Consider the following 72,089-nt stretch of genomic DNA (forward strand, 5'->3'; position numbering starts at 1 on the left):
TGGAAGCCACAGGGCTGATCGACCTCCTTCTGTCCCAGGACTGAGGACCTTGGTGAACTGGTGTCAGTGGCCTGTGATTATGCAGAAAGTTTGAAGTTAATAACTCATCTCCTTCTACCATAGGCCACGAACTTATCAATCACCCCTCGTACATGTGACAAATATAAAGATAATCTTCAAAGAAGTTGGATACATCACTAGCTGGCTACATCCAGGTTATTGAATGAATGAATGAGTGATCTTTATTGTCATTATACATAGATACAATGTCCGACCTAGGGGGAGCGTTTGCTACTGCTGTTCAGGAGGCTTTAGACTAATGTGGCAGGGGGATGGGAACAAGTGCAGAGAGACAGAGGGGTGTAAAATGAGGGTAGAAGCAAAAAGTAGTAAGGTGAAAAGTAATAGTGGCAGGCAGGCAAATCCAGGGCAAAAAACAAAAAGGGCCACTTTTCAACATAATTGTGTAAGGGCTAAGAGTGTTGTAAAAACAAGCCTGAAGGCTTTGTGTGTCAATGCGAGGAGCATTCGTAACAAAGTGGATGAATTGAATGTGCAGATAGTTATTAATGAATATGATATAGTTGGGATCACAGAGACATGGCTCCAGGGTAACCAAGGATGGGAGTTCAACATCCAGGGATATTCAATATTCAGCAGGGATAGACAGGAAAGAAAAGGAGGTGGGGTAGCATTGCTGGTTACAGAGGAGATTAATGCAATAGAAAGGAAGGACATTAGCCTGGAGGATGTGGAATCGATATGGGTAGAGCTGCATAACACTAAGGGGCAGAAAACGCTGGTGGGAGTTGTGTACAGGCCACCTAACAGTAGTAGTGTGGTTGGGGATGGCATTAAACAGGAAATTAGAAATGCGTGCAATAAAGGAACAGTAGTTATAATGGGTGACTTCAATCTACATATAGATTGGGTGAACCAAATTAGTAAGGGTGCTAAGGAAGAGGATTTCTTGGAACGTATGCGGGATGGTTTTCTGAACCAACATGTCAAGGAACCAACTAGAGAGCAGGCCATTCTAGATTGGGTATTGAGCAATGAGGAAGGGTTAGTTAGCAATCTTGTCGTGTGAGGGCCCTTGGGTAAGAGTGACCATAATATGGTTGAATTCTTCATTAAGATGGAGAGTGACATAGTTAATTCAGAAACAAAGGTTCTGAACTTAAAGAAGGGTAACTTTGAAGGTATGAGACGTGAATTAGCTAAGATAGACTGGCAAATGAAACTTTAAGGGTTGACAGTGGATATGCAATGGCAAGCATTTAAAGATCACATGGATGAACTACAACAATTGTCCATCCCAGTTTGGCAAAAGAATAAACCAGGGAAGATAGTGCACCCGTGGCTGACAAGGGAAATTAGGGATAGTATCAAGTCCAAAGAAGAAACATATAAATTAGCAAAAAAAGTGGCACACCTGAGGACTGGGAGAAATTCAGAGACCAGCAGAAGAGGACAAAGGGCATAATTAGGAAAGGGAAAAAAGATTATGAGAGAAAGCTGGCAGGGAACATAAAAACTGACTGTAAAAGCTTTTATAGATATGTGAAAAGAAAAAGATTGGTCAAGCCAAATGTAGGTCCTTTACAGTCAGAAACAGGTGAATTGATCATAGGGAACAAAGACATGGCAGACCAATTGAATAACTACTTTGGTTCTGTCTTCTGTAACTAGTGGAGTACAGAAGATGTAACTAGTAGAGTGGATAGGGGAGAGCCAGTGGATGTGGTATATTTAGATTTTCAAAAGGGTTTTGACAAGGTCCCACACAGGAGATTAGTGTGCAAACTTAAAGCACTCGGTATTGGGGGTATGGTATTGATGTGGATAGAGAATTGGTTGGCAGACAGGAAGCAAAGAGTGGGAGTAAATGGGACCTTTTCAGAATGGCAGGCAGTGATTAGTGGGGTACTACAAGGCTCAGTGCTGGGACCCCAGTTGTTTACAATATATATTAATGATTTAGACGAGGGAATTAAATGCAGCATCTCCATTTTTGCGGATGACACGAAGCTGGGCGGCGGTGTTAGCTGTGAGGAGGATGCTAAGAGGATGCAGGGTGACTTGGATAGGTTTGGTGAGTGGGAAAATTCATGGCAGATGCAATTTAAAGTGGATAAATGTGAGGTTATCCACTTTGGTTGCAAGAACAGGAAAACAGATTATTATCTGAACGGTGGCCGATTAGGAAAAGGGTAGATGCAACGAGACCTGGGTGTCATTGTACACCAGTCGTTGAAGGTGGGCATGCAGGTACAGCAGACGGTGAAAAAGGCAAATGGTATGTTGGCATTCATAGCAAAAGGATTTGAGTACAGGAGCAGGGAGGTGCTACTGCAGTTGTACAAGGCCTTAGTGAGACCGCACCTAGAATATCGTGTGCAGTTTTGGTCCCCTAATCTGAGGAAAGACATTCTTGCCATAGAGGGAGTACAGAGAAGGTTCACCAGATTGATTTCTGGGATGGCAGGACTTTCATATGAAGAAAGACTGGATTGACTAGGCTTATACTGACTGAAATTTAGAAGACTGAGGGGGGATCTTTTTGAAACGTATAAAATTCTAAAGGGATTGGACAGGCTAGATGCAGGAAGATTGTTTCCGATGTTGGGGAAGTCCAGAATGAGGAGTCACAGTTTAAGGATAAAGGGGAAGCCTTTTAGGACTGAGATGAGGAAAAACTTCTTCACACAGAGAGTGGTGGATCTATGGAATTCTCTGCCCCAGGAAACAGTTGAGGCTGGTTCATTGGCTATATTTAAGAGGGAGTTAGATATGGCCCTTGTGGCTAAAGGGATCAGAGGGTATGGAGAGAAAGCAGGTACAGGGTTCTGAGTTGGATGATCAGCCGATCATACTGAATGGCGGTGCAGGCTCGAAGGGCTGAATGGCCTACTCCTGCACCTATTTTCTGTGTTTCTATGAAACTTTGTTTGGCTTCCTCTCAGGCAATCAAACAAAGCGGTAGATAAAACAAGACAGTAATAGAAAAACAGTATTAAATAGATAAGTAGCAGAAAATAAGTTGCAGCAGCACCAGAATATCACAGTGATGCACAAAGTGCCATTAGTGCAAGTATTTGAGTCCTTGTGTGTGCTCACAGTTTCAGTCATTGTCCTGTGGGAGTGGTGTGATGGAGGCCACAGCTCTGGGCTAGAAGCTGTTCCTCATTTTATTTGTTCAATTTGGCTTTTAGGATCCTTGGAGCTTTTGCTGGACGGCAGCGGGTCAGACAGGGAATGGCTGGGGTGTGTGACATCTCTGGTTATGCTGATTGCTTTCCTCCTGAGTCTGCTGGAATAGACGGTGTCCGGTCCTGGGAGCTCCATCCTGACAATTCGCTGGGCCGCCTTCACCACGCCATGCAGGTCTTGTCACTCAGCTGCTGTGCAGCTGGCACACCACACGGTGGCGCTGTTGGTCAGGATGGTTTCAATCGCGCTTCTGTAGAAGTTGAGCAATGGCTTTTGTGGGAGTTTGGCCTGTTTCAGCTTTCTGAGGAAGAAGAGTCTTTGTTTTTACAAGCAACGAGGTTTTGGTGGTCCATGTCAGCTGTTTTGACAACATAACTCCAAGGAACTTTAGGTTTTCCACACTTTCCACCACCTCTCCATGTATATGGAGAGGGGTGTGTACTTTGTCCTTTGACCTCTGAAGTCAGTGGTCATCTCTTTTGTTTTAGAAGTGTTAAGGACCAGGTATTGTCCTTACACCATTCCGTCAGATGATCCACTTAGAGCCTGCAGGATCTCGTCTGAGATCAGGCCAACCACTGTGGTATCATCCGCAAATTTAATTATGGAGTTGGAGGTGTAGATGGGGGTGCAGTCATGTGTGAAGAGTGTGTAGAGCATAGGGCTCAGCACACAGCCCTGCGGGGTGCCTGTTTTTCAGATGAGGGTGGTGGAGGTGTGTTTACCAACTCTGACTTGCTGTGGTCGGTCTGTGACTCCTGTTGGGATCATGGACCTGAAAACCTTGTCAACCAAGCTCCTGGGCACTCAGCCCAATACATCACAGGCACAACCCTCTCCACTGTCGGGAGTGTCTACTGCCTCAAGAAGGCAGCATCCATCATCAATGATACCCAGCACCCAGGCCATGCCATCTTCTGACAGCTCCCATCGGGCAGGAGGTACAAAAGCCTGAGGTCCCACAATAACAGCATCAAGAACAGCTACTTCTCTTCAATTCACACAAAATCCTGGAGGAACTCAGCAGGTCAGGCAACAGCTCTGGAAATGAATAAACAGTTGATGCTTTGAACTGAACCCCTTCTTCTTAACTGGAAAGGAAGATGGCAGAATAACAAGGTAGTGGGGTGGTGGGAAGTAGGACAAGCTAGAAGCTGATAGGTGAAGCTAGGTGGGTATGGGAAAGGGAATGAAGTGAGAAGCTGGGAGGTGCTGGGTGGAAAAGACAAAGGGCTGAAGAAGGGATCTAATAGGGGAGGAGAGTGGAGCAAGGGAGAAAGGGAAGGAGGAGGACTACCAAGGAGAGGTAATAGGCAAGTGAGGAGAAGAGGTAAGATAGATACTTCATTGATCCCAAAGCAAATTACAGTGACACAGTAGCATTACAAGTGCACAGATATACAAATATTAAAAGAGAAGAAAGGATAAAAAATTAAGTTACCTTCAAAATAAGACATACTACAAGATTTTCCAGTCAAAGATGACAAGATTTCCAAGTTCACACTGAAAAGATGATAGCATGAGTTACCGTGTTCAGTTCTGATCACCTCATTATAGAAAGGATGTGGAATATTTCGAGAGGATGCAGGAGGCTGCCTGGATTAGAGAGGGTGCAGAGGAGATTCACCAGGAAGCTGTCCGAATTAGAGAGGGTGCAGATGAGATTCACCAGGATGCTGCCTGGATTAGAGAGGGTGCAGATGAGATTCACCAGGATGCTGCCTGGATCAGAGAGGGTGCAGAGGAGATTCACCAGGATGCTGCCTGGATCAGAGAGGGTGCAGAGGAGATTCACCAGGACGCTGCCTGGATTAGAGAGGGTGCAGAGGAGATTCACCATGATGCTGCCTGGATTAGAAAGGGTGCAGAGGAGATTCACCAGGACGCTGCCTGGATTAGAGAGGGTGCAGAGGAGATTCACCAGGAAGCTGCCTGGATTAGAGAGGGTGCAGACGAGATTCACCAGGAAGCTGTCTGAATTAGAGAGGGTGCAGAGGAGATTCACCAGGATGCTGCCTGGATTAGAGAGGGTGCAGAGGAGATTCACCAGGATGCTGCCTGGATTAGAGAGGGTGCAGAGGAGATTCACCAGGACACTGTCTGGATTAGAGAGGGTGCAGAGGAGATTCAAAGGGACACTGTCTGGATTAGAGAGGGTGCAGAGGAGATTCACCGGGACGCTGCCTGGATTAGAGAGGGTGCAGAGGAGATTCACCAGGATGCTGCCTGGATTAGAGAGGGTGCAGAGGAAATTCACTAGGATGCTGCCGGGATTAGAGAGGGTGCAGAGGAGATTCACCAGGATGCTGCGTGGATTAGAGAGGGTGCAGAGGAGATTCACCAGGACGCTGCCTGAATTAGAGAGGGTGCAGAGGAGATTCACCAGGATGCTGCCTGGATTAGAGAGGGTGCAGTGGAGATTCACCAGGATGCTGCCTGGATTAGAGAGGGTGCAGAGGAGATTCACCGGGATGCTGCCTGGATTAGAGAGGGTGCAGAGGAGATTCACCGGGATGCTGCCTGGATTAGAGAGGGTGCAGAGGAGATTCATCAGGATGCTGCCTGGATTAGAGAGGGTGCAGAGGAGATTCACCTGGAGGCTGCCTGAATTAGAGAGGGTGCAGAGGAGATTCACCTGGAGGCTGCTTGGATTAGAGAGGGTGCAGAGGAGATTCACCAGGATGCTGCCTGGATTAGAGAGGGTGCAGAGGAGATTCACCAGGATGCTGCCTGGATTAGAGAGGGTGCAGAGGAGATTCACCAGGATGCTGCCTGGATTAGAAAGGGTGCAGAGGAGATTCACCAGGACGCTGCCTGGATTAGAGAGGGTGCAGAGGAGATTCACCAGGACACTGCCTGGATTAGAGAGGGTGCAGAGGAGATTCACCAGGACGTTGCCTGGATTAGAGAGGGTGCAGAGGAGATTCACCAGGACGCTGCCTGGATTAGAGAGGGTGCAGAGGAGATTCACCAGGCCACTGCCTGGATTAGAGAGGGTGCAGAGGAGATTCACCAGGACGCTGCCTGGATCAGAGAGGGTGCAGAGGAGATTCACCAGGATGTCGTCTGGATTAGAGATGGTGCAGAGGAGATTCACCAGGACACTGCCTGGATTAGAGAGGGTGCAGAGGAGATTCACCAGGACACTGCCTGGATTAGAGAGGGTGCAGAGGAGATTCACCAGGACGCTGCCTGGATTAGAGAGGGTGCAGAGGAGATTCACCAGGACGCTGCCTGGATTAGAGAGGGTGCAGAGGAGATTCACCAGGACGCTGCCTGGATTAGAGAGGGTGCAGAGGAGATTCACCAGGACGCTGCCTGGATTAGAGAGGGTGCAGAGGAGATTCACCTGGACACTGCCTGGATTAGAGAGGGTGCAGAGGAGATTCACCTGGAGGCTGCCTGGATCAGAGAGGGTGCAGAGGAGATTCACCTGGAGGCTGCCTGGATTAGCGAGGGTGCAGAGAAGATTCACCTGGAGGCTGCCTGAATTAGAGAGGGTGCAGAGGAGATTCACCAGGATGCTGCCTGGATTAGAGAGGGTGCAGAGGAGATTCACCTGGAGACTGACCGGATTAGAGACGGTGCAGAGGAGATTCACCTGGAGGCTGCCTGAATTAGAGAGGGTGCAGAGGAGATTCACCAGGATGCTGCCTGGATTAGAGAGGGTGCAGAGGAGATTCACCAGGACACTGCCTGAATTAGAGAGGGTGCAGAGGAGATTCACCAGGATGCTGCCTGGATTAGAGAGGGTGCAGAGGAGATTCACCAGGATGCTGCCTGGATTAGAGAGGGTGCAGAGGAGATTCACCAGGACGCTGCCTGGATTAGAGAGGGTGCAGAGGAGATTCACCGGGATGCTGCCTGGATTAGAGAGGGTGCAGAGGAGATTCACCAGGACACTGCCTGAATTAGAGAGGGTGTAGAGGAGTTTCACCAGGACGCTGCCTGGATTAGAGAGGATGCAGAGGAGATTCACCAGGACACTGCCTGGATTAGAAAGGGTGCAGAGGAGATTCACCTGGAGTCTGCCTGGATTAGAGAGGGTGCAGAGGAGATTCACCAGGACACTGTCAGGATTAGAGAGGGTGCAGAGGAGATTCAAAGGGACACTGTCTGGATTAGAGAGGGTGCAGAGGAGATTCACCGGGACGCTGCCTGGATTAGAGAGGGTGCAGAGGAGATTCACCAGGATGCTGCCTGGATTAGAGAGGGTGCAGAGGAAATTCACTAGGATGCTGCCGGGATTAGAGAGGGTGCAGAGGAGATTCACCAGGATGCTGCCTGGATCAGAGAGGGTGCAGAGGAGATTCACCAGGACGCTGCCTGGATTAGAGAGGGTGCAGAGGAGATTCACCATGATGCTGCCTGGATTAGAAAGGGTGCAGAGGAGATTCACCAGGACGCTGCCTGGATTAGAGAGGGTGCAGAGGAGATTCACCAGGAAGCTGCCTGGATTAGAGAGGGTGCAGACGAGATTCACCAGGAAGCTGTCTGAATTAGAGAGGGTGCAGAGGAGATTCACCAGGATGCTGCCTGGATTAGAGAGGGTGCAGAGGAGATTCACCAGGATGCTGCCTGGATTAGAGAGGGTGCAGAGGAGATTCACCAGGACACTGCCTGAATTAGAGAGGGTGTAGAGGAGTTTCACCAGGACGCTGCCTGGATTAGAGAGGGTGCAGAGGAGATTCACCAGGACACTGCCTGGATTAGAAAGGGTGCAGAGGAGATTCACCTGGAGTCTGCCTGGATTAGAGAGGGTGCAGAGGAGATTCACCAGGACACTGTCTGGATTAGAGAGGGTGCAGAGGAGATTCAAAGGGACACTGTCTGGATTAGAGAGGGTGCAGAGGAGATTCACCGGGACGCTGCCTGGATTAGAGAGGGTGCAGAGGAGATTCACCAGGATGCTGCCTGGATTAGAGAGGGTGCAGAGGAAATTCACTAGGATGCTGCCGGGATTAGAGAGGGTGCAGAGGAGATTCACCAGGATGCTGCCTGGATCAGAGAGGGTGCAGAGGAGATTCACCAGGACGCTGCCTGGATTAGAGAGGGTGCAGAGGAGATTCACCAGGATGCTGCCTGGATTAGAGAGGGTGCAGAGGAGATTCACCTGGAGACTGACCGGATTAGAGACGGTGCAGAGGAGATTCACCTGGAGGCTGCCTGAATTAGAGAGGGTGCAGAGGAGATTCACCAGGATGCTGCCTGGATTAGAGAGGGTGCAGAGGAGATTCACCAGGACACTGCCTGAATTAGAGAGGGTGCAGAGGAGATTCACCAGGATGCTGCCTGGATTAGAGAGGGTGCAGAGGAGATTCACCAGGATGCTGCCTGGATTAGAGAGGGTGCAGAGGAGATTCACCAGGACGCTGCCTGGATTAGAGAGGGTGCAGAGGAGATTCACCGGGATGCTGCCTGGATTAGAGAGGGTGCAGAGGAGATTCACCAGGACACTGCCTGAATTAGAGAGGGTGTAGAGGAGTTTCACCAGGACGCTGCCTGGATTAGAGAGGATGCAGAGGAGATTCACCAGGACACTGCCTGGATTAGAAAGGGTGCAGAGGAGATTCACCTGGAGTCTGCCTGGATTAGAGAGGGTGCAGAGGAGATTCACCAGGACACTGTCAGGATTAGAGAGGGTGCAGAGGAGATTCAAAGGGACACTGTCTGGATTAGAGAGGGTGCAGAGGAGATTCACCGGGACGCTGCCTGGATTAGAGAGGGTGCAGAGGAGATTCACCAGGATGCTGCCTGGATTAGAGAGGGTGCAGAGGAAATTCACTAGGATGCTGCCGGGATTAGAGAGGGTGCAGAGGAGATTCACCAGGATGCTGCCTGGATCAGAGAGGGTGCAGAGGAGATTCACCAGGACGCTGCCTGGATTAGAGAGGGTGCAGAGGAGATTCACCATGATGCTGCCTGGATTAGAAAGGGTGCAGAGGAGATTCACCAGGACGCTGCCTGGATTAGAGAGGGTGCAGAGGAGATTCACCAGGAAGCTGCCTGGATTAGAGAGGGTGCAGACGAGATTCACCAGGAAGCTGTCTGAATTAGAGAGGGTGCAGAGGAGATTCACCAGGATGCTGCCTGGATTAGAGAGGGTGCAGAGGAGATTCACCAGGATGCTGCCTGGATTAGAGAGGGTGCAGAGGAGATTCACCAGGACACTGCCTGAATTAGAGAGGGTGTAGAGGAGTTTCACCAGGACGCTGCCTGGATTAGAGAGGGTGCAGAGGAGATTCACCAGGACACTGCCTGGATTAGAAAGGGTGCAGAGGAGATTCACCTGGAGTCTGCCTGGATTAGAGAGGGTGCAGAGGAGATTCACCAGGACACTGTCTGGATTAGAGAGGGTGCAGAGGAGATTCAAAGGGACACTGTCTGGATTAGAGAGGGTGCAGAGGAGATTCACCGGGACGCTGCCTGGATTAGAGAGGGTGCAGAGGAGATTCACCAGGATGCTGCCTGGATTAGAGAGGGTGCAGAGGAAATTCACTAGGATGCTGCCGGGATTAGAGAGGGTGCAGAGGAGATTCACCAGGATGCTGCCTGGATCAGAGAGGGTGCAGAGGAGATTCACCAGGACGCTGCCTGGATTAGAGAGGGTGCAGAGGAGATTCACCATGATGCTGCCTGGATTAGAAAGGGTGCAGAGGAGATTCACCAGGACGCTGCCTGGATTAGAGAGGGTGCAGAGGAGATTCACCAGGAAGCTGCCTGGATTAGAGAGGGTGCAGACGAGATTCACCAGGAAGCTGTCTGAATTAGAGAGGGTGCAGAGGAGATTCACCAGGATGCTGCCTGGATTAGAGAGGGTGCAGAGGAGATTCACCAGGATGCTGCCTGGATTAGAGAGGGTGCAGAGGAGATTCACCAGGACACTGTCTGGATTAGAGAGGGTGCAGAGGAGATTCAAAGGGACACTGTCTGGATTAGAGAGGGTGCAGAGGAGATTCACCGGGACGCTGCCTGGATTAGAGAGGGTGCAGAGGAGATTCACCAGGATGCTGCCTGGATTAGAGAGGGTGCAGAGGAAATTCACTAGGATGCTGCCGGGATTAGAGAGGGTGCAGAGGAGATTCACCAGGATGCTGCGTGGATTAGAGAGGGTGCAGAGGAGATTCACCAGGACTCTGCCTGAATTAGAGAGGGTGCAGAGGAGATTCACCAGGATGCTGCCTGGATTAGAGAGGGTGCAGTGTAGATTCACCAGGATGCTGCCTGGATTAGAGAGGGTGCAGAGGAGATTCACCGGGATGCTGCCTGGATTAGAGAGGGTGCAGAGGAGATTCACCGGGATGCTGCCTGGATTAGAGAGGGTGCAGAGGAGATTCATCAGGATGCTGCCTGGATTAGAGAGGGTGCAGAGGAGATTCACCTGGAGGCTGCCTGAATTAGAGAGGGTGCAGAGGAGATTCACCTGGAGGCTGCCTGGATTAGAGAGGGTGCAGAGGAGATTCACCAGGATGCTGCCTGGATTAGAGAGGGTGCAGAGGAGATTCACCAGGATGCTGCCTGGATTAGAGAGGGTGCAGAGGAGATTCACCAGGATGCTGCCTGGATTAGAAAGGGTGCAGAGGAGATTCACCAGGACGCTGCCTGGTTTAGAGAGGGTGCAGAGGAGATTCACCAGGACACTGCCTGGATTAGAGAGGGTGCAGAGGAGATTCACCAGGATGTTGCCTGGATTAGAGAGGGTGCAGAGGAGATTCACCAGGACGCTGCCTGGATTAGAGAGGGTGCAGAGGAGATTCACCAGGCCACTGCCTGGATTAGAGAGGGTGCAGAGGAGATTCACCAGGACGCTGCCTGGATCAGAGAGGGTGCAGAGGAGATTCACCAGGATGTCGTCTGGATTAGAGATGGTGCAGAGGAGATTCACCAGGACACTGCCTGGATTAGAGAGGGTGCAGAGGAGATTCACCAGGACACTGCCTGGATTAGAGAGGGTGCAGAGGAGATTCACCAGGACGCTGCCTGGATTAGAGAGGGTGCAGAGGAGATTCACCAGGACGCTGCCTGGATTAGAGAGGGTGCAGAGGAGATTCACCAGGACGCTGCCTGGATTAGAGAGGGTGCAGAGGAGATTCACCAGGACGCTGCCTGGATTAGAGAGGGTGCAGAGGAGATTCACCTGGACACTGCCTGGATTAGAGAGGGTGCAGAGGAGATTCACCTGGAGGCTGCCTGGATCAGAGAGGGTGCAGAGGAGATTCACCTGGAGGCTGCCTGGATTAGCGAGGGTGCAGAGAAGATTCACCTGGAGGCTGCCTGAATTAGAGAGGGTGCAGAGGAGATTCACCAGGATGCTGCCTGGATTAGAGAGGGTGCAGAGGAGATTCACCTGGAGACTGACCGGATTAGAGAGGGTGCAGAGGAGATTCACCTGGAGGCTGCCTGAATTAGAGAGGGTGCAGAGGAGATTCACCAGGATGCTGCCTGGATTAGAGAGGGTGCAGAGGAGATTCACCAGGACACTGCCTGAATTAGAGAGGGTGCAGAGGAGATTCACCAGGATGCTGCCTGGATTAGAGAGGGTGCAGAGGAGATTCACCAGGATGCTGCCTGGATTAGAGAGGGTGCAGAGGAGATTCACCAGGACGCTGCCTGGATTAGAGAGGGTGCAGAGGAGATTCACCGGGATGCTGCCTGGATTAGAGAGGGTGCAGAGGAGATTCACCAGGACACTGCCTGAATTAGAGAGGGTGTAGAGGAGTTTCACCAGGACGCTGCCTGGATTAGAGAGGGTGCAGAGGAGATTCACCAGGACACTGCCTGGATTAGAAAGGGTGCAGAGGAGATTCACCTGGAGTCTGCCTGGATTAGAGAGGGTGCAGAGGAGATTCACCAGGACACTGTCTGGATTAGAGAGGGTGCAGAGGAGATTCAAAGGGACACTGTCTGGATTAGAGAGGGTGCAGAGGAGATTCACCGGGACGCTGCCTGGATTAGAGAGGGTGCAGAGGAGATTCACCAGGATGCTGCCTGGATTAGAGAGGGTGCAGAGGAAATTCACTAGGATGCTGCCGGGATTAGAGAGGGTGCAGAGGAGATTCACCAGGATGCTGCGTGGATTAGAGAGGGTGCAGAGGAGATTCACCAGGACGCTGCCTGAATTAGAGAGGGTGCAGAGGAGATTCACCAGGATGCTGCCTGGATTAGAGAGGGTGCAGAGGAGATTCACCAGGATGCTGCCTGGATTAGAGATGGTGCAGAGGAGATTCACCGGGATGCTGCCTGGATTAGAGAGGGTGCAGAGGAGATTCACCGGGATGCTGCCTGGATTAGAGAGGGTGCAGAGGAGATTCATCATGATGCTGCCTGGATTAGAGAGGGTGCAGAGGAGATTCACCTGGAGGCTGCCTGAATTAGAGAGGGTGCAGAGGAGATTCACCTGGAGGCTGCCTGGATTAGAGAGGGTGCAGAGGAGATTCACCAGGATGCTGCCTGGATTAGAGAGGGTGCAGAGGAGATTCACCAGGATGCTGCCTGGATTAGAGAGGGTGCAGAGGAGATTCACCAGGATGCTGCCTGGATTAGAAAGGGTGCAGAGGAGATTCACCAGGACGCTGCCTGGATTAGAGAGGGTGCAGAGGAGATTCACCAGGACACTGCCTGGATTAGAGAGGGTGCAGAGGAGATTCACCAGGATGTTGCCTGGATTAGAGAGGGTGCAGAGGAGATTCACCAGGACGCTGCCTGGATTAGAGAGGGTGCAGAGGAGATTCACCAGGCCACTGCCTGGATTAGAGAGGGTGCAGAGGAGATTCACCAGGATGCTGCCTGGATCAGAGAGGGTGCAGAGGAGATTCACCAGGATGTCGTCTGGATTAGAGATGGTGCAGAGGAGATTCACCAGGACACTACCTGGATTAGAGAGGGTGCAGAGGAGATTCACCACGACACTGCCTGGATTAGAGAGGGTGCAGAGGAGATTCACCAGGACGCTGCCTGGATTAGAGAGGGTGCAGAGGAGATTCACCAGGACGCTGCCTGGATTAGAGAGGGTGCAGAGGAGATTCACCAGGACGCTGCCTGGATTAGAGAGGGTGCAGAGGAGATTCACCAGGACGCTGCCTGGATTAGAGAGGGTGCAGAGGAGATTCACCAGGACGCTGCCTGGATTAGAGAGGGTGCAGAGGAGATTCACCTGGACTCTGCCTGGATTAGAGAGGGTGCAGAGGAGATTCACCTGGAGGCTGCCTGGATCAGAGAGGGTGCAGAGGAGATTCACCTGGTGGCTGCCTGGATTAGAGAGGGTGCAGAGAAGATTCACCTGGAGGCTGCCTGAATTAGAGAGGGTGCAGAGGAGATTCACCAGGATGCTGCCTGGATTAGAGAGGGTGCAGAGGAGATTCACCTGGAGACTGCCCGGATTAGAGAGGGTGCAGAGGAGATTCACCTGGAGGCTGCCTGAATTAGAGAGGGTGCAGAGGAGATTCACCAGGATGCTGCCTGGATTAGAGAGGGTGCAGAGGAGATTCACCAGGACACTGCCTGAATTAGAGAGGGTGCAGAGGAGATTCACCAGGATGCTGCCTGGATTAGAGAGGGTGCAGAGGAGATTCATCAGGATGCTGCCTGGATTAGAGAGGGTGCAGAGGAGATTCACCAGGACGCTGCCTGGATTAGAGAGGGTGCAGAGGAGATTCACCGGGATGCTGCCTGGATTAGAGAGGGTGCAGAGGAGATTCACCAGGACACTGCCTGAATTAGAGAGGGTGTAGAGGAGTTTCACCAGGACGCTGCCTGGATTAGAGAGGGTGCAGAGGAGATTCACCAGGACACTGCCTGGATTAGAAAGGGTGCAGAGGAGATTCACCAGGATGTCGTCTGGATTAGAGATGGTGCAGAGGAGATTCACCAGGAAACTGCCTGGATTAGAGAGGGTGCAGAGGAGATTCACCAGGACACTGCCTGGATTAGAGAGGGTGCAGAGGAGATTCACCAGGACGCTGCCTGGATTAGAGAGGGTGCAGAGGAGATTCACCAGGACGCTGCCTGGATTAGAGAGGGTGCAGAGGAGATTCACCGGGACACTGTCTGGATTAGAGAGGGTGCAGAGGAGATTCACCGGGACGCTGCCTGGATTAGAGAGGGTGCAGAGGAGATTCACCGGGACGCTGCCTGGATTAGTGAGGGTGCAGAGGAGATTCACCGGGACGCTGCCTGGATTAGAGAGGGTGCAGAGGAGATTCACCAGGATGCTGCCTGGATTAGAGAGGGTGCAGAGGAGATTCACCAGGATGCTGCCTGGATTAGAGAGGGTGCAGAGGAGATTCACCAGGATGCTGCCTGGAGTAGAGAGGGTACAGAGGAGATTCACCAGGATGCTGCCTGGATTAGAGAGGGTGCAGAGGAGATTCACCTGGAGGCTTCCTGGATTAGAGAGGGTGCAGAGGAGATTCGCCTGGACACTGCCTGGATTAGAGAGGGTGCAGAGGAGATTCACCAGGACGCTGCCTGGATTAGAGAGGGTGCAGAGGAGATTCACCAGGATGCTGCCTGGATTAGAGAGGGTGCAGAGGAGGTTCAACAGGACACTGTCTGGATTAGAGAGGGTGCAGAGGAGATTCACGGGGACGCTGCCTGGATTAGAGAGGGAGCAGAGGAAATTCACCAGGACGCTGCCTGGATCAGAGAGGGTGCAGAGGAGATTCACCGGGATGCTGCCCGGATCAGAGAGGGTGCAGAGGAGATTCACCTGGATGCTGCCTGGATTAGAGAGGGTGCAGAGGAGGTTCAACAGGACACTGTCTGGATTAGAGAGGGTGCAGAGGAGATTCACCAGGAAGCTGCCTGGATTAGAGAGGGTGCAGAGGAGATTCACCTGGAGGCTGCCTGGATTAGAGAGGGTGCAGAGGAGATTCACCAGGATGCTGCCTGGATTAGAGTGGGTGCAGAGGAGAGTCACCGGGATGCTGCCTGGATCAGAGAGGGTGCAGAGGAGATTCACCAAGATACTGCCTGGATTAGAGAGGGTGCAGTGGAGATTCACCTGGATGCTGCTTGGATTAGAGAGGGTGCAGAGGAGATTCACCAGGACACTGCTTGGATTAGAGAGGGTACAGAGGAGATTCACCAGGATGCTGCCTGGATTAGAGAGGGTGCAGAGGAGATTCACCAGGACGCTGCCTGGATTAGAGAGGGTGCAGAGGAGATTCACCAGGACACTGCCTGGATTAGAGAGGGTGCTGAGGAGATTCACCTGGAGGCTGCCTGGATTAGAGAGGGTGCAGAGGAGATTCGCCAGGATACTGCCTGGATTAGAGAGGGTGCAGAGGAGATTCACCAGGATGCTGCCTGGATTAGAGAGGGTGCAGAGGAGATTCACCGGGATGCTGCCTGGATGAGAGAGGGTGCAGAGGAGATTCACCAGGACACTGCCTGGATTAGAGAGGGTGCAGAGGAGATTCACCAGGATGCTGCCTGGATTAGAGAGGGTGCAGAGGAGATTCACCGGGATGCTGCCTGGATGAGAGAGGGTGCAGAGGAGATTCACCAGGACACTGCCTGGATCAGAGAGGGTGCAAAGGAGATTCACCGGGATGCTGCCTGGATTAGAGAGGGTGCAGAGGAGATTCACCTGGAGGCTGCCTGAATTAGAGAGCAAGTCTGATGAGGAAAGGCTGAGTGAGCTTGGGCTTTTCTCTTTGGAGAAAAGAATGAGAGGTGTACAAGATGATAAGAGGCATACATTGTTATGAGCCCTGTTGTCATATCTAGACTTGTTAGCCATTGTGCTTTCTGTTTAATTTTGTCAAGTTTATTTTGTCTGGCGTGGGTTTTCCACATTCTGTGATTACTCAAAGCGGACTCCTGATGAGCACTTATTGCAGGGTCCGTGTGTTTCGACAATGACTTGTGTTGCAATGTTGCCCAGTCAAACCGTTGATGTTCTGTTGCAATTCCTGTGAATACACTTTGGCTTCTGTCCGTACATGCAAGCCTTTCATTCCTCTACACAGACGTTCAGACATTTGCCAGCCCTGCAGCTCCTGAAATTTCCCTCGGGGTTTACTCCCGAAGCCTTCCCCATGAATGGGTGTCGCCGCAATGCAGCAGAGGTTTGAGATCAGAGATTTCCTTCCCCTGGATGAGCTGTCAACCACGGCTGACAAGTCCCGTCTGCTCGAAGTGACTGGTTTTAAGGCATCAGTAACCTGCTTTCACTCCTTCCCCTGTCAGTAGAAACAGTTACGCCAGGCTTCGTAGCTGAGCCACACGTGAAGGCCAGGAGCTGGACTTGGTTGGCAGAGGCTATTTGGCAGTATTTAATAGGCAGTGGGAGCCTATCCCCATTACCACCCAGGTTATAACAACCTTAAGGAATGTGTAGTATTGTACGTTCTATGAAAATAGAAAGCTTACCTCTGCGTTTTGGGTCAGCTTGATACCGGTCAGATTCAGTAACTCAATGTGGGGCCCGTTGAGGATGAGCCTGTAGTACAACACTCCCTGACCTAGGGGAAAACAAGAGAGAAGTTTCAGCAATCTCTGCTGGTCTCGCAGCACCACCTCTTCACTCAGGTAATCGCAGCAGCACCTGAGGAGATTGAATGAGGCTCCCCCACCCCCATTTTAACCAATTTTTACAGGAGCAGCATCACTAGGTGGTTCAGGAAATGCAAAACATTTGACCGTAAGTCCCTACAAAGGATTTCAAGGACTGCTGAGAGAGTCATTGGGGTCTCTCTTCTACCATTAGAGATATATCAGGAATGCTACATACACAGAGCCTTTAGCATTGTCGGTGATCCCTCCCATCCGACCAACAAAGTCTTTGACCCCCTACCATCAGGCAGGAGGTACTGTGGCATTAGGACAAAACAACTGGGAAACAGCTCCTTCCCCCAGGCTGTGAGACAACTGAACTCCCTGCCACCACCCGGGCCTCATCACGTATGGAGGGCCGGCAGTGTTCTGCTGTTTACTTTTTAACTTGTGTCGTAAATACACCGTATGCTAAATGTCATATTTTGTAATTTGTTAATTTATTTGAGGTACTATTACTTTATACATGAGCCGTATATACTGTGTGTGCACCTTGGTCCGGAGGAACATCGTTTCATTTGGTGTCACACATGTGTACAGCTGAATGACAATAAACTGAACTTTCAATTCAATTCAGCTGAAGTTTAATTGTCATTTAACCATACATGAATGCTCACGAATACAGCCAAGCAAGACAGTGTTACTACAGGGTCAAAGTGCAAAGACATTGCCAACAGTAACACACAGTAAACTCACACAAGATTGAAATCACGTAATAAGAGTTTGAAGGCCCACCTCCCACCCGCAACGCTGCAGCTTGATGCATACGAGTCAACGGGCCCACATAGACCATCAGTGAAAATACAACGGCACAGAATATGCCTATATTAGTCCAGGCCCCCGCCAACCCACCAATATATTCTGTCGATTGGCCCCATCAACTCAGGCAGCAGCATTTTATCTCTGCCAGTGAGCAGCTTGCTGATGGGTGTAGACCTGCGGTCCTTTGAGTTCTTAACGTATAGCAGGATCTTGCAATTATTAGACATATGTTCAAGTATAACGGTAGCACCTTCTGATGACCCTGTAGACGCTGCTGCGACCAGTCACGCCACCATCTTGTTGAACTCGAAATTGAATACGTTCCAGTGTCGAAATGCCAGAGGACACGCAGGGTCTGATATTGAATGAAATGCCAGAGGGCACACTGGGTCTGACATTGAATGAAATTCCACGGGGCACACTGGGTCTGACATTGAATGAAATTCCACGGGGCACACTGGGTCTGACATTGAATGAAATGCCAGAGGGCACACTGGGTCTGACATTGAATGAAATGCCAGAGGGCACACTGGGTCTGACAGTGAATGAAATGCCAGGGGGCACTCTGGGTCTGACATTGAATGAAATTCCACGGGGCACACTGGGTCTGACATTGAATGAAATGCCAGAGGGCACACTGGGTCTGTCAGTGAATGAAATTCCAGGGGGCACACTGGGTCTGACAGTAAGTGAAATGCCAGAGGGCACACTGGGTCTGACAGTGAATGAAATGCCAGAGGGCACACTGGGTCTGGCAGTGAATGAAATGCCAGAGGGCACACTGGGTCTGACAGTAAGTGAAATGCCAGAGGGCACACTGGGTCTGACAGTAAGTGAAATGCCAGAGGGCACACTGGGTCTGACAGTAAGTGAAATGCCAGAGGGCACACTGGGTCTGACAGTAAGTGAAATGCCAGAGGGCACACTGGGTCTGACAGTGAATGAAATGCCAGAGGGCACACTGGGTCTGACAGTAAGTGAAATGCCAGAGGGCACACTGGGTCTGACAGTAAGTGAAATGCCAGAGGGCACACTGGGTCTGACAGTAAGTGAAATGCCAGAGGGCACACTGGGTCTGACAGTAAGTGAAATGCCAGAGGGCACACTGGGTCTGACAGTGAATGAAATGCCAGAGGGCACACTGGGTCTGACAGTAAGTGAAATGCCAGAGGGCACACGGGGTCTTTCCTTCTGAAAGGCAGCTACCCAGAATCAGGTTTATTATCACCAGCACGTGATGTGAAATTTGTTAACTTAGCAGCAGCAGTTTACAGTATTGGAATACATAATCTAGCAGACAGAAAAAAAATAATAAATAAAGTAAATCAATTGCGTATATTGGACAGATTTTTAAAATCCTGCAAAAACAGAAATACTGTATATAAATAAAAGTGAGGTAGTGTCCAAAGATTCAATGTCCATTTAGGAATCGGATGGCAGAGAGGAAGAAGCTGTTCCTGAGTCGCTGAGTGTGTGCCTTCAGGCTTCTGTACCTCCTGCCTGATGGTAACAGTGAGAATAGGGCATGTCCTGAGTGCTGGACATTCTTAATAATGGACACAGCCTTTCTGAGACACTGCTCCCTGAAGATGTCCCGGGTACTTTGTAGGCTAGTACCCAAGATGGAGCTGACTAGATTTACAACCCTCTGCAGCTTCTTTCAGTCCTGTGCAGTAGCCCCTCCAAACCAGACAGTGATGCAGCCTGTCAGAATGCTCTCCATGGTGCAACTACAGAAGTTCTTGAGGGTATTTGTTGACATGCCAAATCTCTTCTAACTCCTAATAAAGAATAGCCACTGTCTTGCCTTCTTTATAACTACATCGATATGTTGGGACCAGGTTAGATCCTCAGAGATCTTGACACCCAGGAACTTGAAGCTGCTCACTCTCTCCACTTCTGATCCCTCTGTGAGGATTGGTATGTGTTTCTTTGTCTTACCCTTCCTGAAGTCCACAGTCAGCTCTTTCATCTTACTGACGTTGAGTGCCAGGTCGTTGCTGCGGCACCATTCCACTAGTTGGCATAACTCATCCCTGTATGTCCTCCTGTCACATGAGATTCTACCAGCAATGGTCGTATCGTCAGCAAATTTATAGATGGTATTTGAGCTATGCCTGGCCACACTGTCATGGGTATAGAGAGAGTAGAGCAGTGGGCTAAGCACAAACCCCTGAGGTGTGCCAGTGTTGATCATTAGCGAGGGGGATATGTTATCACCAATCCACACAGATTGTGGTCTTCCAGTTAGGAGTCGAGGATCCAATTGCAGATGGAGGTACAGAGGCCCAGGTTCTGGAACTTCTCAATCAGGATTGTGGGAATGAAGGTGTTAAATGCTGAGCTATAGTCGATGAGCAGCATTCTGATGTAGGTGTTTGTGTTGTCCAGGTGGTCTAAAGCCATGTAGAGAGCCAATGAGATTGCATCTGCTATTGATCTTTGTGGCGATAGGCAAACTGCAATGGGTCCTGGTCCTTGCTGAAGCAGGAGTTCAGTCTAGTCATAACCAACCTCTCAAAGCATTTCATCACTGTCGATGTGAGTGCTACTGGGAGATAGTCATTAAGGCAGCCCACATTATTCTTCTTCGCCACTGGTATAATTGTTGCCTTTTTGAAGCCAGTGGGAACTTCCGCCCATAGCAGTGAGAGGTTGAAAATGTCCTGAATACTCCCGCAAATTGGTTGGCTCCATCGGGACCTTCCACCGTGCAAGGGTTCACCCTCTTTAAAGACAGCCTGACGTCGGCCTCTGAGACAGAGATCACAGGGTCACCGGGTGCAGCAGGGATCTTCACAGCTGTGGTTATATTCTCCCTTTCAAACGGGCATAGAAGGTGTTGAGTTCATCTGGTAGTGAAGCATCACTGCCATTCATACTATTGGGTTTTGCTTTGTAGGATGTAATAACTTGCAAACCCTGCCAGAGTGGTTGTGCATCTGACGTTGCCTCCAACCTCGTTCAAAATTGTCTCTTCGCCCTTGACGTAGTCCTCTGCAAATCATACCTGGTTTTCTGGTACAGGCCTGGGTTGCCAGACTTGAGTGCCACAGATCTAGACTTCAGCAGATGATATACCTCCCAGTTTGGGAATGTACAGTAAGTCTTTGTGGGCACACACTCATTCACACAGGTTTTAATGAAGTCGGTAACAACTGCAGGATACTCATCCAGGTTCGAAGACGAATCCCTGAATACAGTCCAGTCCACCGATTCAAAGTAGTCCTGTAGGTGCTCCTGTGCTTCCCTTGTCCATAGGAATAATTACAAAACTGCAGTTCAAAGTAAATTTAATGCTCAGATTCATTTTCTCACAGGCATTCACAGTAAATACAAAAAAAACAAGCAAAATAATAACAATATTTATTATTATTATTGGGCTGCGTCCAGTACCTTTTGCAGACTTTATCCATTGCTCCCCTCGAGCTGTGGAGTGATACAGCCGGGCAACAGGTCCTTTGGCCCATCTGGTGCATGCCATGTAAGCTAGACTCATCTGCCTGCATCTAACCCCTTCATATCCTTGGATCTGTCCAAGTGCCTTTCAAATGTTGTTAATGTATCCATCTCAACAACTTCCTGTAGCAGCTCGTTCCATATACCCACTACCCCCAGCTTCCGACTAAATCTCTCCCCTTAAACCCATGCCCTTGAGTTCTGGATGCCATGGACCCGTACCATTAACCGTGGGGTTTGTGGATCCCTGGCTGGGAACCCCTGCTCCTGACTCACTGAATTCCTCCAGCTCACATACAGTAATTGTCCTTTATGTCTTTTCTACGATAACAAGACACTGCAGGACATTAAGGACATCAGGTACGGCAGGTACTCTCTCTCTCTCTCTCTCTCTCTCTCTCTCTCTCTCTCCATCCTCCAGTGCCATGGCAGAGCGTTCCAAAAAAAGAAAATATAAAACGTACTTCACCCCAGACTACACTAAAGTGTACCCCTGCCTAATAGGGGTCAAAAATAATGACAGTGTTGCTCACTGCACTGTTTGCAACAGTGACTCTTCTATTGCCCACGGTGGGTTAAAATGTTAAGGACATGTTGAGGTGAGTTTAACAGGTATCATGCATTCATTAGCATAACTAACGTTATTTAAACTAGCCGGCTAGCTGCTAAGGAGCTACTCTATTGATGTCCTACGTGATGAGGCCAAACTCCCTGTAGACTTGCTTAAAGTTGTAATGGAATAAAGAAAACTCCATGATAATATAATATAATATAAGTACATATTTTAATATCACATTTTCTGCATAAGACAATATATTAAGGATACACCTTATGCTTTTATTTCCTTTAGGGGCCACAACGTATTAGGGAGGCTAAGCGCAGGGAAGGCTGCTCAAGTATTTCACAGTTCTTTTCAGCAGAAAACCAAAGTCTGACAGAGAAGGTCACTAGAGCTGAGGTGTACTTTACATCTTTCATTGTTGAGCATAACCTGCCATTCCAGGTGTGTAAGCACACAGGCAAGCTGTTCAGGAAAATGTTTCCTGATTCAGAAATAGCAAAACACTATGCCTGCTCATCAACCAAGACCACAGCTATTGTGAACACGGTACTGGAACCTGAATGTTCAGAGGATCTGTACAAGCTCATCCGGACAGAAACAAGGCCAAACAGTATTTTGGTTGATGAAAGCAGCGATATCATGTGTGAGAAGGAATGTGCCATTTCAGCCAGGTACTATAATGAAACACAGGGTAAGGTAACAGCTGGATTTGTAGACATGCCAGTGTGCAGTGATGCCAAAGCTGAAAACAAAGCTGAGAAGCAAGCCACATCACAGTACAAGGAAATTTGCAAAAGAAATAGAAAAGCTATTTGCATTAGCATTTAGCTATTAGCATTGAGACTGCCAACAAAATACTCAACAAGGAATATATATGTGTGTGTGTGTGTGTGTGTGTGTGTGTGTGTGTAAATAGTTTCAATATGTGATCAAATAAATTGTTGTGTTCTGTCATAAGCAAATGTCCTGTATATATACACCCTTGGAGGTCCACCGGGAGGGGGGGGGGGGTATATAGGATTGCGGGGGGTGGGGGTGGTGGTGCTACCTACCTGAAATGAGTTTTTGCAGGGTGGGATGTCTGGTTTTGGGTGATTTTGTCATGATTGTGAGACCCCGTTAAAGATTGAAAATGTAGAATTCTGAAAGTCCAGTTCACAGGTTCATTGGTAAGTCTGACGATGAGTAGGAGCGGGGGGTGGGGGGCTGTGTGACCTCGGTTGTGGCATGGACCAGGCCTCATGCAATGGGGTCCTTTCTGTTGTCATAATTATATCTGGTCATGCAGTGTGCACATTATTATAATTATATGTATTGGTTCCTTAAGGTTAACATAGCTGGGGATAGGCTCCTATTACCTATTACATGCACCCAAAGCCTTGCACCTCAAATAGCCTCTGACAACCAAGATCAACTCCTGGCCTTCACATGTGGGTTAGTTACTAAGCCCAGCGGAACTGTTTCTACTGACAGGAGAAGGGGCTACTGGCGCCTTACAACGAGTCACTTCGGGCCGATGGGGCTCATCAGCCGTGGTCGGCAGCTCATCTAGGGGAAGGAAAACTCTGATCTCAAACCTCCACTGCCTTGTGGCTGTACCCACTCACGGAGAAGGTTTTGAGAGTAAACCCCGGGGGAAAAATCCAGAGCTGGAATCCCTAGGCAGTCCTATGTTGAGTTCAATGCTGACTGGCAGCCTCTGCGACGCTGCTGGAGCAAAACTGCACCAGTCTCTGCCATTCCTTTGGATTCATTGCTGTGTGGTGATGGGGAACTTGCTCTCCATGTTGCACTGCCCTGGCTTGTGTACTGGCTTATGTCAATAATGCAACATCCATGGTCCAACGGAGGGCTTATTGATAATTGTCGGTGCTCTCTGTGTCTTGTGCGGTGCGTGGCTGTCGGTACTGTGTTTTGCACCTTGGCCCCGGAGTAACATCGTTTCATTTGGCTCTTTCATGTGTATGATTACATGACAATTAAACTTGAACTTCCTATAGCACAGAATCAGGTCCTACCCGACCAACTAACCATTAATACTGACTTATCCCATGTATCAATGTTAGGTCCCTCCCCTTCTCTACCTTGGAGATTCAAGTATTCATTTGGTACTTCTTAAAATTGTGAGAGCCTCTGTCTTGGGAACCAGCTGCACAGGAGAGAGTCATCGGAGACAGTCCACTCCACCACAGGGGGTGTGGGTGTGGCATCTAAGCTGGAGATGCTGCTGCCTTCTACTGCTCGCTTGGCAGAGGACAAGCTGTACTGTGTTCAAATGCAGACTGCTGCAACATTCATGGACTCAGGGAGTTGGACTATATATTTTGTGTGTGACTGTATTTTATTGATGTGCTTGCTATTTTCTATATGCCTCATGCTGTGTATGATTGTTGGAACTGTGTTCTGCACTCTGGCCCCAGAGGAACACTGTTTCATTTGGCTGTACTCATGGGTATTCATGTATGACAATTCAACTTGAACTTGATCAGCGGTGGAGAGAGTCAAATCCTACTTTAAATTCCTCAGTGACATCATTTCAGAGGATCTGTCCCGGGCCCAGCGTAAAAGTGCTATTACAAAGAAAGCACCTCTGTTTTCTTAGAAGTTTGCGAAGATTTGTCATGTTATCTGAAACTTTGACAAACGTCTACACGCGTGTGGTAGAAAGTATATCGACAGGTTGCATCACAACCTGGAATGGAAAAGCCAATGCTCTTGAATGAAGAATCTTGCAAGAAGTGGTGGATACAGCCCAGTCACGGGTAGCGTCCTCCCCACCATTGAGCACATCTACATGGAGAGCTGTCACAGGAAGTCAGCACTCATCATCAAGGCCACGCACCACCCAGGCCATGCTCTCTTCTCACTGTTGCCATCAGGAAGGAGATACAGAAGCCTCAAGACCCACACCAATAGATTCAGGTAGGTATTACCATCAGACTCTTGAACCGGAGGAGATAACTTCACACAATTTCACTTGCCCCATCACTGAACTGTTCCCACAACCTATGAACTCAATTTCAAGTTCCCTTCATCTCATATTCTCAATGTTTATTGTTTTTTTGTTTCTTTGTATTTACTGTGAATACCTGCAAGAAACTGAATCTCATGGTTGTATTTATGTAGCTAAGGTGCCTAAGACTTTCTGCACAGTGCTGTAGTAATTTTATGTATCGTACTGTACAGCTGCCACAAAAAAATGTCATGACATATGTGAGTGATGATAAACCTGATTCTGATATGAGTCTCTGTTGTGGACTGTGAGTGGGAAGGGGGCAGGGAGAGGGGAATCATGGTTGGGAAATGGGAGGGAGCAGGAAGCACCAGAGAGACATTGTGTAATGATCAATAAACCAATTGTCTGAAATCAAATGGCCTTGCTTGGTATCTCAGGGCTGGGTGTGTCTGCACCTGCACCAGTCCCTGTCCCTGGCACTCCCTCTCTGCCACTTGTCCCACATCCCTCTTCGGCACTCCACCCTCGCCATTCCCAATGTGCTTTGCTCCGAACAGATCACCACATTTACAAACTTGCTCTCTGATCCACATTGACAAAAGACTTAGGCACTCTAGCTACTCTGAGTGTGTGTGTATATATATATATATATATATATATATATATATACACATCTACAGCACATTCCAGGTCCTTTGGCCCACAATGTTATGCCGACCATGTAACCCACTCCAGAAACTGTCTAGAATTTCCGTCTATTTTTCTAAGCTCCATGTACCTATCTAAGATTCTCTTCAAAGACCCTATTGTATCTGCCTCCACCACCATCGCTGGCAGTGCATTCCGTGCACCCACCACTCTCGGTGTGAAAAACTTACCCCTGACATCCCCCTTGTACCTACTTCCAAACACCTTAAAACTATGCCCCCTTGTGTTAGCCATTTCAGCCCTGGGAAAAAGCCACTGGCTATCCACACATTCAATGCCTCTCATCATCTTATACACCAATATGCCAAAGACTTTTGCGCAGTACTGTACATAGATTGATTGTATGTTCATAAGGTTGTCACAACATTGTGGGCCGAAGGGCCTGTACTGTGCTGCAATGTTCTATGTTCGCTGTTAGTATGACCACATGGGATCATGTTTCACTCACCTGTCTTCTGAGACCTGAGACGGATGTAGATTTCATCCAGGGGCCCCTTGTGCTCCAGGTGGTGATGGATATAGAAGTTATACTCATCCTCGTTCAAATTGATGATGAGACTTCGCCTGCCTAAAGATGTGACGACAAGCCACAGTCCCAGCAGGAGGGTAAACATGAACAAGCCAAACATTCGGGCAATGTCCTGAAAGCCATGAGTGGGGACAACAGAGGTAAAGCTTATCACAGCTGATTCACTTCTCAGTCTGAAACACTTCCCACCTCCTTCTCTGGGAATACCTATCCATAATTCCTTGAAAGTAACATCACAGGTAGATAGGGATATAAAGAGAGCTTTTGGTACATTGACCTTCATAAATCAATGTATTGAGTACAGGAGATGGGATGTTAGATTGAAGTTGTATAAGATGTTGGTGAGTCCTAATTTGGAGTAATGTGTGCAGTGTTGGTCACCTACCTACAGGAAAAAATTTCAATAAGTTTGAAAGAGTATGGAAAAAAATTACAAAATTGCAGCTGGTATTTGAGAACCTGATTTATAGGAAAAGGTTGAATATCTTTGGACTTTATTCCTTAGAGTGTAGGAGAATGAAGAAGGGGAGATTTGATGTATACAAATAATGAGGGGCATAGATAGGCTAACTGCAAGCAGACCTTCTCCATTGAGGCTGGGTGAGACTAGAACTAGAGGTCATACTGTAAGTTAAGGATGAAAGGTGAAATGTTGAAGGGGAACCTGAGGGGGAACAACTTCACTCAGAAGGTGGTGAGAGTGTGGAATGAGCTGCCAGTGGAAGTGGTGGATGCAGGTTCAATTGCAACTTTTAAGAGAAGTTTGGGAACTGCGAGTATATGGATGGGAGGGGTATGGATGGCTGTAGATGATAGGACGATGCAGAATAACAGTTCAGTACGGACTAGATGGAACAAAAGGCCACCTTCTCTGCCATACTGTTTTTGTGATTCCTCCATTTCATAAATGGGTCCAAAATGAGGTTTAAGCTTTACACAAGCATCCCCTTCATCACAGCCATTTGAGTAATGGAAATTGTCCTTGCAAGATTCATATGGAATGAATAGTTCAAAGTTTATTGCTTATTTATTTACTATTGTAATTTATTCCTTTTTGTGTTTGCACAGCTTGTTGTTTTTTGCACTCTGGTTGAACGCCCGATGCGCACGTTCATTGATTCTGTTATGGTTATTATTCTATAGATTTGTTGAGTATGCCCGCAAGAAAATGAATCTCTATGATGACAGATCTGTACTTTGATAATACATTTACTTTGAATTTTGAACGGGGGAAGGGAATAGGACAAAAATTGGAATAAGGTTTATCGTCACTAATTAAAATGGCGTGAAATTTGTTAATTTGCTCGGTAGTACAGTTTGCAGAGTTACACACCATGGAAACAGGCCTTCCGTGCTGTCCAACATTCTCCATTCAAGCTAGTCCCTTTGGCCCATAACCTTCTCAACTTTTCCAATTCACTTACTCGTCCCAATGTCTTTTAAAAGTTGTTATTTTACTGACTCAACTACTTTGATTCCACGCAAATGCTACCCTTTATGTAAAAATATTGAGAGAAAGATTGTTGTCTTGACATTAATTAAGATCAGATAACGAACCATTCCAGTTCATGTTCTGATGACGAGTCATCAGCTTGCAATCATAAACCTGTATTTCTGTTCTCTCCATGGATTTTACCTGTCTACTGGCTATTTCCGAAATTATCTTTTACTTCGTTCAAATTTAATTGTCATTCAAACGTACACATGAATACAGCCAAATGAAGCAGAGTTCCCTAAAGAGATACTATATGTCACTAAAGAGATAACAATGAGGGCCTGAAGGTAGATAAGTCCCATGGTCCTGATGGGATGCTTCCCAGGGTGTTGAAGGAATTGGCGGAGGTTATAGTAGACGCGTTGGTAATCATTTATCAAAACTCTCTAGACGCTGGGCAGGTCCTGGTGGATTGGAAGACAGCAAATGTCACTCCACTTTTTAAAAAAGGATGTAGGCAAAAGATGGGCAACTATAGGCCAGTTAGCTTAACATAGTTGGGAAAATGCTCGAAGCTGTCATTAAGGAAGAAATAGCAAAACATTTAGAAAGGAGTGGTTCCATTAGACAGATGCAGCATGGGTTCAGAAAGAGCAGGTCCTGTTTCACAAACTTCCTGGAGTTCTTTGAGGACATGAGTGCAGTGGACTGAGGGGAACAGGTGGATATCGTATACTTGGATTTCCAGAAGGTGTTCGATAAGGTGCCGCACAAGAGACTTATATATAAGATATGGATACATGGAGTCGGAGGAAGTGTACTGGCATGGATAGTGGATTGGTTAACCAAGAGAAGGCAGAGAATTGGTATAAATGGGTGTTTCTCCTATTGGCAGTCAGTGGTGAGTGGGGTGCTGGGCCCGCAGCTGTTCGCCATTTACATTGATGATTTGGAAGAGGGGACTGAGTGTAGCACAGCAAAATTTGCTGATGACACTAAACTGAGTGGAAAAGCAAATTGTACAGAAGATGTGGAGAGTCTGCAGAGGGATATAGATAGGTTAAGTGAGTGGGCCAAGGTCTGGCAGATGGAATACAATGTTGATAAATGCGAGATCATCCACTTTGGAAGGAATAATAGAAGAGCAGATTATTATTTAAATGGTGAAAGATTGCAGCATGCTGTTGTGCAGAGGGACTTGGGAGTGCTTGTTCATGAATTGCAAAAAGTTGGCTTGCAGGTACAACAGGTTATTAAGAAGGCAAACGGAATGTTGGCCTTCATTGCCAGAGGGATTGAATTCAAAAGCAGGAAGGTTATGCTGCAACTATACAGGGTACTGGTGAGGCTGCACCTGGAGTACTTTGTGCAGTTCTGGTCTCCATACTTGAGAAAGGATATACTGGCTTTGGAGGCAGTGCAGAGGAGGTTCACCAGGTTGATTCCAGGGATGAAGGGGTTAACCTATGAAGAGAGGTCGAGTCGCCTGGGACTATACTCTCTGGAATTCAGAAGAATGAGAGGGGATCTTATAGAAACATACAAAATTTTGAAAGGGATAGATAAGATAGAAGTAGAAAAGTTGTTTCCATTGGTAGGTGGGACAAGAACTAGGGAACATTGCCTCAAGATTTAGGGAGAAGGTGAGGAGAAACTGTTTTTCCCAGAGAGTGGTGAATCTGTGGAATTCTCTGCCCAGGGAAGCAGTTGAGGTTTCTTCACTAAATATATTTAAGAAACAGTTAGATAGGTTTTACATAGTAAGGGAATTAAGGGTTATGGGGAAAAGGCAGGTGGATGGAGCTGAGTTTATGGACAGAGCAGCCATGATCTTATTGAATGGCGGGTCAGGCTTGATGGGCCGGATGGCCGACTCCTCCTACTATTTCTTATGTTACTGTGTGGTCAAGGTGCAAAACAGAGTAGCAACGGTTACACTCAGCACACTGTATACAGTCTATAATTATGATGGCAGAGAAACAAACAGTCACAAAAAATATATATCCCTGAGTGTCATATCCGTGACTGATTGATGCATGGATGTTGTCCTGGAGCCATGTTTCTGCAAGAACAAAGCTGCAGCAGTTCCTCATCTCACACAAGTGCAGCTACAGATGAACGCAATCCAGCTTGTCTTCCACTGTGACCACTGGAGGAACTTTTGATTTGCTGTAAACCTCCTCAAGTCCTGGTTACACCTTGTTCGGTCTGATTAACTGTGATTAAGAAGTCTCTCCAACCTCTCTCAGCCAACACCTGTTCATTCTCCCTTGGTATCCACTCTTCACTGACCACCCCTTCATTTATTTTCCTCTCCCATTTAAAACATTTCTGTTTTATAGCTACATGAACAAAATGCTGGAGGAACTCAGCAGGCCAGGCAGCATCAATGGAAAAGAGTAAACAGTCGATGTTTTGATTTGAAGTCCTTCATCAAGACTGGACGAGAGAAAAAGATGAAAAGTAAGAATGTGGGGGGAGGGATGGAAGAAGTACAGGGTGGTAGGTGATAGGTGAAACAGGGAGAGGGGAAGGGATGAAGGAAGGAGCTGGGAAATTGATTGGTGAAAGAGATACAGGGATGGAGAATGGGGAATCTGATAGGAGAAGGCAGAAGGCCATGGAAGAAAGGGAAGGTGAGGAGCACCATTTGGGCAGGTAAGAGAGAGAAATGGTGAAGGGGGGCCAATTACCAGAAGTTTGACAAATCAATGTTCCTGCCATCTGGTTGGACGCTACCCAGATGAATATAACATGTTGCTCCTCCAGCCTGAGTGTGACCTCATTGTGGCAGTAGAGGAGGCCATGGACTAACATACTGGAATGGGAATGGAAATTGGAATTAAAATGGGCAGCCACTGGGAGATCCCATTTTTTCTGGCAAACAGAGCATGAGTGCTCGGCGAAGTGGTCTCCCAATCTATGTCGGGTCTCACCAATATACAAGAGGACACACCAGAAACACCAAACACAATGTATGACCCCAACGGACTCACAGGTGAAGTGTCACCTCACCTGGAAGGACTGTTTGGGGCCCTGAATGGTAGTGAGGGAGATGGTATAGGGGCAGGTGTACATAGAACATAGAATAGTACAGCACATTACAGGCCCTTTGGCCCACAATGTTGTGCCGACCCTTAAATCCTGCCTCCCATATAACCCCCCCCCGACCTTAAATTCCTCCATATACCTGTCTAGTAGTCTCTTAAACTTTACTAGTGTATCTGTCTGCACCACTGACTCAGGCAGTGCATTCCATGCACCAACCACTCTCTGAGTAAAAAAACCTTCCTCTAATATCCCCCTTGTAGTTCTGCTTGCAAGGATAGTGCCAGGAGGGAGATCAGTGGAGAGGGGCATGTAATGTATGGATCTATTTCTTTTAGAGCAATAACCCCTCCCCTTAGCACAACGTATTGATCTGTTGTCTACACATGCGTCTCTCTCTCTCTCTCTCACTACAATGTGAATACACCAGTAAAAGCCATCTCCTGTGTGCATGCTTTAATTTAATTAATACGTAGTTGTGTGCAGACACAACAAATTGATGAGTATGGTCCTGAATGTTGGAGAATATCACGAACTGCACCGACATTTACAGGGTGAAGCAGTGAGAGTTAAAGAGCACAAGAATGCCGGAGGACCCGTGAGTAACAGCAAAAGATGCACTGAATTTAATCTGAAAATAATCAGGCAGTGGCTTCATTTGGGAAAGTTGATAAATTTGATAATACTAATGAAGGCTGGGAGTCCTCTATTGAGAGGGTTGAACTGTATTGTAACACGAACAACATGGAGTAGCAAAAGAAAGCTCCCACACTTCTTAGATTAATGGACCCAAGAACATACAGTCTCTTATGTAACTTAGTAAACCCTGCAAGATGAAATAGTTACAATTCTACAAAATCACTAGAGCCCTAAACTGGTGGTAATAGCTTTAGATTTTACGAAAGGAACCAGTCAAAGGATAAAAGCATTTCTGATTACATTGCAGAACTGCACAAACTTTTTTAACACTGTGACTTGAGAGATGGATTTTTTGATGCATTAAGGGATATGTTTGTATGCGACAGGCATAGTCAAAGCTCTCGAAGGAGCATACTGTCCAAAAGAGAGCTAACTTTAGAATGAGCATTGACCATTACAATATCGTTAGAAACTGCAGCAAAGAATGCATCCAGAACTATAGAAAAGAGGTTAGAATGTGAAATGCACAAAATGTCCCTGAATGGAGGAAAAACCCAAAAATGTTATCGACGTGGAAAATCCTCCCATGATGCAATTGGCTGTTGACTCAGAGAAAAAGTTTGCAGGAAGTGTCACAGACAAGGTCACATGGAGAGAATGTGCAAAGCAGACAAAAAGCACAACTGAGTATGTCTCAAACACAAAGCTAAGGCAAATACATAGTTACTGAATGTAAAACAGAATCAGACAACATAGAGTCCGACAAAGGTCATGCCTAGGACAGCATAGTATTACTGAAGCAGATCACAAAATCATATGAATCTCAATAGATGTGTCTGGTGTAAAACTGAAAATGGAGCTGGATATAGGGTCAGCTTTGTCTATAATTCCAGAAGCTGAATACAATAGTCATTTCTAAGATACTATTAGAGAAGACCTCAGTGATGCTAAAGACTTACAGGGGCAAAGAAATGTCTCCCAAAGGCAAACTGACAGTCAATCTAACTTATGGAGGCCGTACACAACAGTTAAAGCTTTATGTATTAAAAAAGTGGAGGGTCAGCACTTTTCAGACATGAATGGTTGAGAAAAATCCAACTAGACTAGAACTCGATGAAAGCTCTCAGCAGCCGAAATGGTGGAACTGACCAGAGACTGGCACAGCTGCTCAATGCTAATGAGAAGGGGATTAGTAAAGTCAATGGCATGAAGCAACACTAAGATTCCATAAAGTGCATTCACTGCCTTATGCACTGTGTCCTAAAGTGGATGCTGAACTTCAGAATGGAGGCATCTGGAATTCTCTGTAAGGTTAAGTGGAGTGAATGGGCCACACCAATTGTCCGGGTGACCAAGAATGGGAAGTCCGGAGCCATTCACATACGTGGGGATTTCAAGGTGACCATCAACCCAGTACTGTGAACTCTGCGGTATCCCTTGCCATGAATAGAAGACATTTTTACATCTTTGGCAGGTGAGGAGAGGATTTCAAAGACTGACTTGTCAAATGTGCAAATGGAGACTGAGGAGTCATTCAGGAAATTCCTCACTATCAACACTCACAAGGGACTGTTCCAGTGTAACCATCTCATCTTTGGCATTAGTGATCCTAGATACCCCAGGAACACAATGTTACCTTGATGACATCATCGTTACTGACTAAAGTGATGAAGAGTGCCTCCAGACCCTCGGTAAAGTGTTTATCAGGCTGAGTGAGTATGGACTGTGCACAAAGAGAGAAAAATGTGAGTTTTTCAAGAATGAAATCTCATATTATGGACATGTTATTGACAAGAAGAGCTTACATAATTCACAAGAGAAGACTGAAGGGATGCTACAGACAACCAAACTGGAAAATGTGTCACAACTCAGGTCATACTTGGGCCTTGTAAACTCCTACCACCGGTTTCTTCCAAACATTGCTACAGCGTTGCATCCATTGAACACATTGTTACAGATAGGAGCAAAGAGGGAATTGTCACAAGATGTGAAAAAATATTTAACATAGAAAATAGGTGCAGGAGTAGGCCATTCAGCCCTTCAAGCCTGCACCACCATTCAGTATGATCATGGTTGATCATCCAACTCAGAACCCTGTATCTGCTTTCTCTCCATACCCCCGATCCCTTTAGCCACAAGGGCCATATCTAACTTGCTCTTAAATATAGCCAATGAACCGGCCTCAACTGTTTCCTGTGGCAGAGAATTCCACAGATTCACCACTCTCTCTGTGAAGAAGTTTTTCCTCATCTCGGTCCTAAAAGGCTTCCCCTTTTATCCTTAAACTGTGACCCCTCGTTCTGGACTTCCCCAACATCGGAAACAATCTTCCTGCATCTAGCCTGTCCAATCCCTTTAGAATTTTATACATTTCAATAAGATCCCCCCTCAATCTTCTAAATTTCAGTCAGTATAAGCCTAGACGATCCAGTCTTTCTTCATATGAAAGTCCTGTCATCCCAGGAATCAATTTGGTGAACCTTCTCTGTACTCCCTCTATGGCAAGAATGTCTTTCCTCAGATTAGGGGACTAAAACTGCACACAATACTCTAGGTGCGGTCTCACCAAGGCCTTGTACAACTGCAGTAGAACCTCCCTGCTCCTGTACTCAAATCCTTTTGCTATGAATGCCAACATACCATTTGCCTTTTTCACCGCCTGCTGTACCTGCATGCCCACCTTCAACGACTGGTGTACAATGACACCCAGGTCTCGTTGCATCTCCCCTTTTCCTAATCGGCCACCGTTCAGATAATAATCTGTTTTCCTGTTCTTGCAACCAAAGTGGATAACCTCACATTTATCCACATTAAATTGCATCTGCCATGAATTTGCCCACTCAACTAACCTATCCAAGTCACCCTGCATCCGCTTAGCATCTTCCTCACAGCTAACACCGCCGCCCAGCTTCATGTCATCCGCAAACTTGGAGATGCTGCATTTAATTCCCTCATCTAAATCATTAATATATATTGTAAACAACTGGAGTCCCAGCACTGAGCCTTGCGGTACCCCACTAGTCACTGCCTGCCATTCTGAAAAGGTCCTGTTTACTCCCACTCTTTGCTTCCTGTCTGCCAACCAATTCTCTATCCACATCAATACCATACCCCCAATACCGAGTGCTTTAAGTTTGCACACTAATCTCCTGTGTGGGACCTTGTCAAAAGCCTTTTGAAAATCTAAATATACCACATCCACTGGCTCTCCCTTATCCACTCTACTAGTTACATCTTCAAAAAATTCTATAAGTTTTATCAGACATGATTTTCCTTTCACAAATCCATGCTGACTTTGTCCGATGATTTCACCTCTTTCCAAATGTGCTGTTATCACATTTTTGATAACCAACTCTAGCATTTTCCCCACCACCGATGTCAGGCTAACTGGTCTATAATTCCCCAGTTTCTCTCTCCCTCCTTTTTTAAAAAGTGGGGTTACATTAGCCACCCTCCAATCCTCAGGAATTAATCGAGAATCTAAGGAGTTTTGAAAAATTATCACTAATGCATCCACTATTTCCTGGGCTACTTTCTTAAGCACTCTGGGATGCAGACCATCTGGCCCTGGGGATTTATCTGCCTTTAATCCCTTCAATTTACCTAATACCACTTCCCTACTAACATGTATTTCCCTCAGTTCCTCCATCTCACTAGACCTTCGGTCCCCTACTATTGCCGGAAGATTATTTATGTCCTCCTTAATGAAGACAGAACCAAAGTAGTTATTCAATTGGTCTGCCATGTCCTTGTTCCCCATGATTAATTCACCTGTTTCTGACTGTAAGAGACCTACATTTGTCTTAACCAATCTTTTTCTTTTCACATATCTATAAAAGCTTTTACAGACAGTTTTTATGTTTCCTGCCAGCTTTCTCTCATAATCTTTTCTCCCTTTCCTAATTAAGCCCTTTGTCCTCCTCTGCTGGTCTCTGAATTTCTCCCAGTCCTCAGGTGTGCTGCTTTTTCTGACTAATTTGTATGTTTCTTCTTTGGAATTGATACTATCCCTAATCTCCCTTGTCAGCCACGGGTGCACTACCTTCCCTGGTTTATTCTTTTGCCAAACTGGGATGAACGCTTGTTATAGTTCATCCATGAGATCTTTAAATGCTTGCCATTTCATATCCACCGTCAACCCTTTAAGTATCATTTGCCAGTCTATCTTAGCTAATTCACGTCTCATACCTTCAAAGTTACCCTTCTTTAAGTTCAGAACCTTTGTTTCTGAATTAACTATGTCACTCTCCATCTTAATAAAGAAATCCACCATCTTCTGGTCACTCTTACCCAAGGGGCCTCACACGACAAGATTGCTAACTAACCCTTCCTCATTGCTCAATACCCAGTCTAGAATGGCCTGCTCTCTAGTTGGTTCCTCGACATGTTGGTTCAGAAAATCATCCCGCATACATTCCAAGAAATCCTCTTCCTCAGTACCCTTACCAAATTGGTTCACCCAATCGAAATGTAGATTGAAGTCACCCATTATAACTACTGTTCCTTTATTGCACGCATTTCTAATTTCCTGTTTAATGCCATCCCCAACCTCTCTACTACTGTTAGGTGGCCTGTACACAACTCCCACCAGCGTTTTCTGCCCCTTAGTGTTATGCAGCTCTACCCATATCGATTCCACATCCTCCAGGCTAATGTCCTTCCTTTCTATTGCGTTAATCTCCTCTCTAACCAGGAACAAAGGAACAAAGAGACTAATAACATCCAATGAACTGCTCACCCATCTCTGCCCATTAGACAGAGGTATGATGTGTCCCTTTATGGCACTGTAGCCATTTTGTCACACCTTATGAAAGCTGGATCTGAACGCTCAATTGCATTTCCTTCAAGATCACTGAGAAGCACAGAACGTAACGACACACAGATCGACCGAGAGGCCATTAGTCCAATATAGGGAATAAAGAGAATGGAGAATATGGGGAAGTTCCACCTCTGCCTCTATGGACAAAAGTTTATGCTAGTGACAGATCACCAGCCCCTTGTGTCCATTTTCAATCCCAGCAGGGGAATTCCAGTGATGTCTGCTACCAGGTTACAATGTTGGGTACTATTCCTAGGAGCCCATTCTTATGACATAGAGTGCAAGGGTACCAAACAACACAGCAACACTGACAGTTTATCGTGTCTTCCACTACTGGCAGCTGAAGAAGAGAAGTCTCATACTGTGCCGGTATGAAGTGCTCCACACCACATTGGTGGACCAGTTGCTGGTTACAAATTCTGAAATATAAAGGGAAACTAGTCATGACCCAACATTGTCAAAATGGCATCACCACGCAAGGATGGCCAGCTCATGTAACCCTATGTTTCCAGAGTTCTCAGTGATACAAGACCTACTGTTGGTATGTCAAAGAACGCTGCTGTGTGAATCTTGTGCTGTGGTTCCCTCTAAACTGCGCACCAGAGTGTTAGAACCTCTACATGAAGGATACCAGGGTACAGTCAAAATGAAGACTTTCGCCCGGAGCTAATGTTAGCATTTATTTTAAGAGGTCTAGAACACAAGAGCAGGAATGTGATGTTGAGGCTTTATAAGGCACTGGTGAGGCCTCACCTTGAGTGTTGTGAACAGTTTTGGGCTCCTCATCTTAGAGCGGATGTGCTGGCATTGGAGAGGGTCCAGAGGAGGTTCACAAGGATGATTCCAGGAATTAAAGCAATATCAAATGAGGAACATTTGATGGCTCTGAGTCTGTACTCGCTGGTATTTAGAAGGATGAGGGGGGTTCTCATTGAAACCTTTTGAATGTTGAAAAGCCTAGACACAGTAGATGTGGAAAAGATGTTTACCATGGTGGGAGAGTTTGGGACAAGAGGGCACAGCCTCAGGATCCAGGGGTGTCCATTCAAAACAGAAATGTGAAGATTTATCTTTAGACAGGGAGGTGAGTTTGTGGAATTTGTTGCTACATACAGCTGTGGAGGCCAGGCTGTTGGGTGTACTTAAGGCAGAGATCGATAGGTTCTTGACTGAACATGGCATCAAAGGTTACAGGAAGAAGGCCGGGAACTGGGGTTGAATGGCCTAATTCTGCTCCTATGGACTTATGGGCTTATGTGGTGGCTGGAAATAGATAAACAGATTGAAGACTTGGCCAAAAGCTGTTTGGGGTGCCAAAAAGTTCAAAATGTACCCCCACAAGTATCATTACCCCATTGTCACCATGGCAAAGAGTACGGATTGACTTTGCTGGGCCATTCATGGACTCCATGTTTCTGATTGCTGTGGATGTTCATTCGAAAAGGCCGGGTGTTATATTAATGAAGTCAATCACCTCAGCAGATTCGAGATTTGACAGGAAGTCATAGCTCATGAATATCAGGAAGACAAGTGGACACCCGGTAGAATAGCTCCAAGAACAATGGATGTTGGATATCAAACATGGAGATGTCACATGGACCAGATACTGGATGCTCAACTGAAGAACACACCTGAGTTGATTGCATCCAACAAGACAGACACAATACACCCACTGGACTTATCTCTCAGTGATGATCATATCACTGACAACAACAAGACATGGGGAACCAAGGACGTTGTCTTAGACAAGATACCTACCAAACCCAATGCCACTCCACAAGACCAGAGATGCAATTCTGAAAGATAGAGAGTGCTCCCCAAAAGGCCGAAGCTTTGGAACTGTGAAGTCAGCTATGGACTATTATTGTGAAAACATGTTTATTTGGAACATAGGTTTATAAAAGGGAAATTGAATGTTTTGTACATATGCAGTTTTATGGTGCATTAATCTAAAGAGGAAGATAGGTGATAGATGGATAGATAAGATACTTTATTGAACCCAAAGGAAATTTCAGTGTCACAGTAGCATTACAGGTGCACAGATATATAAATTTTAGAAGAAGTAAGGAAGAATAAAAAATATTACTTCAAAAAGTCTAACAGGAAGGGGTTATCACTCCCCTGGCTATAGAGCCTAATGACTGAGGGTAAGAATGACCTCATATAGTGCTCTTTGGAGCAGCGCAGTTGTCATAGTCTATTACTAAAAGTGCTCCTCTGTCCAGCCAAGGTGGCATGCAGAGGGTGAGAACCAGTGTCCAGAATTGCCAGGGTTTTCTGTGGGGTCCTTTGCTCTACCACAGCATCCAGTGTGTCCAGTTTGACTCCTAGAACAGAGCCAGTCCTTCTAATCAATTTATTGAGCCTGTTGGCATCACCTGTGTTGATGCCATTGACCCAGCACTCCACCACATAGAAGATTGTACTGGTGACAACAGACCGGTAGAACATGTGAAGGGCAGGCCTGCATACTCCAAAGGACCTCAGTCTCCTCAGGAAGTACAGTGACTCCATCCCTTCTTGTACACAGCCTCTGTGTTGGTGCTCCACTCAAGTCTGTCGTCCAGGTGCACCCCAGGTACTTGTAGATCCTCACCACATCCACATTCTCACCATCAATTGTAACAGGGAGCAGTGCAGCCTGAGGTCTAACACCATCTCCTTTGTCTTACTGATGTTGAGTTGCAGATGATTCAGCTTGCACCATCTGACAAAGTCCTCCAGCAGGGCCCGGTATTCACCCTCCCATCCTCCCTTTATACACCCAACTATTGCTGAGTCATCAGAGAATTTCTGCAGAATGCATGACTCAGTGTCGTATCTAAAGTCTGAGGTGTACAGGTTAAACAGGAAGGGAGCCGATACATTCCCCTGTGGAGCCCCAGAGCTGCTTGTAGCAATGTCTGACACAGAGCTCTGAGACCGCACAAACTGTGGTCTGCCAGTGGAGTGTATGGATCTATTTCTTTTAGAGCAGTGACCACCTCCGTACCCCCCCGAGCACTACACGTTGACTTGTTTTTGCACATACACTGTTATCTGCGCATGCACGTTGTTCTCTCTCATTCTCCTCCTCCCTCTCACTGCAATGCGAATGCACTAGTTAAAGCCATCACACCCGTGTGTATTTTTATTCAGTTCATATGTAGTCATGCACAGGCACAACAGGACGAGCCACGTAGGGAGAGATCCCTGTGGAAAGTGGGAAGTGGTGGGGGAGGGAGGAAAGGATGTGCTTGGTGGTGGGATCCCACTGGAGATGGCGGAAGTTGCTGAGAATTACCTGCTAGTGGGGTGGTAGGTGAGGACAAGAGGAACCCTATCTCTGGTAGGGTGGCGGGGGGGGGGGGGGTGGGGTGAGGGCGGATGTGTGCAAAATGGAAGAAATGTGGATGAGGGCAATGGTGGAGAACAGGAAGCTCCTTTCTTTGAAGAAGGAGAACATCTCCTTCATTCTGGAATGAAAAGCCTCGTCCTGAGAACAAATGTGGCAGAGGCAAAGGAACTGAGAGAAGGGGATGGCATTTTTACAAGTAGCAGGGTGGCAAGAGATATAGTCCAGGTAGCTGTGAGAATTCATGGGATTATAAAAGGTATCAGAAGATAAGATGTCTCCAGATATAGAGGTGTTTTTTTCTTTGTTAAATGTCTTTTCTTGTGATCTGCAACAACATCGCTGGTCTCCAAGAACTCTGAGTAATACAGGTCTACCAAATCTGATGAGTGCCAGAGGAGCCGGCTGGGATATCGGATGAGCTGACCTGAGTGTTGGTGGAGCCGGCTGGGGTTTTGGCAGAGCTGGCCGGGTTTTGGAGGAGCTGGTCTGGGTGCAGACTGTGTTACTGTCTCCTACTCAAAGGCATCAGAATCAGGTGCACAAAGGCAGTGCGCAGTGTAACCATGGGTGTTTGTCTTGGATGATCACAAATCCCTGTTGGACGTTGATAATGTAAGATGGTGCAGGACTGTTTCCCTTGTTTGGTGGTGCAACAAGTGGCGGGAAAGCCACGTTGCCTCAGTTACAGCAAGGACTAGGGCTCAAGGCGCAGGTTTGCCTGCAGCTGCAGTCCGGGAGAGGAGATTGCAGAAGCAATGGAGTGTGGTGTCCATGTTTGGTTGGGGATTGGCCTCTCCTGTCAGTGCTTCCTTCCAGTGTCCAATCGGTGGAATGACAGGCTGGATTGCAGTGGCACTACCAGGAACTGTACCACCAATTTGCTCACTATTTTGAATGTCCTGTGTGTGTTTTGCACCTTGGCCCCAGAGGAACACCATTTCATTCAGCTGTGTTCATGTATGGTTGAAAGATAACCGAGCTTGAACTTGATTTGATTTGATTTGAATTTTATGATCTAAGTGCATGCAATACTACAAGTATGGTCTAATCAAAGTTTTATACTAACGCTTTACATAGAGTTGCAACTTACCAGGAAAAATGTTAAAAAGGAGAGTATTATTCCGCAGAGAGAAGCCAATATCAAAATAATTCCGAGGCACAAGTTATCATTCAGGTAGCAGTATTCATAAACTGGTCTCCAAAATCATCACCGCAGAGGGAAGAGAGAGAGAGAAGAGTTAGGGATGTTCATTCATCACTTCAACCAACAAGAGATGACGAGGCATATGAAGAATCACTCCAGGGCACAACATTGGTGTGGCAGGTAGTGCTGCTTCTTCGCAGATCCAGTGTCCCTGGGATTGGTCCTGACCTTCACCGTTGTCTATGTGGAGTTTTCGCATTCTCCCTGTAACTGTGTGGCTTTCCAACACATCCCCATAAATATGCCCTCACCTCCCAAGGGCATGCGGGTCAGAGGGGTTAACTGCCCAACATCTTTCCCCTAGTGGTCCCACTATTGTGAGCAGTTTTGATTTGAGATTGTTTAATGCCATTTGTAGTACACAAGTACAAAGGAGAGGAAAACAAAATAATTGTTACTCTGGAACTGATGCAGCACAAAAAGAACCACAATAAGATAAATAACACAACAATAATAATAATAAACCATTGCTTTGAGCAGGAAATTTTTACATGGCCTGAGAACTGTGCAGCACTTTGAGTGTTTTTGTTTGTAGACATTCTCTGAGACTCTCAGAGTCTTTCTGCAGACTCCCTGCCTGGAGTCAGTGCTGGGGTGATGGTAGAGACAAATACATTAGGGACTCGTGAATAGGCACACGGTGGGTATGGGATGTCCAGGGAGGGCTTGTCATGTCCACTCCAGGGCCGTTCACCCACTGGACACTCAGCTCTCACCTATGGCTCCAAGTAGCTGCTTGCATGTCACAGCAGCCACACTCTGGTACACCGCTTTGACAGGCGGGCTAAACCAGGTGCGGGTAGCTGGCAGCCTCATACCCCGGTGAGATGGGGACATGCCTGTCCTAGCATGCAGAAATGGGCGATGAGATCTACAGTGAGATCCAATGGCCAGGAAGGCGGTTGTGCAAACCTCTGTGGAGAGCGAAGGGCATGATGAGGCACAAAAGATGTCATGGTCATCCACTGCCACCGAGGAAGACCCCAGTTTGTGACCCTTGTTTGTACCGTGGACTTCTGAGGTTGAGAGAGTGGAACTGCCCCAGTGCAACGGCTTTTTCACCTTAAACACTCTCCCATACAGGTCTCCTATCGGATATGGCGGATAGACAGGTGCATGGATGATAGTAAAAATGGAGCACCAATGGAGCACAAGGAAGGATTGAACATGAAGCAGGTTAATGGGTTGGCACAACATAGTGGGCCAAAGGGCCTGAACTGACCCCTATGCTCTATGTTGTAATCTGATGGTGAAACTGAATATTAAAAACACCAAGTCATTGATGGTGCAGCTGAAGCCCTGACACACTCACCATTAGGCTGCCTAATTGTAAATGGATAGTACGGGTTGTTCTTCAACTTCCTCTGTAAAATCTCCTCTGAGGAGATCCAAATATTCTCCCAGCTGCTCAACATCCTCTCTGAAAGGTGGTGGCTACACTTGAAGCTCTCTCCAAAAGACTAGAGCTTACTGAATGGTGTTTTAACTTCTTTTGCAACTATTTACCTTCAGGCAAAACAACATTTTCTCTGTTACAGTCCTTGTTTTTTCCCCTGTTCCTACACTTTCAAAGTGTGGGCTCAGGGAACGTCCATTTTTGTTTCAAAATCTTTAAACTCACTGGTGCCCTGACTGCAAATATAAGTCCACAATACAGAAAGAGTTAACAAGAGAAATGCTTGAAGTAATCCAGCCTCACTGCGTTGTTGCCTGAATGTCGTCACAGAGGAGTCGCACGTGACATCACAATCAGAAGCAGAATCGGAATCAGGTTTAATATCATCAGCCTATGTCATGAAATGTGTTCTTTTGTGGCAGTGGTAAACTGCACACATAAAAATAAATCTATAACTTCCAATAAGAAGTATTTATTTAAAAAATTATATTAAATAAGTAGTGCAAAAAGAGAGAGAAAAAAAAGTGAGGTAGTGTTCATGGGTTTGTTGTCCATTCTGAATTCTGATGGTGGAGGGGAAGAAGCTGTTGCTGAAACATTGACTGTGTGTCTTCAGATTCCTATACCTCCTTCCTGATGGTAGCAACATGAAGAGGGCGTGTCCAGGGTGATCAGGGTGATGGGGGTCCTTAATGATGGATGCCACCTTGTTGACGCATTGTCTTTTTAAAATGTCCTGGATGTTGGGGAGGGTAGTGCCCATGATGGAGCTGGTTGACACAAAGTACACTGCAGATGCTGTGGTCAAATCAACATGTACAAACAAGCTGGAGGAACTCAGCAGGTTGGGCAGCATCCATTGAAATGAGCAGTCAATATTTCAGGCCGAGACCCTTGATCAGGGCACAAATAGGAACAATAATAAGAATAAATTAACAATAAATATCGAGAACATAAGTTGAAAAATCCTTGAAAGTGAGCCCATAGGCTCTGGGAATATTTCAATAATGGGGCAAGTGAAGTTGAGTGAAGTAGTCCTCTTTGGTTCAAGAGCCTGATGGTTGAAGGGTAAGAACTGTTTCTGAACCTGGTGGTGTGGGTCCTGGGGTTCTTGTGGGTACAGCCGCAAGGGAGCGAAGGCTTGAGATCAGAGTTTTCCTTCTCCTAGATGAGCTGACAACCACGGCCGATGAGCCCCATCTGCCCAAAGTGACTGGTTTTTAGACACCAGTAACCCACCTCTGCCACTTCTCCAATCAGTAGAAATGGTTCTGCCAGGCTTAGTAGTGAAGCTGCACGTGAAGGCCAGGAGCTGGATGTGGCTGTCAGAGGCTATTTGAGATGCATGCCATTAGGAGCATTTAATAGGTAGTGGGAGCTTATCCACATTACCATCTCCCCACCACCCTCACCTCCACCCCAGCTATAACAACCTTAATGAACCAAGACGACAGAGGACAGAGGCAGGTACATTAACAGCATTTAAAAAGCACTTAGATAGGCACATGGAGGGATATAGGCCGAACACAGGGAACTGGGATGACTTGGGTGGGCACTGTGGTCAGCATGAACTGGTTGGGCAAGAGGACTTGGATCGTTGGTGCTTTGCTCTGTGATTCTATAGAATGCAGAACAACACACTAACTGGCCATAATGTCCATGAAGTTGTGTTGAATTACTGAAGCTAATGATTCCTAATAATCTAATCCCTACTACCTACTGACCCTTCCGGCCCAAAGAGCCACACGACCCAGCAACCCACCAATTCAACCCTAGTCTAATCACAGGACAGTTTACACCGCCCAGCGACCCGCCAATTCAACCCTAGTCTAATCACAGGACAGTTTACACCGCCCAGCGACCCGCCAATTCAACCCTAGTCTAATCACAGGACAGTTTACACCGCCCAGCGACCCGCCAATTCAACCCTAGTCTAATCACAGGACAGTTTACACCGCCCAGCGACCCGCCAATTCAACCCTAGTCTAATCACAGGACAGTTTACACCGCCCAGCGACCCGCCAATTCAACCCTAGTCTAATCACAGGACAGTTTACACCGCCCAGCGACCCGCCAATTCAACCCTAGTCTAATCACAGGACAGTTTACACCGCCCAGCGACCCGCCAATTCAACCCTAGTCTAATCACAGGACAGTTTACACCGCCCAGCGACCCGCCAATTCAACCCTAGTCTAATCACAGGACAGTTTACACCGCCCAGCGACCCGCCAATTCAACCCTAGTCTAATCACAGGACAGTTTACACCGCCCAGCGACCCGCCAATTCAACCCTAGTCTAATCACAGGACAGTTTACACCGCCCAGCGACCCGCCAATTCAACCCTAGTCTAATCACAGGACAGTTTACACCGCCCAGCGACCCGCCAATTCAACCCTAGTCTAATCACAGGACAGTTTACACCGCCCAGCGACCCGCCAATTCAACCCTAGTCTAATCACAGGACAGTTTACACCGCCCAGCGACCCGCCAATTCAACCCTAGTCTAATCACAGGACAGTTTACACCGCCCAGCGACCCGCCAATTCAACCCTAGTCTAATCACAGGACAGTTTACACCGCCCAGCGACCCGCCAATTCAACCCTAGTCTAATCACAGGACAGTTTACACCGCCCAGCGACCCGCCAATTCAACCCTAGTCTAATCACAGGACAGTTTACACCGCCCAGCGACCCGCCAATTCAACCCTAGTCTAATCACAGGACAGTTTACACCGCCCAGCGACCCGCCAATTTAACCCTAGTCTAATCACAGGACAATTTACACCGCCCAGGGACCCGCCAATTTAACCCTAGTCTAATCACAGGACAATTTACATCGCCCAGCGACCCGCCAATTTAACCCTAGTCTAATCACAGGACAATTTACACCGCCCACCGACCCACCAATTCAACCCTAGTCTAATCACAGGACAATTTACAATGAGCAATTAACCTACTATGGAGGGAACCGGAGCACCTGGAGTAAAGCCAGTGTTCATGGGCAGAATATACAAACTCCTTACCGTTGACACCAGAATTGAACTCTGAACTCTGACGTCCTGAGCAGTAATAGCATCGGGTTAACTGTTACGCTACCAATCACGTACCTTTCCAAGACCCTCTTAAACACCCTTATCATATGGAGCACCTAGAGAAGCCACCCAGTCACAGGGAGATTTCGGAACACAAGAGCACAGTGTGTAAAGTCACGAGAGATTGAGTAGACAGAGCAACACACACAAAATACTAGAGGAACTCGGGTCAGGCAGCATCCATGAAAAGGTATAAAGAGTCGACAGTTCGGGCCAAGACCCTTCATCAGGACTGGAAAGGAAGGGAGAAGAAGCCAGAATAGGAGAGTGGGGAAAGGAGTACAAGCTGGCCGGTGATAGTTGAGACCAGGTGAGGGGAAAGTAGGTGGGTGGGGAAAGGGATGAAGGAAGAAGCTGGGAGATGATAGGTGGAAAAGATAAAGGGCTGAAGAATCTCGTGTTTAGAGTAGACTAGGAGTCTTTCTCAGGGTCAAGCACTAGAGGGCGCAGATTTAACGTGTGTGAGAGAGAGAGAGAGAAACTTGTTCACAGGAACGTAATTTATTGAACAATATTATTTATTCAGTGATACAACGACGTGGAACAAGAAACAGGTTCTTCCGGCCCAACAAGCCACACTGCCCAGCACCCCCTAGACTACTCATAAGACAGTTTACTATGACCAATTAAACTATTAACATCGTTCAAGTTCAAGTTCAAGTTAATTTATTTTTCAGCTATACATGAGTACCCACAAATATGGCCAACAAAACAGTGTTACCCCAGGGCCAAGGTGAAAAACACAGTACCAACAGTCATTCACAGCACAAGGCACATATAGCACACGATGCTGTGTATTTAGTATTTCAATAATACTGTATTTGAGTAATCATATATATATATATATATATATATATATATATATACAGGTTGATTAAGCATTTGTGTTCATTTAAAATAATCTATAACAGGTTATATGTATAAATACATGAACTGCATATGTCATCACACTACCATAGAAATTTACAGCACATTACAGGCCCTTCGGCCCACAATGTTGTGCCGACCACCTACCCTACTCTGGAAACTGCCTAGAATTGTCCTACCCCTATAGCCCTCTATTTTTCTAACCTCCATGTACCTATCTAAGATTCTCTTCAAAGACCCTATTGTATCTGCCTCTACCACCATTGCTGGCAGTGCATTCCATGCACCCACCACTCTCTCTGTGAAAAACCTACCCCTGACATCCCTCTTGTACCTACTTCCAAGCACCTTAAAACTATGCCCCCTCGTGTTAACCATTTCAGCCCTGGGGAAAAGCCTCTGACTATCCACAAGATCTCATCATCTTACACACCTCTATCAGGTCACCTCTCATCCTCTGTTGCTCCAAGGAGAAAAGGCCAAGTTCACTCAACCTATTCTCATATGGCCCTCTCTGCTCCAGGCAACAGCCTTGTCAATCCCCTTTACACTCTTTCTATAGTGTCCATATCCTTCCTGTAGTGAGGTGACCAAAATTGAAACGAGTACTCCAAGTGGGGTCTAACGAAGATCTTATATAGCTTATATTACTTCATGGCTCTTAAACTCAATCCTCCTGTTGATGAAGGCCAACACATCGTATGCCTTCTTAACAACATTGTCAACCTGCACAGCAGCTTTGAGTGTCCAACAGACACGGGCCCCAAGATCCCGCTGATCCTCCACACTGCCAAGAGTCTTACCATTCAAATTTGAACCACTTCACACTTATCTAGCTTAAAATCCATCTGCCATTTCTCAGCCCAGTTCTGCATCCTATCAATGTCCCGCTGTAACCTCTAACAACCCTCCAGACTATTCGAAACACCCTCAATTTTTGTGTCATCAGCAAACTTCTACACTTCTACTTCCTCATCCAGATCATTTATAACAATCACAAAGAGATTCCCAGAACAGATCCCTGAGGCACAACACTGGTCACCGTCCTCCATGCAGAATACAAACCATCTACAACCACCCTTTGCCTTTTGTGGAAAAGCCAATTCTGGACCCTCAAAGCAATGTCCCCTTGGATCCCATGCCTCCTTACTTCCTGAATGAGCCTTGCGTGAGGAATCTTATCAAATGCCTTACTGAAATCCATATACACTACATCCACTGCTCTACCTTACATTCTCAAAGAATTCTATCAGGCCTGTAAGGCACAATCAGCCATTGACAAAGCCATGCTGACTATCCCTAATCAGATTACGAGCCTCCAAATGCTCCTAAATCCTGCCTCTCGGGATCTTTTCCAACAACTTGCCCACCACTAAAGTCAGACGGACTCATTTGTCTATAGTTTCCTGGGATATCTCTACTCCCCTTCTTGAACAAGGGAACATTTGCAACCCCCTAATCCTCTGGTACTTCTCTCATCCCTATTGATGATGCAAAGATCACTGTGAGAGACTTGACAATCTCTTCCCTCACTTCCTACTGAAGCCTGGGGTGTATCGTAAACAAGAGATAAACAAGCAAAACACACTAAGTGCTGGATGAATTCAGCAGACCAGCCAGCATCTAGGAAAAGAGCACAGTCGATGTGTGTTACTGGGGTATATCTCATCCGGTCCTGTTGACCTATCTAATTTAATGCTTTTCAAAAGCTCCAGCACATTCTCTTTCTTAATGTCTATATGCTCAAGCATTTCAGTCCATGACAAGTCATCCCCACAATTGCCAAGGTCTTTGTCACTGGTGACACTGAAGCAAAGTATTCATTAAGTACCTCCACTACCTCCTCTGACTCCAGGCGCACATTTCCACTATCGCTCCTGATTGGTCCCATTCTCACAGGGCTCATCATCTTGCTCTTTATGTACTTGTAGAATGCCTTGGGTGTCTCCTAACTCTTTTCACCAAGGCCTTCTCATAGCCCCTTCTAGCTCTCCTAATTTCATTCTTGAGTTCCTTCCTGACACCTTGTAATTTTCTAGAGCTCTAACAGTAGCTAATTTCTTCAACCTTTTGTATGCTTTTCTTTTCTTCTGAACTAGATTTTCTACATCCTTTGAATAGCATGGATTTTTTTACCCGACCATCCTTTCCCTGCCTCAATGGAACATACCTATACAAAAAGCCACGCAAATGTTCCCTGAATATTTGCCACATTTTTGTCGTGCATTTCCTTGAGAACATCTGCTCCTAATTTACGTGCTTAAGTTCCTGCCTAATAGCGTCATATTTTCCCCTACCTCAATTAAATGTTTTGCCAACTTTTCTGCTCTTCTCTCTCTCCAATGCTATGGTGAAGGGGATAGAGTTGGGATCACTACCTCCAAAATGCTCTCCCACTGAGAGATCTGACACCTGACCAGGTTCATTTCCCAATACCAGATCAAGTATAGCCTCTCTTCTCGGCTTATCTACATATTGTGTCAGGAAACCTTCCTGAACACGCCTAACAAACTCCACCCCATCTACACCCCTTGCTCTAAGGCGATGCCAGTCAATATTAGGGAAGTTAAAATCTCCCATCACAGCAACCCTGTTATTACTGCACCATTCCAGAATCTGCCTCCCTGTCTGCTCCTCGATGTCCCTGTTACTATTGGGGGGCCTATAAAAAACACCTAGTAGAGTTATTGACCCCTTCCTGTTTCTGACTTCCACCTACACTGACTCAGTAGATATCCCTCCATGACTTCCTCTTTTACTGCAGTCGTGACACTAACCCTGATTATCAATGCCACTCCCCACTTATTTTGCCTCCCTCCCTGTCCTTTTTGAAACATCTAAATTCTGGCACACTCAGCAGCCACTCCTGCCCCTGAGTCATCCAAATCTCTGTAATGGCCACAGCGTCACAGTTCCACATATTGATCCACACTCTGTTCATCTGTCTTGTTTATGATACTCCTTGCATTAAAATAGACACATCTCAAACCATCAGGCTGAGTGCATCTTTTTTCTATCATCTGCCTATCCTTCCTAATAAACTCCCTACGAGCTGTCTCTCCTTTTGCACCAACTGCCCCAGATTCTGCCTCTTCACTTCGGCTTCCACTCCTTGCAAATCTAGTTGAAACCCTCCCCAGTGGCCTTTGCAAACCTCCCTGGTTCCCCTTGGATTCAAGTACAACCCATCCTTTTTGTACAGGTCACACCTGCCCTAGAAGAGGTCCTGGTGATCCAGAAGTCTAAATCCCTGCCCCCTGCTCCAATCCTTCATCTACGCATTTATCCTCCACCTCATTCTATTCCTATACTCACTGTCGTGTGGCATAGGCAGTAATCCCAAGATTACTACCCTTGAGGTCCTGCTTCTCAGCTTCCTTCCTAATTCCCTGTATTTTACTTTCAGAATCTCCTTCCTTTTTCTACCTATGTCATTGGTACCACTATGTACCACAACTTCTGGCTGCTCACCCTCCTATTTCAGGATATCATGGACAGGAACAGAAACATCACAAACTCTGGCACCTGGGAGGCAAACTACCATCCATGTTTCTTTCCTGCGTCCACAGAATCGCCTGTCTGACCCTCTAACTATAGAGTCCTCTATTGAGATGGAAAGAACAACCAGAAGACAGCAGAAGAGAGCCAGGAGAAATGCAGCCATGGTTGCCATCACTACCACATATCCATGTCCCACCCTCAATAGAACTTGTGGGTGCAGGATAGGACTGTATAGTCATCAAAGATCTCACAGCTAAAGGAGTGGACGTCGTCATCGGATTCCAATGGACAACCGAAGAAGAAGAGGCCCCTATCACTGCTGCCATCCTCTTGCTTTCCCTACCCTCCTGAGCCACAGGGCCAGACTCTGTGCCAGAGGCACGGTCACTGTTGCTTCCCCCAGGTAGGTCATCCCCCTCCAACAGCACTCAGACAGGACTACTTATTGTTAAGGGGGACAGCCACACCGGTGCTCTCCACTACCTGACGCTCTATTTTCTTTCTCCTGACAGTCACCCACTTATCTGTCTCTCGAGGCCCTGAGGTGACTACCTGCCTGTAGCTCCTGTCTTAACACCTCCTCACTCTCCCTAACAAGCGGAAGGTCATCGAGCTGCAGCTCCAGTTCCCTAACTTGGTCTCTAAGGAGCTGCAACTTAATGCACCTGGTGCAGATGTGGCCATCAGGGAGGCTGGGAGGCTCCCGAATATCCCACATCTGACACGCAGAACAGAACACTGGCCTTGCAGTCATACCCACTATTCTTAAGTTAGTGGAAAAAAAGAGATATGAAAGTAACTTACCTCCTTACCTCACCTAGGCGTATCCGCACTGAAGCCTCTTTTGAGCCAAAGCCCTACTGCTCTGACTCACGCTACTCTGACGACTATTCTGCAAGGCAGTGTCTCCCTTTTATCCCAGCACCTTATTATTTCTTCAATAAAAACAGTATGAATAAGCCAGTTCTAAAATCAGTGGACAGATCATCACAAACACATTGTCAGCACTGTCCGCATCAGAAACTGGAATAGGAAATGTGATTGTGTACAATCATGAGATATACCTAACATGCCAACGAGGGAGAGGGTGACAACCTTTTGTGCACAGTTTAAATTCCTTTGTGCGCGAGGAGCAAGAGATGTGTATGTGCGCGCACCTTAGAGGGACATTGGTCCAGCCTTGCTTGTACAAGCTCCAGACTGACTCACACTGCCAGTTTTGCTGAATTCTGGGGGTCCTGTGTAGGGCAGTGTAATGGATGACAGATGACATACATTGTTGATAATAGAAACTGTCTTACAGAATTCTCAAACACCATCACTGAGTTGTTGCATTCATTTTAGGGATGATCTCTGATGTAATGATGTAAGGTGATTGTTTTTTGGTTTTGTTGTAATGGAAGTAAAGGGCTGCTGTTTTGCTTAAGCACATAAAATGTCTCTCGTGTGTCTTACTCACAAAATCCTACATTCCAGTAAGTCTTGTGGTCTAATGGACTCCTGGTCAGGCAAGTATACCTGCAGGGAGTAATCTGTTTATAAAAGGGGTGAGATGCTGAAGTTCCTCAGTCATCAGTTAAAATTAACCCTGATGGCACCATTTGTCCAGAAAAACCTGTCAGTTCACTGTGTGTCAGACTATTTGCATGAACTCTCCGGAAAATTGCTGGCAAGTTTTGTCACCTTGTACTGGGAAAGGCAGCCATCCCTTTACTGTGTTCATGATACTGATCAGATACACAACAACACAACAGGGATGTTGAATTGAATTGAATTTCAGTTTATTGTCATTTAGAAACCACAACTGCAATGCAGTTAAAAAATGAAACAATGTTCCTCCAGAATTATATCCCAAAAGCACATGGCAAAACAGACTACACCAGAAAATCCACATAACATTTGGCAATCTCCAAATCCAGAGTCCGGAGAGGCTGCTGCGCATTAATATCGCGCTACCGTCCTAGCGTGTTCCCTGGAAAGGAGCTCCAAATCCACCAGACAAACAAGACTACCCAGACACACTGTCAGGAGACCAACTCTACCACCCAACAAACCAAAAACTAAAGCTACAAGACTCACACAAAACCACATAGTTACAACATATAGTTACAACATTGCAAACAATAGCATAGTTGATAAAAAAACAGATCATGGGCACAGTAAAAATAGTCCAAAGATGTTAAAAGACTATAAGTTCGAAAGAAACCACCACCACAGTTTCCACAAGTCCTCAGGGTCCCGATAGACTTGTCATCCCATACAGGTGGCAGAAGGGAATACCCCCGCTATGGACTTGCACGGCGCCGCCGGACTCAGCCTCGCAGACACAGCACACAATAAAAGCTCCACTGAACCCAGCCTCGCAGACACAGCACACAGTGAAAGTGCCCCGACCGCAGCAGACTCTGAGTCCGTCGAACCTCCAAGCCTCTCACCATCCCCTCCGGCACAGTCTCTCTGAGCACCATCCTCTGCCAAGCGCACTACAACGCCCCCGCCAACGGCCACCAGCAACACCACCCCGAGGACTGGGGGCCTGTCCTTCCCAGCAGAGTCCCAGACCTCACAACAGCAGCAGCAACGAAGAAGGTCTTCCTGGAGATTTCCAGATGTTCCTCCGTGCTCCCACGTCCGTTTTTCATCCGATTAGGATTGTGCACGGCACCCCGCTTAACAGATAACAGATACCAGCTCCGCAGAGGCTGCTGCAAACTGCGTCACACCACCATCGTGAAGGAATAGCTCTGTGTTTTACCTCTCTGTGTGCTAACACTGAGATGTGGTGGGGTTTTCATGATAGTTCATTTAACAGCATCTGACCCTGGGAAAAAACTTTCAACTTGGTCACGATCCGGGTTCAAGCGCCTCATGAGATCGGGAAGATATGAAAAGACCATCTCCTGCTGGGGCACATGTCTGCCACTTCGTACAGAATTCAGCATAGATCTGTTTGTCACTTAATATCCCAGCAGGAGATGGTGAGGAGTGGCTCCCTAAGTACACAAACAGTCAGAAATTCAGTGACAACGTACAGAACAGTACAGGCCTTTCAGTCCACAATGTTGTGCCAACCAATATAAACCTACTCCACCATCAATCTAATCCCTCCCTACTTCACAGCCCAAAACCCTCCATTTTCCCTACATCGTGTGCCTACCTAAGAGACTCTTAAATTCCCTATTGTACCAGCTTCTACCATCATCATCGTGTGCTCCAGGAACCCACCACTCTTTGTCTAAAAAACTTACCTTGGTGTCCCCCTTACTTTCCTCTCCTCACCTTAAGCAGATGTCCTCTGATATTGGCCATTGCTGCTCCAGGCGTAAGGAGCTGGCTGTCCACTTTAGACACCCAAAAACACGCCTGTCTTTGAGGCAGCTTGACAGAGGTGTATAAGATTATAAGAAGTATGGATTGAGTTTGTGCTTAGAACCCTTTGGACCAGCCAACAGTATCTAAATACTCAACGTGGAGACACCATTTCAGTTGATCTGCTACCCCTCCGTCCCTTTTCTCTCTCTTCTTGAACTACCCAGTTCCTCCTTCACCCATCACAGCCCCCGTCACCCTGTTCCTATCCCCTCCTCCCCCCCTCCAGTGAGTACAACTTTCAACAAGATCCCTCACAGAAAGGGTTGTAAACTCAACCAGCTCCATCATGGGCACTAGCCTCCCCACCGTAGAGGGCACCTTCTAAAGGTGATGCCCCAGAAGGAAATTTATGGCTGTATTCCACTTGAAAAAATTACTTACAATTTAAGAGATAAATATGAAACATTTTTGAAAATTTGGCGCCCTTATTTACAAAAGACAGGATTAAATATATAGGTGCTCCGAAGTTGAAATAATTGGTTATTTGGGGAAAGAAATAAATATATATACTAAAGTTATTACGAACTCCATGGAGCATGTGGGGATCTTCCAATATCCAGGCATTCTTTCTTTCTTTCTTTTTTTTTTCCCTTTCTTTCTTTTTTATATAGGGATGTTAGGGGGGAGGGGGTAGGGTATATATATATATTTTTTCATATATTTTCTTTTATTTCTGTAATTATTTGAAAACTCAATAAAAAAAGTTTATTAAAAAATAAAGGTGATGCCTCACAAAGGCGACATCCGTCATTAAAGGCCCCCATCACTCAGGGCATGCCCTCTCTTCGTTGCTACCATCGCAGAGGAGGTACAGGAGTTTGAAGGCACACAGTCAACATTTTAGGAACAGCTTCTTCCTCTCCGCCATCAGATTTCTGAAGGGTCTGTGTACACTAACTCACTATTCTTTTCATATTTCTGCATTACTTACTTTAATTTTCAATATATATTTCTTATTGTAATTTATAGCTTTTTATATACTGCAATGCACTGCTGCCACAAAACAACGTATTTCACGATATACTGCACGTCAATGATATTAAACCTGATTCTGATTGCGGTTCAGATTCCAAATGAGGCACACTAAACGTAAGACCAAAAGATATAGGAGCAGAATTAGGCCATTTGGCCCATCAAGTCTGCTCCACCCCTTCATCATGGCTGATCCAATTTTCCTCTTAGCCCAAATCTCCTGCTTTCTCCCCGTATCCCTTCATACCTTGATTATTCAAGAATCTTTCAACCTCTGCCTTAAATATACACCCAGTGACATGCCCTCCACAACTGCCTATTGGGACACTTTGAGATTGAGGAGGAGCACCCCGTTTGGAAGCATCAGGATTGGTTCGATGAGAACAACTCTCACGCAGAGACAGGAAGCCTGTCTCACTGGCTCAGTGACAGACAGTCAGCCCCCAGACATGACCGCTTGAAGCACCTCGGCAGTACGGTCCAGGCTGAGCAGGAAGATGGAAGATCAGTGGTGGGAGGCCAAAGCAGCAGAGCTTCAGCACTACGCTGGCCAGAACAACGCAACGAGGTTTTTGATGGTCTAAAGGCAGTGTACAGACCTTCCTCCAATGTCATGGCATCAGTCTGCTCCTTGGATGGAGCGCTCCTTGATGACAAAGGCAAAATTATCCGATGCTGGGCAGACCATTTCAACCAGCTACTGAACAGGCCATCCCAGGTGGACAACCAGGCCATAGAAGACATGCCACAGCACCCATCAAGAGGCCCTTGATGATCCCCCCACACTAGTAGAAGCTAGGAAAGCAGTCAACCAGCTGTAGCCAGGTAAGGCCCGTGACCTGGATGGGATCCCACCAGAAGTCTTCAACGAGGGTGGTGAGACCCTTCTTCAGAGGCTGACAGACCTCATGCAGCAGCTCTGGGAGAAAGCCTGTGTACCACATCATCCGCCTGTACAAGAACAAGGGGGACAGGGCATCCTGTGACAACCACAGAGGCTCTCCCGAGCACAGCTGGGAAGATCATAGCCCATCTCATACTGAACAGAATTAGCTCTCACCTCCTGGATGACGTTGTCTCAGAGAACCAACGTGGTTCCAGATCTAACAGAGGGACCATGGACAGGAGCTTTACTGTCAGACAGAAACAGGAGGAGTGACAGGAACAGAATCCGAATCTCTACATCCTCTTTGTGGACCTGACAAAGGCATTTGATACCGTCAGTTGCACAGGCCTTTGGCTCAGCCTTATCAAGTTAGGCTGGTCAGCATTGTCAGGTCATTCCACGGCGGCATGACGGCCAGGGTCATCGAAAATGGCTGCATCTCTGACCCCTTCTTAGTAACTAAAGGTGTCAAGCAGGGCTGTGTCCTCATGTTCAGCCTGCTGTTTGCCACAATGCTGTTCTCTGCTCTCTCACAGACTGATGCGGGAATAACAAATTGCTACAGGACTGATGGATGTATCTTTGATCTGTGACGACTGAAGACCAAGACCAAAGTGCTGGAAGCAATAGTACGAGACTTCCTCTTTGCAGATGACTGCAATTTTGCAACGCACAGTGAAAGGGACCTACAGGAGCTCGCTGACTGCCTTGCTGTGGCCACAAGAAAATTTGGCCTAACCATTAGGCTGCAGAAGACAGAAGTTCTACTTCAGCCCACACCCCATAGCAACCCTACAGAACCACGAATTGAGAGTGGAGGCACTCAACTCAATAATGTTGATGCCTTCACCTGCTTGGGAAACTATCGTACCTCCTTGTGCAGTCTAGATCACGAGGTCTTGCAAAATCTGGGGCATCTTTTGGAAGGCTATGGACCCACGTGTGGGAAGAACATGGCATCAGGCTGAGCAACAAGATGGCAGTCTGCAGAGCAGTCGTCCTGACTTCTCTGCTGTAAGACTGTGAAACATGGACCCGTACCACAAGCACATCAAGATGCTTGACCAGTTCCACCTGCGATGCCTTCGCAAGATCATGGGCACCTCGTGGCAAGGCAGCGTCCCCATCACAGAGAGGGCTCTGTGCCAGAGCCAGCGCAGGGCCGAGAGCTCTGGCACAGAGACACCAATCACGAAGAACTTCGATGGGTTGGACATGTGGTCCGGATGGAAGACAAACGCCTTCCAAAGATGGTGTTCTTTTCTGACCTGGCACATGGCACCAGAAAGCAGAGAGGCCCCACAAAGTGCTATAAAGGCTGTGTGAAAGTGTCCTTGAAGGCATGCAATATCCCCACGACTGATTGGGAGACCTTGGCCAAAGATAGCAACATCCTAAAGCCTGGTAATCTACAAAGGCACCAGCATGTTCGAAGAGCAGCAGCTAAGGAACATCAATCAACAGCGGCAGGACCACAAGGAGAGATGACCTGACCCTTCAATGGCCGTAACGTGCTCGACCTGCAGGTGCACCTGCACTTCCCAGTTCGGGCTTCTCTCTCACCAGAGGCTTCTCTGATGTCATCGGCGTTCCCGATGGACTTCCAAGAAGAAGGAGGAGTTAGTGGTGAGTCTTCTGAAAACAATAAGGTGAATAAATCCCCAGTGTCTGATGATATATCTTCCAGAATATTGTAAGAAGGAAGTGATAAGATTGTTGCAGCTGTGACAAGGACTTTTGTGTCCCCCAATTAGTAACAGGCAAGGTCCTGGAGGACTGAAGAGCAGTAATTGTCCCCTTGTTCAAGAAAGGAAAGGGGGATAATCAGGTAAGTAAGACCAGCAAGCCTTGCATCAGTGGCAGGGAAGCTACTGGAGAGATAATGAGAGAAAGGACTTATGCAGAATTAGAAAGTCATGGCCTGCTTTGGAACAGTTGGCATGACTTTGTGCAGGACAAGTCACGTGTTACAAACTTGAATTTGTTTTTCAGGAGCTGTCAAAGGATGTTGATTAGGTTGTAAACTTAAAATTTGCCGGACCAAATAACGACAGCACAAAAGATTATTACTTATCTTTTCACCGGTTTATTTCTTTGAGCTCAGCCGGTGAGTGAACTTGGTCCCCACATCAGGGGAGAAGCGTTCTCATCCCCCCCCCCCCCCCCAGCGGTTCAACAAGTTCACTGTTCAACTTCCAGAATTGTTACAATTTATAAGGCCACTGATACAAAAGAACAATCAGTTTGATAGACACTCCAGCCACTTTAATTAAAGAAAGGAATGTCCTCCCTGGTTTGTTGGAACCAAAACTTAACTACAAAGATAAGAACATATATCAAATTTATGCTCTAATTAAGAAAGGAATGTCCTGTCTAATTTCCATCAGGTACCGCCTTTTGTCGAAACCAAAAGGTGTGAAAAGTCAGGAGACATCTTATATGGATCTGTGTGAACTTTAACCCTTATCTTGCTCCAAAGAAGCAGCTGGGAGACATTATTCAAACACGCTGCAGTCACTCAAAAAACACACAGACATAGTCGGTACTTAACCCATTATTTACAGGAATCTGAGGATCCCCCAATTCCCTTAAACTTTATCAAGGTTATGGAAGCGGATAGACTCTACATGGACTTTAGTGAGGCATTTGATAAGTTCCCTCACTGTATGCTGATTCCGAAATAAAGTTTGGGCTCAGAACAGCTTTCCTGCAGAAGACAGAGCAGGGGCAGAAGATCATTATTGTTCTTTGTAGGTTTGTGACCCATCGTGTTCCTCCAGTTCCGGTGCTGGGACCTCTGATGTTTGTGATATATGTCAGTACCTGCAGAACATAAAACACAGAACAGTGCCCCCCAGGAACAGGCCCTCTGACCCACAACACTGTGTTGAACCAATTAAATTAGTTATCAAGCAACCAACTAAACTAATCTCTTCTGCCTACACAAAGTCTATATCCTTTCAAGCAACACACACAAAATGCTGGAGGAACTCAGCAGGCCAGGCAACATCTATGGAAAGGAATACAGTCGATATTTTGGGCGGAGACCCTTCCTCAGGATGGAGGTTTTCTCTTGTTTGTCCATATCCTTCCATTTTTCGCACATTCATGCACCTACCTAAACGTCCCTAATGTTTCTGCCTCTACCATCACCCCAGGCAGCACATTCCAGGCTCCCACCACTCCCTGTGCAAAAACTCTTGCCCCTCACACCCTCCTTTCACCTTAAAGGCATGCACTCTGGTATTAGACATTTCAACCCTGGATAAAGATATTGTCTGCCGACTCTAGCTGAGCCTCCCTTAATCTTATAACCCTCCATCAGTCTCCCCTCAGCCTCTGCCGCTCCAGAGAAAACAACGCAGTTAGCCCAACCTCCCGTTATAGCTTCTGCCCTCTAATCCAGGCAGCATCCCGATGAACCTCTTCAGCACCCTCTCCAAAGCCTCGACATCCTTCCTGACTTGGATGAAAAGGTAGATGGGCAAATTATCAAATTTGCAGATGACATCAAGATCTGTGGAGTTGAGAGCAGTGTAAAGGATTATCAAAGAATACCGTGGGATATAGATCAGAGGCAGAAAGGGGCTTAAAAGTGGCAGATGGAGCTTAGCCTGGCCAATTGTGAGTTGTTGCAAAAGGAGTCAAATGAAAGAGAATGTATCTAATTAATGGTAGGACCCTTAGTAGGACTGAGGTACAGTGGGATCTTGGAGTCCAGGTCCATAGTTTGCTGAAAGTGGCATCACAAGGAGATAAGGTGATAAAGATGGTGTACAGTGTGCTTGCCTCCATTGGCTGTGGTGTGAAATGTAAATGTAATGAGGGCATGCGGTCGTGACAGAAACATTTAGTCAGGCAGCAATTGACTATCGTGCACAGTTTTGAACACAGCATCACAGGAAGGGTGTGTCTGACCCCGGGAGTGTGTGATGGGACACTGTAGAGGGAGATTCACTCTATGTCTGACCCTTGGAGTGTGTGATGGGACGGTGTGGAGGGAATTTCATTCTGTGTCTGACCCTGGGAGTGTGTGATGGGACAGTGTGGAAGGAGATTCAGTCCATGTCTGACCCCGGGAGTGTGTGATGGGACAGTGTGGAAGGAGATTCAGTCCGATTCTGACCCCGGGAGCGTGTGATGGAACAGTGTGGAGGGAGATTCAGTCCGTGTCTGACCCCGGGAGTATGTGATGGGACAGTGTGGAGGGAGATTCAGTCGGTGTCTGACCCCGGGAGTGTGTGATGGGATGGTGTGGAGGGAGTTTCACTCTGTGTCTGAACCCGGGAGTGTGTGATGGGACAGGGTGGAGGGAGATTCAGTCGGTGTCTGACCCCGGGAGTGTGTGATGGGATGGTGTGGAGGGAGTTTCACTCTGCGTCTGAACCCGGGAGTGTGTGATGGGACAGGGTGGAGGGAGATTCAGTCGGTGTCTGACCCTAGGAGTGTGTGAAGGGACACTGTAGAGGGAGCTTCACTCTATGTCTGACCCCTGGAGTGTGCGAAATGATGATATGGAGGGAGTTTCACTCTGTGTCTGACCCTGGGAGTGTGTGATGTGATGGTGTGGAGGGAGTTTCACTCTGTGTCTGACCCTGAAAATGTGTGAGGGATGCTGTACAGAGAGCTTCACTCTGTGTGATTGGATAGGGAAGAGGGAGATTCACTCTGTGTTTGACCCCATTTGTCATGTCTACATCAGAGAATACAGTGAAATGCATCACCTTGTGTCAAATCAAATTGGTGAGGATGGTGCTAGACAGCCAGCATGTGTCACCATACTTCCAGCACCAACCTAGCATGCCCACAATTTGCTAACCTTAACCATGAATATTTGGAATGTGGGAGAAAACTGGAGAAAACTTGTGTTTACGGGGAGAATGTACAAGCACCGTACAGACAGTGGCTGGAATTATAGACACAATGAAGAAACGCAGAAAACCTACAGCACAATGCAGGCCATTCGGCCCAGAAAGCTGTGCTGAATATGTCCCTACCTGAGAAATTACCTAGGGTTATCCATAGCCCTCTATTTTTCTGAGCTAAATATACCTGTCCAGGAGTCTCTTAAAAGACCCCATCGTATCCGCCTCCATGGCCGCCGATGGCAGCCCATTCCACACACTCACCACTCTGCGTAAAAAAACACCTACCCCGACATCTCCTCTGTACCTACTTCCAAGCACCTTAAAACTGTGCTCTCTCGTGTTAGCCATTTTAGCCCTGGGAAAAAGCCTCTGACTATCCACATGATCAATGCTTCTCATCATCTTATACACCTCTATCAGGTCACCTCTCATCCTCCGTCGCTCCAAGGAGAAAAGGTCAAGTTCACTCAACCTGTTCTCATAAGGCATGCTCCCCAATCCAGGCAACATCCTTGTAAATCTCCTCTGCACTTTCTCTATAGCATTCGCATCCTTCCTGTAGTAAGGTGACCAAAAATGAACACAGTACTCCAAGTGGGGTCCAACTAAGGTCTTGTATAGTTGTAACATTACCTCACGGCTCTTGAACTCAATCCCACGGTTGATGAAGGCCAACGCACCATACGCTTTCTTAACAACACTGTTAACCTGCGCAGCAGCTTTGAGTGTCCTATCGACACAGACCCCACGACCCGCTCTTGACAAATCCCTAATCAGATGATGTCTCTCCAAATGCTCATAAATCCTGCCCCTCAGGATCTTCTCCAACAAGTTGCCCACCACTGAGCAACACTTGTTGGCTCACAAGTTTATAATTTTCTGGGTTATCTCTACTCCCTTTCTTGAACAAGGAACCAACATTTGCAACCCTCCAGTTCTCTGGTACTTCTCCCAATCCTACTGATGATGCAAATGAAGCACCCCGGTTTCCTTGGCTGCGTGACTTTAGGGAAGTCAGCCTCCATCCTGCCAGACTCGTGAGATTGAGGCTCACTCGATCCCACCCCAAACCCCGTTTGTGTGGATGCTGTGTCATTTGCTACCCTGTTACAAATTAATGCCATGAAACAACAGACAGCACACTACATACAATTAAAGGAATCATATTTATGAATCTTACCTAAAGGGTTAGTAAAGAATAACAAAAAGAAAAGGGCTCACTCTAATTAAACAGAGATGAGCACAGGTTGAAGCTCATCTTGAACTTCTCTGTCACTCACACGCTGGGCCCTCAGTCAACGTGAAAGCACACACCACCTTCCCAACGTCGCTCGCAATCCATCTCGAACAAATGGGTCTCCCACCAATCATATGCTACAATTGATTCTCCCCAGTGACTTCTCTCTTCATTTCCTCTCAAACAAAAGAAAACTTCAAGCCCACGACCCTCTGGTCCTGGGCTCTCAGACTCTTAAACATCAGGCCTCAAACTTACTGTTCTGGCCCAGACTGACAGACTTGACCTTTGGGCCTCTACCTAAGGATTTGCTGACTTTGGTCTTTGACCTTTGGGCTTCTATCTCCAGGCTCACTGAACTCTGGACTTGTTCCTTCGGCTTTACCCTCCAGACTTTACTGACCTCAGGAACTCACCAATCACAGATTTGACCTTCTGGACTCATCCACAGGAACAAACTGCCAGGGCAGTTCAGTGGGCTGAGCTGTGTCTGTGGAGGGAATGACTTGTCTATAGTGCAGATGGAATACAGTGCAAGGAAGTGCATGGTCATGCATTTTTGTAGAAAGAATAAAGGTGTAGGCTATCCTCTAAATGGGGAGCGTCTTCAGGAATCAGATATGCAAAGAGTCCTTGTGCAGGATTCTCTAAAGGTCAACATGCAGGTTGAATCAGTGGTAAGGAATGCAATGCTAACAATCACTTTGAGAGGACTAGATTATTTATCTATTTATTTACTGAGATATGGCACAGAGTTGGCCCTTCCAGTACTTTGACCATGCTGCCCAATTTAACACTAGCCTAATCGAGGGACACTTACAATGACCAATTAACCTGTAAATCTTTGGGAGGAAACCCACAGTCATGAAACAAAACAAAACATACAAATTCCTTACAGGCACAGCAGGAATTGAACCCCAGTCACTGGTTACTGTAAAGTGTTGTGCTAATCACTATGCTACTGTGCCACAGGATGTAATGCTGAGGCTTTATAAGGGACTCGTCAGACTGCAACTAAAGATTAGCTCAATATGTCACATGTACATTGAAACATACAGAGAAATGCATTATCTGCATTTAATCAAATTGATGAGGGTGTCCTGCCAGCAGCCCGCAAGAATGCCACACTCCCAGCAGCAACGTAGCCTGCCCATGATTCACTAACCCTAACTGGAAGTCTTTGTAATGTGGGAGGAAACTGGAGCACCTGGAAGAAAGCCCCATGGAGCTCTTCAGGCTTGTGCAGGGAGCTAGAGACCGTGGTGTTCCGAGCTTTTTAGAGCATATGAATTGTTTAACTGTTGTTTAATGAGAGTCAGAGTTCCTTGTGTTTGTCTCAAGCGACTCACTTTTTGTAATGCAGGTCCCCTGGTGTTTTCTGTTTAATCTTGTTAAGTTTATGTTGATAGGCTCAGGGATTCTGTGTTACTTGCATTATTTAGGCAGCAGCCCGATTCGCGCTAGTTGCAGGGTCCTAGTTTTGAGACTGTTATGTCTCGCGGTGTCGCTCGGCCAAGCCAGCGACGTTTTGTTGGAATACTTATGAATAAACTCTGATCAACGTCTCTACAGTGGAGTCTGACTTTCCTCTGCATTTGGGTTCTAACATTGCCAGTGCACATCATGATAAAATCATCTTTATTTAACTTTAGGTATGGTCCCAGGACAGACTAACTGAGCTGTTAACGCCCAGGAATATGAAGCTGCCAGCCTCCTTCACCTCAGACTCACCAATGAGAATCTGCAAAGTAGTCTGCCAACACCCCGTTTCTCAAGTCACTGGTCACCGATCTTTCACCTGTTTCCTTAAACCTTTCTCTCTGTGAATAATCACAATTACAAGATAAAGATCTTACCTGAATTTGCATCTAAAATGAAATGGAGAGTTACTGCTTAGAAATAAAGGACTTCAAAATTATTTCTCACTTAGGCTGCTGACTCTGAGGAACATGGGTCCTTTTGATTCCTGATGAAAGGTCTCAGCCCAAAACATTGGCTGTTTAATCATTTCCATAGATGCTGTCTGACCTGCTGAGTTCCTCCAGCATTTTGTGAGTGTTGCTCATTAGCTGCAAAATCCCTTGTGCTTATACTCTTAGTGGTCATTTTATTCGGTACCTCCTGTACCAACTAATGTTCATGGTCCTCTGCTGCTCCAGCCCATCCTCTTCCAAACTTGGTGTGTTGTGCCTTCAGAGATGCTCTTCCACACACCACCATTGTAATGCGTTCTTATTTGTTGTAATGCGTGCTTATTTGAGTTACTATCAGCTTAAACTAATCTGGCCATTCTCCTCTGACCTCCCAATGTTGCCAATACTGAGCCCCTGAGGAGACCTACAGCTGATGCGACCGGAAGCTTCGTCATCTCTGAGGCCGAAGTACGCGGGTGTTTCCAACAAGTGGACAGTCGCGAGGCTGCGGGACCAGACGGCGAGTCCTCAGGATGTGCGCAGCACAACTGGCGGGTGTGTTTACAGACATTTTTGATCTCTCCCTCTCTCAGTGTAGAGTGCCCTCCTACTTCAAAACATCCACCATTGTCCCTGTACCAAAAAAGACCGCGGTAACATGTCTGAACAACTGGCGTCCTGTTGCACTCAACTCAATAATAGGCAAATGCTTTGAGAGGCTGGTCAAGGACTACAGCTTGCTACCACCCACACTGGACCCTCTACAATTCACCTACTGACACAACCGATTGACAGATGACGCAATACATACCACCCTTACACATCTGGAGAAGAAGGGTGTTTGTGTGAGAATGGGTTCTTGGACTACAGTTCAGCATTTAACACCATAGGCTCGACAAGAGACCTCGGCCATGACCCTGCCTTGTGCAGCTGGATCTTGGACTTCCTGTCAGATCGCCGGTAGTGGTAAGAGTGGGCTCCCTCACCTCTGCCCCTCGGATCCTCAACACAGCTGCGTCTCAGGGCTGTGTCCAAAGCTCCCTCCTTTACTCTCTGTATACCCATGACTGTGTCACCACTCACAGCTCCAATCTGCTAATTAAATTTGCTGACGACACTACACTAACTGGCCTAATCTCAAATAATAATGAGGCAGCCTACAGAAAAGAAGTCATCACCCTGACACAGTGGTGTCGAGAAAACAACTTCAAAGGAAGAAAGGAGCTGGTTGTGGACAACAGGAGGAATGGAGACGGGTTAACCCCTATTGATATCAATGGATCTGGGGTTGAGAGGGTGAACAGCTTTAAGCTTGTCGGCATAAACATCGTCAAGGATCTCATATGGTCTGTACACACCAGCTGTGTGGTGAAAAAGGCACAACGGCGCCTCTTGCACCTCAGATGGTTGAAGAAGTTTGGTATGGGCCCCCAAATCCTAAGGTCTTTCTACAGGGGCACAATTGAGAGCATCCTGACTGGCTGCATCACCAACTGGTATGAGAACTGTACTTCCCTCAATCGCAGGACTCTGCAGAAAGTGGTGCGGACAGCCCAGCACATCTGTAATTGTGAACTTCTCATGATTCAGGACATTTACAAGGAAAGGTGTGTAAAAAAAGGGCCCGTAAGGTCATTGAGGATGCAAGCCATCACAACCACAATCTATTTCAGCCGCTACCATCTGAGAAATGGGACTGCAGCATAATAGCCAGGACCAATAGGCTCCAGTACAGCTTCTTCCACCAGGCGATCAGACTGCTTAATTCATGCTGACACAACTGTATTTCTATGTTATATTGTCTATCCTGTTGTACATAATATCTATAAATTACTATATATTGCACATTTAGGTGGAGACATAAAGGTTTTTACTCCTCATGTATATGAAAGATGTAAGTAATAAAGTCAATTTAATTCAATTTGATTTAATTCAGCAGTGTGAGGATCATGTTTTTTGATTTCTCAACTGCATTCAACCCTCATTGCTGGGGGGAAGCTCCACTCAATGCAGGCTGGCACTTCCATTGCATCCCGGATTATGGACTACCTGACTGGCAGACCACAGTTTGTGTAGCTTCTGAGCTGTGTCAGACATGGCTATAAACAGCACTGGGGCCCCACAGGAGACTCTATTGTCTCCCTTCCTGTTTACCCTGTATAGCTCAGACTTTAGATATAATACTGAGTCATGTCATCTGCAGAACTTCTTTGATGACTCAGCAATAGTTGGGTGTATAAAGGGAGGACAGGAGAATGAATACAGGGTTCTGGTGGAGGACTTTGTCAACTAGTGCAAACTGAATCATCTGCAGCTCAACATCAGTAAGATAAAGGAGATGGTGATGGACTTCAGGAAGACTAAGCCTGCACTGCTGGCTACTGTGGTGAGGACCTACAAGTACCTGAGGGTGCTCCTGGACGACAGACTTGGGTGGAGCACCAACACAGAGGCTGTGTACAAGAAGGGCCAGAGTCGCCTCGACTTCCTGAGGAGACTGAGGTCCTTTGGAGTATGCAGGACTCTCCTTCACATGTTCTACCAGTCTGTCGTCACCAGTATTGGCGTGCTGGGTCAATGGCATCAATATGGGTGATGCCAACAGGCTCAATAAACTGATTAGAAAGGCTGGCTCTGTTCTAGGAGTCAAACTGGACACACTGGAGGCTGTGGTAGAACAAAGGACCCCACAGAAAATCCTGGCAATTCTGGACAATGTCTCTCACCCTTTGCATGCCACCTTGGCTGGACAGAGGAGAACTTTTAGTAATGACTAAGACAACTGCACTGCTCCAAAGAGTGCTACGAGGTCATTCCTACCCTCGACCTTCAGGCTCTATAGTGAGTTGATCTGTAACGAGGAAGTGATGATCCCCCCAATAGACTGTGAGGTAACTTAATTTTTATTCTTTCTTTCTTCTCTTCTAATATTTGTATATCTGTGCACTTGTAATGCTACTATGACACTGTAATTTCTTTGGGATCAATAAAGTATCTGTCTATTAACAAGGCATTTTTATCCATAGAATTGCCACTCACCTAGATCTTTTTACTGTTTCTCACACCATTCTATGTAAACTCTAGAGACTGTGGTACATGAAAACCCCAGGAAATCAGCAGGTTCTGAGATACTCAAACCACCCCATCCGGCACCAACAATCATTCCAGGGTCAAAGTCACATAGATCACATTTCTTCCCCATTCAGATGTCTGGCCTGAACAACAACTGAACCTCTTGACCATGTCTGCATGCTTTTATGCATTGAGTTGCTGCCACATGATTGGCCGATTAGAAGTTTGCATTAACGAGCAGGTGTACCTAATAAAGAGGCCACTGAGAGTAGATTCTCTTTAATAATTAAATATTGACCTTACCCATCCATGTATCTGTCTAAATGTCTTTTAAATGTTGTTGTTATTCCTTCCTTGACTTTCTCCGGAAGTTTGCCTCACCACCGTCTGCATGAACAAATCTCCGCTCAAGTGCCTTTTGAAAGCAGCTTTATGTTGTTGTTGTACAAGAGTACCACAGTATCAGGGCACCATGGAAATGCAACGGTCTCTACTGCAGCTCGGGTCGTTGGAGTTCACGGTTCAATTTGGCGTCTTCTGTAAGGAGACTCTGTACATCCACCCCATGGAATGCCTGGGTTTTCCCCGGGTCCTTGGATTTTCTCCCGCAGTCCAAAGACCCACTGGGTGGGTTAATTGGTCATTGATTGATTAGGTTAGGGTTAAATCCGGGTTGTCAGGGGTTGCTGGGCCGTGTGGGTTGATGGGCCAGAAGGGCCTGATCTGCTCTGTTTCTCTAAATAAGTAAGTAAGACATTGGTGAGGCCACACATGGAATATTGTGTTCAGTTTTGGTAACCCTGCTAAAGGGAAAGTGTGTTCACCTGGGGAGAATGCAGAAGAGATTCATAAGGATGTTGCTGGGACTGAAGAGATTGAGCTCTGTAGAGAAGTTGACCAGGTTGGGACATTATTCCTTGCAGTGTAAGAGAATGAGATGTGATCTGACAGAGGAGTATAAAGTCATGAGAGGTCTAGATAGGGTGAATACACACTGTCTGTTTCCAGGGGTTTGGAAATCACATCATAGGGAGGATAGGTCTAAGGTGAGAGGAGTTTGAAGTTTTAGAAATGTTTCCACCCAGAGGGTGGTCAGGTGATGGAATGAGCTACCAGCCAAAGTGATTGAGGGAGGTACATTCATAACTTTTAAAAGGCACTTGGAGAGGCAGATGGATAGGATAAAGACGATTCCTACTGAGGGGTCTCGACTGCTTACCTCCCCATAGATGCAGTATTTTGTGTGCATTGCTTGAGATTTCCAGCTTCTGCAGAATCTCTTGCAGCTGTAGCTATGGATGGGAAAAGTTGAGATGGATATGGGCCAAACGGCCGATGCACCATCAATAAATCTCTGAGACGTGAGGCGAGATATCGGCTTTTATTGACTGGAAGAAAGAACAAGCAGTAGTTGACCACCATGCTACATCCTGGAGACTGAGGGCAGTGCTCAGGCCTCAATTGCCTTTATACTGGGGTCTGTGGGAGGGGCCACAGGAGCAGTCAGCGGGGGGGAGGGGGGAGTGTTCAGACCGGTATATGTAGTTCACCACAACGGCAGCAAATGGGATGATCTTGAATGGAAATCCTGCCCAGTATAGACCAGTTGAGCTGAAAGGCCTGTACTGTGCTGTATGAATCCATAATTCCTCCTCCTCTCACCTTAAACCGATGTACTCTAGTTTTTGCTTCTCTTTTCCTGAAATTAGAGTAATTTTTAAGTAATTGTTCAGTGCTGCCATCACAAAAGAATGAATTTCACAGCAAATGCCTAATGTCTGAGAGTGGATTGGAGGCTGGAGACTGGAGCTGGCCTGTCCTTAGGTTGGGGGACGGTGTATACGCATGGGTGGGTGGGGGAATCGGAATACAGGGGCTTGGCTTGCAGCTGCTGTTTTGTTGCTGGTTGTACTGTTCTGCTGAGAAATGTGGGCATGCTATGTTGGCGCCTGAATGTGTGCAGCACTTGCAGACTGCCCCCAGCGCATCTTTAGGTTGTGGTGGCTATTAGCACAAATGACTCATTTCAGTCTGTGTTTCAGTGCACGTGGGTTAAAGAAATAAATCCAAATCTGAATATAAATTAACGATAATAAATCTGATATATTCACCCAATTTGTGTACAGACTTAAACTGAGGAGTGAGCAGGACATCCTCGTGCAGGATTCCCTGAAGGTTAATTTACAGTTTGAATCGGTGGTGAGGACAGCAAATGCAATGTCAGCATTTATTTCAAGAGGACTAGAATATAGAAGCAAGGATGTGATACTGAGGCTTTATAAAGCGCTGCTGAGGCCTCAATTAGTGATGTGAGCAGTTTGGGGGCCCTTATCTAAGAAAGGGTCTGCTGACATTGTAGGGGGTTCAGAAGAGGTTCATGCAAATGATTCTGCGATCAAAAGGCTTGTCATATGAGGACGGCTCTGGGCCTGTACTCAATGGAACTCACAAGAATGAGGGGTGACCTCATTGAAAAGCCTCGATAGAGTGGGTGTGAAGAGGATGTTTCCCTTGATAGGGGAGTTTATGACCAGAGGGCATTGACTCGAAATAGAGGGACATCCATTTAGAAAGGAGATGAGAAGGAATTTCTTTAGCCTGAGGGTGGTGAACTTGTGGAAATCCTTGCCACAGGTGGCACGGCGCACGGCAGCAGCGGCCTTTCGGATCTGGTGCTACTTTAATTTAGTTTTTTAAATTTTATCTTAAATTGAAATTTAACTTTAAGGCACAATAGATGACAGAGCAACTATCTACCATCGCTAGCTACTGCTACAATACAGAGATCGCCCAAAAATAAACCTTCATGAAAATCTGCTGGGTAGATTGTGCGACCTCTGCTTGCTGAGGGAATTGGGCCTGCAGTCCTCGGAGTCACTTGATGCCAGTACCTGGAGTTGGGTATGTCGTAGACAGTGAGTGAGGAAGCGGACGCAAGGAGAGTGGGCAGGAGTTTGTGCCAGGAAAAAAGCAAGCCTAGTCGGCCAGCTCTCCCGTCCATTCTGCTCTCAAATGGACATTAAACTGGACTACATCTGTGGCAATGAAATACTCGGCAGGAGCACAGAAACGGACGGAATCCCAGACGCCATTCAGCTGTTTATTTATGTAACAGATTTTCCCCCAAGCCATCGGACTACCAACCTACTGACCTCTGCTGTGCCTATTGTCTTGTTTATTATTTATTGTCATGCCTGCACTGTTTTGTGCACTTTATGCAGTTCTGGGTAGGTCTGTAGTCTAGTGTAGTTTTTGTGTTGGTTTACGTAGTTCAGTGTAGTTTTTGTATTGTTCATGTAGCACCATGGTCCTGAAAAACGTCTTGTTTTTACTGCGTACTGTACCAGCAGTTATGGTCAAAATGACAATAAAAAGCGTCTTGACTTGACTTGCCTGTGGAGTTCAAATCATTTGAGTATATTTAAAATAGAGGTTGAAAGGTTCTTGATCAGTCAGGGTGTCAAAGGTTACCGGGAGAAGGCAGGAGAGTGGGGTTGAGAGGGAAATGGATCAGCCATGATGAAGTGGTGGAACAGGCTCGCTGGATTGAATGGACTGATTCTGCTCCTATGTCTCATGGTATTATGGTCTAAATACTTTTCATCAGGCAGACATTCAGAATCTGGAATGCACTACATGCAGTGGAAGCAGAGCTTCTCACAGTCTTTGAGAAATATTTGGAGGATCTGACAGATGCTGTGTTTTCTTTTACGCCCATGCCAGAGGCGACAGTGACAAAGGCACTTTGTTACTGGAGTCCCATGTTCGATCTCTGCACTGGCTTCCGTGGTTTGAGTGCCGTGCCTGGTACGTCTGTCATGTGACACCTCCCTTGCCTGAATTTGTACCGGGGCAACATCGGGGATCGACAATGACGGCCTTCACAGGAAATGCCAGAATGTTGGGTGAGAGCCCAGCCTGAGTCACTGAACACACACTCACTCACACACACTGTACTGAAATTCCTTGTAATCAAAAAACAGATACCAACATCATTTCTCAGTGGCAGATTTTGCAATAGAACATAGATCACTACAGCACAGTTCAGGCCCTTTGGCCCAAAATCTTGTGCTGACCCTTTAAGCAAGATCAATCTAACCCTTTCCTGTACATTATCTTTATCTCTCCACATAGACTTCCATTTTTCTATCATCCATGTGCCTATCTAAGAGTTATTTAAATGCTCCTAATGTATCTGCCTCTATCAGCACCTCTGGCAGTACATACCACACACCTACGAGGTGGCCTACAGGGAAGAAGTCATCACCCTGACATAGGGGTGAAAGGAAAACAACCTCTCCCTCAATGTTGCAAAAACAAAGGAGCTGGTTGTCGATTACAGCAGGAATGTAGACAGGCTAACCCCTATTGACGTCAATGGATCTGGGGTTGAGAGGGTGAACAGCTTCAAGTTCCTCAGCATCCACATCACCGAGGACCTCACGTGCTCTATACATACCACCTGTGTGGTGAAAAAGGCGCAACAGTGCCTCTTTCACCTCAGACGGTTGAGGAAGTTTGGCATGGGCCCCCAAATCCTAAGTACTTTCTATAGGGGCATGATTGAGAGCATCCTGACTGGCTGCATCACTGCCTGGTATGGGAACTGTATGCCCCTTAATCGCAGGACTCTGCAGAAAATGGTACGGACAGCCCTGCGCATCTGCAGTTGTGAACTTCCCAAGATTCAGGACATTTACAAGGACAGGTGTATAAAAAGGTCCCGTAAGATCAATGGGGATGCAAGCCATCCCAACTACAATCTGTTCCAGCTGTTACCATCCAGGAAGTGATACCACAGCATAAAAGCCAGGACCAACAGGCTCTGGGACAGCTTCTTCCAGCAGGCCATCAGACTGATGAACTCGTGCTGAGTTGCGTGTACTCTATATTACATTGACTGTTCTATTTATTATAAATTATTATAAATTACTATGATTGCACATTTAGATGGAGACGTAACGTAAAGATTTTTACTCCTCACGTATGTGAAGGACGTAAGAAATAAAATCAATTCAATTCACTCTGTGTAAAATATCTACCTCTGACATCCCCCTATATTTTCCTCAAATCACCTTAAATTATGCCCCTTTGTTTCTGCCTTGAGGAAAAGTCTCTGGCTATCCATTCAATCTATGGGCTCTTACTCTCTGGTACACATCATTTCACACTTCCCTCTAGACATCTTAAAGCTATGCCCCCTTCTATTAGCCATTTCTGTCATGATATTCACTCTGTCAATGCCTGTGCCTTCTACACTTCTATCAAACCATCTCTCATCCTCCTATTCTCCAAAGAGAAAAGCCCTAGGTAGCTTGCTCAACCTATCCTCATAAAACATGCTCTCTAATCCAGGCAGCATCCTGGTAAATCTCATCTGCACCCTCTCTAAAGCTTCCACATCCTTTCCATAATGAGGCAACCAGACCAGAATTGAATACAGTACTCCAAGTATCAAACCAGGATCTAATAGAACTGCAACATTACCATGTGGCTCTTGAACTCAGTCCTCTGGCTAATGATGGCCAACACCCAATTAGCTTCTGTAGCAACTTTGAGGGATCTATGGATGTATGTCCCAAGATCCCACTGTTCCTCCACACTGCTAAGAATCTCTGTGTAAGAAACCTACCTCTCACATCTTGCCTATACTTTACTCTAATCACCTTAAAGTTATGCCCCTGATATTAGCCATTTGCAATCTGGGAAAAAGTTCAAAGTAAATTTATTATCAAAGTACGTATATCTCACCCCCCATATACAACCCTGAGATTCATTTTCTTGCAGGCATTCACAGTGATTACAAAGAAACAAAAAAAGCACAAACAAAATAGTAATAATAAGTAAATAAGCAATTAATATCGAGAACATGAGATGAAGAGTCTTTGAAAGTGAGTCCATAGGTTGTGTGAAAAGTTCAGTGATAGAACAAGTAAGCTGAGGGAAATTATCCCCTCTGGTTCAAGAGCCTGATGATTGAGGGATAGGAACTGTTCCTGAACCTGGTGGTGTGAGACCTGAGGCTCTTGTACCTTCTTCCTGATGGCAGCAGTTAGAAGAGAGCATGACATGAGTGGTGGGGGTCCCTGATAATGGATACTGCTTTCCTGAGACAGTGCTCCGTGTCGATGAGCTCAATGATGGGGATGGCTTCGCTTGTGATGGACTGGGCTGTATCCATTACTTTTTGTAGTATTTTCTGTTCAAGGGCACTGATGTGTCTGTTACACTTTGTTACATTATTAATGTTGGTGTGGTCTTTCATTGATTCTATTATGGTTATTGGATTTGTTGAGTATGCCAGCAAGAAAATGAATCTCTGGGTTGTATATGGTGACACATATGTACTTTGATAATTAATTTACTTTGAGCTTCATGAAAGCATGGGAGGCTGAGGATATATGTGTCAACCTTGTTTTTTCTTTAGTGAGGTGTGCACTTGTGATGTGGTGACGTGATAATGTATGTCATTCATGTACTTTTACATATAACCCATAATGAATTATTTAAATAAACAAAGTATGCTTAGTCAAACAATATATTTACAATATTACTGAAATATTTATATAGACATCCGTTACTCTCGTGAGACCATGGATTGGCACCTTGGAAGGTTTCCAGGGCACAGGCCTGGGCAGGGTTGTATGGGAGGCTGGCAGTTGCCCAAGCTGCAAGCCTTCCCC

Source organism: Hypanus sabinus, chromosome 6, assembly GCF_030144855.1.
Source record: "Hypanus sabinus isolate sHypSab1 chromosome 6, sHypSab1.hap1, whole genome shotgun sequence".
Lineage (NCBI taxonomy): Eukaryota > Metazoa > Chordata > Chondrichthyes > Myliobatiformes > Dasyatidae > Hypanus > Hypanus sabinus.